This window comes from Oratosquilla oratoria, chromosome 28 (assembly GCF_046742065.1).
Source record: "Oratosquilla oratoria isolate Oo_2021 chromosome 28, ASM4674206v1, whole genome shotgun sequence".
Lineage (NCBI taxonomy): Eukaryota > Metazoa > Arthropoda > Malacostraca > Stomatopoda > Squillidae > Oratosquilla > Oratosquilla oratoria.
The window spans coordinates 39,878,791-39,950,879 of NC_134804.1; the positions used below are offsets into that span (position 1 = coordinate 39,878,791).

The window sequence follows — 72,089 nt, forward strand, 5'->3', positions numbered from 1 at the left end:
CTTCCCCATGCAGCTTGTCAGGCTGATGGGGCGATAAGCACCAGGTTCTTTTGGCTTTGGAATTGGCGTTATGATTGCCGTCTTCCAGGCTGTTGGTAGCTTGCCAGTCCTCCAAGACGCGTTTATCACCCTTAGAAGTGCCTCGTCACCCGCTGGCCCAAATTGGGTCAGCTTCAATGGGTGACGAGGTCCTCTCCAGGTGCCGTGTCTGAGCTGGGTGTCTTGAACACATTGCGGGAGTGAGGTGCTGCTGGAGCAAGAGACAAACTCCTGCACCAGCCGCTGTGCCTAAGCATCAGGGGCATGATGAGTGCGTCGCGGTTGAGTCCTGTTGAGTTCAAAAAATTTAGCTCTTCTGGCATCTGCAGCCGTGACTTGTGCGTCACGAACTGCAGCGCGCAAGTTGGCCAAATTGGTCTGAGTTCGGCCCCGTCGGAAAACACGCCTAAGCATGTTCACCCGATGGTTGGCCTCTCTCACCTCGGGGATATAATACCAACTGTTCTTATGTTCCCTGGGGGACTGGCAAGCCACCTGAAGGGCCGCAGAAAAGTCAGCTTCTAACGTTTCCACGTCCTGTGGTGGAACGTAGGACGCCGGCTATTCTTCAACAGATCTCTCAAAGACTGGCCAGTTTGCCAAAGCAGTCTTCCACCTGGGAACAGGTAATACAGCTGGTATGGGTGGTGCATCCCGTATGTGCACAGAGACACCAAAGTGATCACTAGTGACAATAGGATGCACCTCCCAGGTTACCCTAGTGAGGAGAGTGGCCGTCACCAAGGTCAGATCAAGTCGTCCACCTTGCACGTGCGTCGGATTACCATCATTCAACAACGGAATGTCAGGGCATTCATCTAATATATAATCTAAGTGGCGCCCAGTGACCTTGGGCCTTTGGGGCGACATCAATATATTATGGTGGGCGTTGAAGTCCCCTCCTATGATGAGGAGCCTGTCCGCAGCAAGAGCACACACTTCTCCAAGGTCCAGTTCCGCTCTCTGGCCCCTGTATATGTTGTAGACGGTGTAGGTTTCATGGGCCCGATGGAGTCGAACCGCCAGAACCTCCACACCATCCCCACATGATACAGGGTCCATGATTTCACTACAGGGGATGGATGATTTGACGAGGATCATGCACCCCCTAGTAGTGGGTAAGCGAGGGAGGGAGAAGATGCGATATCCCGGAAATCGTACCTCATCGCTCACCAATGTCTTTTGGAGAAGTATGACATCGTAGTCATACTCTTGCGCAAGCGCAAGGAGATACGAGCTTTTACTGCGGAACCCGTTTATGTTCCACTGTAGCAACCTTAATTGACTATTGAACAGGGCGACTTTCTTCCCTGTCGAGTTCCATTACGGTCTCATCTTGTCCTCCCTGGTCAGAAGACAAGATGGGTTGCGTCTTTGTAACAGTGGGAACATTTTTCTCCTCATCAGAGGAGGAGTCTTCAAGCCTAAGAGCATAATGGCGTTGGGGCTTAGCAGAAGGCACTTTCCTCGTCTTTGATGATGTGGGTGTTGCTTTCCCAATGGTAAAAGTGGGTGCGGCTGGCTTGGGGGAAGTGGAAGGGGAAGAGGAGGAGGCAGAGGCGGGGGAGGAGGCAGAAGCAGGGGAGGAGGAGGAAGATGAGGTGCGAGATGAAGAGGTGGAGGGGGAGGGAGTCCTCTCCTTTCGTCTTGGATTCTTAGAAGGGTTCCTCGTTACTTTTAGGAGCTTGAGCACATTCTTGACGGCCCTATCCACCATGACTAGCATCTTCTCTGGATCGCTTTCCCCTAGGGTAGTTGCGACTGCAGAGACGACACCAGTCACAATCAGGTCGATATCATCCTCCCTAAGGGGGATGACATCAGACGGATACTGAGGTGGAGGGGGCTGCCGTTCCCGTGCTCGTGGGGTTGATGCTGGTGGCGTGGGCGAGGGCGTGGGCTTGGGGGTAGGCGTGGGCTTGGGCGTAGGCTTAGGCGTAGGTTTGGGCGTGGGTTTATTTTTGGGAGCTGGCTGTGTTCGGGTGTGTGTGTGTGTGTGTGTGTGTGTGTGTGTGTGTGTGTGTGTGTGTGTGCTGTTTTGAGTGCAGGAAAGTGCTCTTGATTGTTCAGATCAGGAGCACTAGGTGTAGGTGTCTGTGTTACTGTGGTGGGAGAGTGCTTCCAGCTGCCCCATACAAATGTACCTGGGGGGGCAGGTATGAAGTCCTGTCGCTTCTCTGTCCTCTCCTTACAGGCAATGGCTTGAGCTTTACGAGCTGAACAAGAAGTATTCCAGGCGTGGTGCTTCTTGCTACACTTGGGGCACTTGGCCACAGTCTCAGTGCCGGCCTTAAACTTGTTGAGACAAGTCTTGGTAGCATGAGACATGCTGCAAATGCCACATTTCGGTTGCTTAGAAGTGCACCGCGCCTGGTGATGACCATAACGTTGACACTTGAAGCAACGGAGAGGATCAGGGATGTACGTTCGTACATCATAGCGGCCATACATTCCCAGGTCAATTCGATTGAAAGGTTCGCCTTTAATGGTGATCAAGACCTGGCGTGTGGGCGTCATATCCCAGCGGCACATTCTCGTGGCCCCAATTACCTGAGTATGGTCCTCGATGGCCTCAGTCATGTAGGAGGTCGGGTAATTGTGTACGACGAGTCTGTGCCGCTTATTCTCGGGATTAAGTCTTTCCAGGGGCAGAGGCTTTCCATCCAATGATGTGATTGCCTCCAGCTCCTCGACGAGTTGGTAGCTGCTCGGTAACAGTAGCAAGTTACCGTCTCCAAGGGGTCGGAGGGATACAAGTTTGCCGTGGAGGGGGCCTTTCTCTAAAGCTCTTATCACCTCAAAACCTGTATCGTACCCTGCTGAGGGTACGACCTTGAATGTGGGGAGCTTGCCACCCTTGTTATGAGAAGGGGCCATCACCACGGCAGCTTCATTATCCGATGGAGGCTCTGATCCTGGAGCGAAGCACCTTCTTTTCGTCATGCCAGTCACGGTATCAGTAGCCGCCATGGCGGTACTGATAACGAAAAATCTAAGTACGTGTGCAACAGTGACTCATGAAAAATACACGTAAATCTAAGGGGGAGAGGAAGGCGGGCGCTTACGAGCGCGTTGGCACTATGTCGCATAACGCACGAAACCTGTCTACCTCGCAACAATTATCGCATACGAGGCCCGAGTGCGCCTAGACGCGCGAGACCGGGCTTGTCTTCTTGAAGGGGTTCCCCCGTCTCCCGTCGTAAAGGCAATTTAAAAAAAACCGCACGGGCTATGCCGATCGTACAGGGAGAGTTATCTGGGGCATAATCCTACCAGAGCGAGATTCCACGAAGAAGGGGGAATTGTCTCGGGTAGCAGTACTTTCGGTTGGATGAATCGGATGTAGCACGTCAAACAGAGCTAGTGACTGGGGTGAATGACGGCTAAATGGCGTATCTGAAGTGGCGAAGAAACGCAGCGGGGGTGTCCTCTCCATACAGAATCAGTCTTATCTCTGATAGAGCGAAGTGCGTGCGTGGTGTATTTATATGTTTGGAAGTGGTGAGTTGGCAGTGAGGGTGAATGAATTAATGAGATGCAAATTATGGTGAATGAAGTGTTGTGTTGAGACGTTGGATCGTGCGTTGCATTTGGGAGATTTGCTGTTTTTCTATGTTTGACAGCGGTAGGTGTGGTTGTGGTTGGTAGCCATTGTTAGATAAGATAAAGGAGATGTAAAGAGCAGCAGCAGCAGCAGCAGCAGGCATATTGGTCGTTACGAGGGGGAGGGGGGCTGCTTGCGAATTGAATGGGGGTGTAAACAGTGGAAAGTGTTAAGAACCACTGACTTACTTTAAGTGTCAATTGTATTTAAAGTTACCACTTGAACAGGTAGTTTGTTGGAAACATTGACAATGCGGTTAAAGAAAAGAATATCGCTCTTCATTACTTACACCATATTCATACAATTCCCTGGTCACAATAACACATCCAGCTTTTTCACCGACAACAGACCCATGACAAAATATTGATTACATTGCATTTTACAAAGGATTAAAAAGGCGGAGCACGCCGACAGGAGCCCTTTTGGCCCATAACTACGTCGGATGGGGGAAAAATCATAATAATGATAAATAAATAAAAATTAATGAAAATTATAATAATACAAATGATGATAGATAAATACATAGGTATAGTTCAATAATGAACAAACAGGTAAACAGTAATAATAATAAATTGACAGATAACTAATGATAAATGAAAATCAAGAAATAATGATAAACAGACAAATAATAGCTAACAAATGATATAGAATAGATTACAGCATCTTGTTTAGATGTTTATGTCAACGAATAATAAAACTTCGAACTGAACTACATTGTACTGCCTCTGCAGCAGCAAGTCTATTCCATTCATTAACCACACGGTTGGCCAAGTTGTTTCTACTCACTTCCAAATGAAATCTATTTTCTGACAGTTTGAGACCATTATTATTTGTCGGATTCACATTCAGTGTGAAAATTTGGTCACTTTGGTGTTGTCAATTCCCTTTAGAATCTTAAAAACCTGTATCAAGTCACCTCTGAGTCTACGCTTTTTCAGGGAATAAAAGATTCATACGTTTTAGTCGATTTTCGTATGATTTAGTTTTGATATTTGGAATCAGTTTTGTGGCTCGCCGTTGTACTTTTTCCAGTCTGTCAATATCTTTAATAAGATTCGGTGACCATACGGAAACAGCATATTCCAAATGTGGACGATGGACTTTTGAAGTCAAAAGATCGCGCAATTAGTCCTAGAGCCTTATTTTCTTTCTTAGAGGCTGAAATACACTGCTTAGATGATTTGAGATCGTTACTGATAATTACGCCGAGATCCTTTCCACTATCCACTTTTGTTAACGAATTTCCAAATAACCTGTAATCGTACTTACTATTATTTTTACCTATGTGCATAACCTTGCATTTGCTTGTGTTAAATTTCATGAGCCACTTTTCAGACCATTGTTGTAATTGATCTAAATCTTCTTGAATATTCAATTGATTTAAGTGATCATTTGCCATTCCGCACAGTTTTGTATCATCAGCAAATTTGGAGACAATAGATTTTAGTCCGTGGTCTATATCACTTATATATACTATGAATAGAAGTGGCCCAAGAACGGAACCCTGAGGAACTCCACTCATAACATTTTTCCATCTAGAAGTTTTACCATTTAAAACAACTCTCTGTTTTCGATCATGTAACCCATTTCTAGTCCAACTTAATAGGCTACCACTTACTCCATGTGAAGCTAATTTAGTAAGTAGCCTTACGTGGGGAACGGTATCAAAAGTTTTTGCAAAGTCTAGATATATTTAATCTATATTGTTTCTTTTGTCATAATTCGAGATGACTATGTAGTAGAATTCGAGTAAGTTAGTCACGCAAGAACGTTTCCGTCTGAATCCATGCTGGCTGGCTATCATTTATCAAACAGTTACTTTTTAAATGGTGTTCGATAACATCTCTGATGATAGTTTCCATCATTTTTCCTACGATTGAAGTCAAGCTTATAGGTTTGAGTCTAGACATATACATATGTTTTTAACACGTAATATTTGGTTTTTGGGATTACTAAATGATGTATACATACCAAGATATTTATACGTGTTCAATTCACTTTTTCTAATTTTACTTCATTTAACCAGAACTCTTCATTGTTTGTCATTCTTGTTTGATATCTAGTTTTATGTTCATTTATAACTATTCCCAATATTTTACACACATGTTTTAGGTCACTTAAAGCATTACTCATCGACTCGTTAGTTTTGTATTGTATAAGGATGTCATCAGCATAAATGATCATTTCAGTTCCGTAGGAAAAGTTGTAACTTGCAATTTGATCCATGAGAACATTAAAAGGCATTGGGCTTAAAAAAAATTCGTTAATTTTGTCAATACATTCTTTGGACGCGTGCCTTTCACCACAATACCCACACTTAAAGTTTTCATTGCATTTCCATGTCATACGTCCCCATTTGCTGCTGCATTTGTAGCATATTACAGGTTCCTCTTTGTAAATATCAATTTTCTTGTCCCCCAAACACTTTATAAATATTTTGTGAGTCACCTGTCCTTTCATGAGTGCGATAAGCTGCGATTTCTCCACCAATTCCCCTTCAACTTTAATGATTCTACGTTTAACCCATACAAATTTTTCATTGTCCAAATAATCATTATGATATGCATAAAGAGGAAAATTGAAAATGACAAATTTTGTAAGATTTTCGGTTGTGTCTGGAGCCACCATTTTTATATTTTCAAAGCCATGGCTTGTTAAATGTGTGGCCTATTCTTCCCCTCCTTAAACAACTTCTCAAATTGGGAATGCCTTTTGAATAATCTTAAGGTCCTGTTGATTTTCTTTTCCAGGTTTAGTCCTGCGTTGGCTGTAGGGAAATATAGTTTCGGTTTTCCTTCACTATTCCATTGCTCTTGCCGCTTGTGTTGTATATTTTCCTCCTGATATCCTGATGTTGTACGCTCTTTCTTACCCATGTCACTGGTCACTTCGTGTAGTCCGTTCCCAGATCCTCTTGGCTCATTGAAATTGATATGTTTCCTTTATCCCGTTGCTATGTTGTTAGTCTCGTAGTCATCATAATCACTCATGATCAAGTCCATCTATAGAGTACTGTTGCTCATCCTGGAAAGTAACTTAGGACGCCTATTATTATTATGATGATTATTATTATTATTGTTATTATTATTATCATTATCATTATTATTATTATTATTATTATTATTATTATTATTATTATTATTATTATTATTATTATTATTATTATTATTATTATTATTATTATTATTATTATTATTATTATCATTATTATCATTATTATTATCATTATTATTATTACCATTATTATTATCATTATCATCATTATTATCATCATTATTATCATCATTATTATTATCATTTTTATTATCACTATTATTATTATTATTATTATTATTATTATTATTATTATTATTATTATTATTATTATTATTATTATTATTATTATTATTATTATTATTATTATTAATATTATTATTATTAATATTATTATTATTAATATTATTATTATTAATATTATTATTATTAATATTATTATAATTATTAATATTATTATTATTATTAATATTATTATTATTATTAATATTATTATTATTAATATTATTATTATTATTATTATTATTATTAATATTATTATTATTAATATTATTATTATTAATATTATTATTATTAATATTATTATTATTAATATTATCATTATTATCATTATTATTAATATTATTATTATTATTATTATTATTATTAATATTATTATTATTAATATTTTTATTATTAATATTATTATTATTAATATTATTATTATTATTATTATTAATATTATTATTATTACTATTAATATTATTACTATTAATATTATTAATATTATTAATTATTATTTATTGTTATTATTATTGTTATTATTGTTATTATTGTTATTATTGTTATTATTATTATTATCATTATCATCATTATCATCATTATCATCATTATCATCATCATTATTATCATCATTATTATCATCATTATTATCATCATTATTATCATCATTATTATCATCATTATTATCATCATTATTATCATCATTATCATCATCATTATCATCATCATTATCATCATTATCATCATTATCATCATTATTATCATCATTATCATTATCATCATCATTATCATCATCATCATCATCATCATCATCATCATCATCATCATCATTATCATCATCATTATCATCATCATCATCATCATTATCATCATCATCATCATCATCATCATCATCATCATCATCATCATCATCATCATCATCATCATCATCATTATCATTATCATCATCATCATCATCATTATCATTACTAATCATTATTATTATCATTATTATTATCATTATTATTATCATTATTATTATCATTATCATTATCATCATTATCATCATCATCATTATCATCATCATTATCATCATCATTATCATCATCATTATCATCATCATCATTATCATCATCATCATTATCATCATCATCATTATTATCATCATCATTATTATTATCATCATTATTATTATCATTATCATTATTATCATTATTGTTATCATTATTGTTATCATTATTATTATTATCATTATCGTTATCATTATCATTATCATTATCGTTATCATTATCGTTATCATTATCGTTATCATTATCGTTATCATTATCATTATCATTATTACTATTACTATATTATTAATTATTATTATTATTATTATTATTATTATTATTATTATTATTATTATTATTATTATCATTATAGTATCGAATTCTCATCTTGTCGACATGTTTTGTATAGGCTCAAAATGTCGACAAGATGAGAATTCGATACTGAGCAGATGCCACATTTTGCAGCAGATGTCGCATTTTGCGCAGATTCGAATGTACTTGGCTTGATCCCTGAAAGTCTTTTCAGAAAAATTAATTTTTTGTATATGATGAGAGTCGCCAAAAAGATTCTACTCGTGATGTTTTCTTGATTTTTTCCCCAAGTGTTGATTTGTAAACAAAATTAAAATTACCTCCAGTTTGCACTTATCAAGATTATATTGAAGTGCGAATGTTTTGTTTCTTTAAAAAGTCCCTGTAGGTTCTTATAGAAAAGTCACTCGGAGCCTTTGCCGTCTCTGGGTCCTTGGAAAAATGTTGCCTGGAGCCTTTGCCGCTGGCATGGAACCCAGGCTGGCTACAGGAAAGTTACCCGCTAAAAGCGTGGAAAAATGAGTAGCACTGACTCAATATATGTCAACTGGACCTTGGGTAGCTAGCGCCGAATAAAACTCCTGTGAGGGACCCTGCTACATGACCTCCGACAGCGATGTTCCATGTGGGTTCCTCCTGCATTAGATTTTTCTAGATGCGGCAGCTCTGCTGCACCGCACAATATGAAGTCGGTAGTATTGGCCATAAGGTCAGTCCTTTTGGCTGGAGCTGGAAAATATTTTTCTCACAGCCGGAGCCTCGGGCACTACGTTCAAGTCGTCTCGTGGCGATGGCAAATTGTTGCGCCGCCAAAGACTATCAGGGAGCCAAGGGACTCAATCCCGTTCTTTCAAGCCGACAAATCCATGCAGGACAAAATGAATTTCCCTGCAGGAATTCGGAGAAGAACCCCACCAGCTTGAGCCTGGGTCACAGCAATATAATTGCTGCGCCTTTTAAAGGCTCCTCACGTTGTTGCATCGGCCATTGATATTGGCTCAGACGGGAAACCCGCCAGCTAACAACGGACTCACAAGTGAGGGAAATTCTTCTAGCCCCAAAAGTAGTGATCGAAGACACTAACAACGTACATATATGTCCATCAGTAAACGCAACCCAGATATGTTCAATATTGGGTGTCATGATATATACAATTACTGACACTTTTTTCATTAGTTTATCGGTGTTATATGTGCATATACTGTATATATATATATATATACATATATATATTTATATATATATATATATATATACACATATATATACATATATATATGTATATCTATGTATATGTATATATATATATATATATATTATATATATATATATATATATATGTGTGTGTGTGTGTGTGTGTGTGTGTGTGTGTGTGTGTGTGTGTGTGTGTGTATATATATGTATATATGTATATATATATAGAGAGAGAGAGAGAGAGAGAGAGAGAGAGAGAGAGAGAGAGAGAGAGAGAGAGAGAGAGAGAGAGAGAGAGAGAGAGAGAGAGAGAGAGAGAGAGAGAGAGAGAGGCATACATTACAAGGCAGCAGGGGTTCTGATTATACCGTCTGGCACTCAGTCGCTTACATGCATTCTGTAATAAACAGGGGGGACCACGGGAAGGTAGCATGCAACCATTTAGGAGGAGAGGCTATAGAAAAGTTAAGACTGGCTTAGCCTAAGACAGCTAAGATAATCCACCAGAGCAACCTGTCAGCTCCCTTCCCAATCACATGTGGACTAAAACAAGGATGTGTACTGGCACTGACCCTTTTCTCTTTATATTTAGCTGCCATGCTATATGAAGTACCCCACAACAACCCAGGGGGTTGAAATAAAATACAGATTAGATGGAGGAATTTTCAAACTGGCCAGACAGACTCAAATCACGGCGCAACACTAACACCATCAATATGACGGAACTACAGTATGCGGATGACAACGCTGCTGTAGCCCACACCCATGCAGAACTCCAACAATCAGTGGATAATTTCCATGCTGCCTACACATGTTTTGGCCTGACAGTTAACAAGGCCAAAACTAAGATATTGGCCCAACCAAGACCAGGGGAAAATCCACCAGCAACTAACATCACCATGGATGGAATCACCATTGAATGCGTCGAACACTTCCCATACCTGGGAAGCATCCTTTCCACCCAGAGCACATCCTCCAAAGAGATTGAAAACAGGTTACAAGCTGGCCACACTGCATATGGGAGACTATCCACCAGGGTGTTCAAGAACAAAGGCCTAACCACCCACCTTAAAAAACTAGAACAATTCCTCCAGAAAAAACTGAGAGCAATCATGAAAATCAAATGGAACGACTATGTTTCCAATACAGCAGTCCTTGAAAGAGCCAACGTCACCAGCATTGAGGCCATGATCATGAAACACCACTTAAGATGGTGCGTATGGAGGACACAAGACTACCAAAGAAAATTCTCTTCAGTGAGTTAAATGCAGGTGATCGCCTTAGAGGCCGCCCTATGCTCCGATTTAAAGACCAACTCAAGAAATCCCTCAAGGAAGCTAACATAGACCCAAACACCTTCGAAGCTTCAGCGTATGACAGAAATGAGTGGAGAAACAAAATTAAAGTGGGCACGGACCTCTTTGAAGAGAATAGAAGAGCCAACCTGGTAGCTAAACGACAGCAACGGGCAGAAAGAACAAAAACAACCACAACCACCTCCCACGATTCAGTGGGATCAATGCCCTCGGTTGTTCAGGGCACGAATTGGCCTTATGAGCCATAAGAAGGCTCACCGCCCAAATAATAACTAACCTCTTATGATCCCCTACTCTATTCAACCTTCTACTGGGACTGGAAACTATGATACTCGGATACGAGTACATGCCGACGATATATATATACTTTATATATATATATATATATATGTGTGTATATATATATACAGTATATATACATATATATGAGAGAAATACGCTAATGGCAGCGACATCAAACCGATAATTTTTATGACAGTTGCATGCAGGGTTCGAACCCGCTGTACTCGGCTATCCGTAAATTACCTGCACGGTGCCCTAGACCACTACACCACAGAGGCTATAAAATCCTTGAAACCTGGAATCGAACTGATTCCCGAGGGAAGGAAGATCACTTATTACGGCGATCCGAATTCCTGTTTTACTCAAGGACCAGCCCACCAGTGGTATGAGGTAAGGACCGGGACGAAACCCTTTCACGCTTATCGCCATTGTAACTATGAGAGAAATACGTTTTTTATAGCCTCTGTGGTGTAGTGGTCTAGGGCACCGTACAGGTAATTTCTAAATGACATGGATGAAGGTGTTGAATGTTATATTAACTTTGCAGATGATGCAAAACTACTAAAGAAAATAAGTACAGAGAAAGACTGTGAATCACTTCAGAGAGATCTGGAGAAAGTCTGGAAATGGAGCCAAAAGTGGGGAGTGAACTTCAGCATCAAGAAATGTAGTATAATGGAGTTTGGTAAAAGTAAGAATAGAATATCAGGGCAATATAAGGTTGGTACAAAAGAAGTAAAAAAAAAAAAGTTATCTCAGAAAAGGACCTATAAGTAATTATTAGCAAAGACATGTCACCAGACAAGCATATCAACAAAATAGTCAGAGAAACCTACAATTTTCTAAGAACAACAAAGGTGGCCTTTAACTACATGGATGAAGAAATGATAAAGAAAATATTAGTCACGCTGATAAGACCAAGATTGGAATATGTTGCAACACTGGACACTTAATACAAAAAAAAAAAAAAAAAGAATATAAAGAAATTAGAAAGAATCCAAAGAGCAATGACAAAGATGGCACTAACAGTTTCAAATTTGTTTTACAAAGATTGTCCAAATTTGAACTACCAACCGTGGAACAAAGAATGGAAAGAGGAGATCTACTGGCCATTTACAGAATCATGGAAGGTATGGAAGTCCTTGATAGAAGAAATTTATTAAAGTGGGACAGAAGAAATACAAGAGGATGTGAAAAGAAACTCAAAAGGATTAATTTTACAGTGTGATAGATGTCTGAAATAAATTGGAAAAAAAAAGGTGCAAAAACCATACAAGAATTTTAGAACAAACTAGATGTATAATACAATTAGGTAGATACAACTCACAAGCATCACCAACAGAGAGCAACAAAAATTTACACCAGCAGCACACTACTTCAACATTTACCACAACCTGTCACCCAAACTACACAAAACATCCACACAGAAATACGTTAACCACTTCAGTACAATGATGCCTATGTAGGTTTCATGAAGCATGAGTAGGTACATGAGGATGCTGGCATCAGCATCTTGATTATATATATATATATATATATATATATATATATATATATATATATATATATATATATATATATTGTAGTTCTATTTTTTCTTTCTTTGTACTCTGAGGATGTCGTAATAGACGAAAACGTTCAGTATTCCGACTTTAATTTCCCTGTGGTTTCTGCAATATATATTGTAGTTATACATGAGTTACCCCTGGATTCTGTGAACTGGTTTGATCACGTTTTCTGTGTTTATTACTACTCAGAGTAAAGAGAATGAGTAATACAGCAGTGACTTTATATTTTATAATGTGAGTAGAGTGATGAATCATACATTTGGCAGCTGATGCTGTACATGAGAATTTGAATCATACTGAAGTGGTTAACACCCAGATTACTAAATAAGCCCTTCAAGAAAGCCCACCTAACCCAATATTCCAACAACAACCTCCTGACATAAGACCCACAGAGAAAACCTTTACACACCAGATAAGAACTACCCATTTAGGTCACCATCTGTTATTGTAATAGTACCAACACAGAATAGTGTGGCCACAGATTCAAACTGCCTAAGGTGCTACCACCAGACAGAAAACACAGAACTCCTCATACTAACCATATCCCCACACTGTCTATCCCTAGACACCAACACAATATCTATTCTCAAAGTGACTTATGCTCCCACCCAGAGGCTGTTGTTGGTTTCCTGGAGGCCACGGGTTTTGTGCAAGAAAGACCGGGGCAGTGGTGGGATTGAAATATTTTGTCATTTGGTTCTATATACACATATATATATATGTGTGTGTGTGTATGTGTGTCAAATTTGCAATATTTATGTCCACATGTTGATCCTAAATTCTAGCAAATAAAATGATCAATCATAGCTATTTCCCAAATAGAATATGTAAGAAATGGTTAAACATCATATAATGATATGTAGGTAATGATAAACTTAATAATATGAATATATATGTACCACTAGATATGCACTACTATATATATTTATATATATACATATATATATACATATATATATATATATACATATATATATACATATATATATATGTATATATATATGTATATATATATGTATATATATATGTATATATATATATATGTATATATATTATATATGTATATATATATATATTATATATGTATATATATATACATATATATACATATGTATACATATATATATATGTATATATATATATATATATATATATATATATGTATATATATATATATATATATATGTGTATATATATATATATATATATGTATATATATGTATATATATATATATATATATATAATATAATATATGTATATATGTATTTACCTAGTTGTATTTTACGAGAAGGGGAGCTATGCTCGTGATGTTCCGTCTTCATATCTCATTTTATCTAAACTATTTTTAAAGTCATGTATTGTTTTTGCACACACTACTTCCTCATCTAACTTGTTCCAACTGTCTATTGCTATGTGAGGAAAGCTGTTCTTTTTCAGATCTCTTCTATAGCTGTCTTTCTTGATTTTTTTTCCATGTCCTCTTGTATTTCTATCATCCCATTTTATTAGATCCTCTATCAATAATTTCTATGCCTTTCATGATTCTGTAAATAGCTATCAAATCTCTTCTCTCTCTTCTTTGCTCTAGTGTCTGTAGCTCAAGTTTTGCTAGTCTCTCTTCATATGATAGTTTTGAGAGTGTTGGTGCCAATTTTGTAATTGCTCTTTGTATTCTTTCAAGTTTTTTTTATACATTTTTTTGTACTTGGTGACCACATCGTTGCTGCATATTCTAATCTTAGTCTTATCAGAGTGATTTGTATTTTCTTCACCATTTCTTCATCTAGGTATGTAAATGCCACTTTGATTGTTCTTATTAAATTATAAGTGTCACCAAAAATCTTATTTATTTGTTTCTTGTTCTTATTGAATTATAAGTATCACCAAAAATCTTATTCATTTGTTTCACAGGTGACATATTATTCATAACAATGACTTCCAGGTCCTTCTCATTTTCAACTTTTTTATACTTTCTTCTCCCAATTTATATGATCCTGTTATTCTGTTTTTGCTTTTTCCAAATTCCATTATACTACACTTTTTAGTATTGAACTCCATCTCCCACTTCTTACTCCATTCCCAGACTTTATTTAGATCACTCTGGAGTGATTCACAATCTTCTTCTGTGTTCAATTTTTTTTAATAGTTTTGCATCATCTGCAAAGAAGCTCATATAACTTTCAATTTCTTCATCCATATCATTAATATATATAGCAAACATTATTGGAGCCAAAACTGTTCCTTGTGGAACACCACTTATTACTTCATCCCAATTAGAGTGTTTGTCTCTTATCACTACTCTCATTTTTCTTTCTTGCAAAAAGTTTTCCATCCATTTAAGCAGTTTGCCCTCTATTCCTCCTTCAGTTTCTAATTTCTTAAGCAACTTCTTATGTGGTACTTTGTCAAAGTCTTTTTTTAGGTCTAGAAATGCACAATCAGCCCATCCATCTCTCTTGTATTATATCTATTAGCCTTGAATAGAAACATATTAAATTGGTGACGCATGATTGTCCTTGTCTGAATCCAAATTGCCTTGGAATTAGCACGTTTTTTTCTAAATATTTTACCCTTCTACTTTTGACAATTCTTTCACAAATTTTTGCCATTCTACTTGTTAGAGAGACTGGTCTATAGTTGGTAGGGTCTTCTTTATTTCCCCCTTTATATATAGGTACTATATTTGCTTTTTTCCAATCTTCTGGAACTTTTCCTTCTTTCAAGGAACTGTTTATTATGCTATGTATTTTGTCTGCCAGTTCATTCCTGCATTCTTTCAAAATCCAGTTTGCTATTTCATCTGGTCCATGCGATTTTCTGACATCAAGATTACTCAAGTGTTTCATTATTTCATTCTTTGATACTTCTATTTCTTTCATAGGGGGGACTGTCTCTTTCCATTCAATCTCTTCAGATTGTATGCTCTCCCTTGTAAACACTGATTTAAAATGCTAGTTCATAATATCCGCCATTTCTATTTCCTCTGTGCATTCAACTCCTTCTTGTCTTAATTTCTCTAAATCTTGTTTGTTTTTCAGTGTGTTGTTTACAAATCTGTAAAATAATTTTGGTTGATCTTTACATTTTTCTATGACATCTTTTTCATATTTTCTCTTTTCCTCTATGCACACTTGTACATATTCATTTCTATAACAAGTATATATTTTCCATTTTTCAGGCCTTTCGTATTTCTTACATTTGGTCTAAGCTTTGTCTCTTTTGTCTTTTAACTTTCTACAACTTTTGCTGTACCAGCCCTTTATATATTCTTTTTCTTGTTTTTGTCTTGGAACATACTTTTCCACTCCTTTTTTGTAAATTTTTGTCAAAATATTCCATTTCTCTTCCACTGTTGTTTCTTCTTTGTATATTTCTTCCCAGTTTTCTTTTTGAAAGAATTCTCTTATTTTATCAAAGTTTGTTTTTTCATACATCATTCTTCCTTTTCTATATTGTTCATTTCTTTTCATGTATTTCTCCTCATTTAGTTCCAGTTCAATCAATATGTGGTCACTTTTACTTATTGGTGTTTTATATTCAATCTTTTCCACTATTCTAGGTTCAGATGTAATTATTAGGTCTAGTCTCGATGGTTCTTCATTTCTATACCTAGTGTTCTCCTGTATCCACTGTGTCATTGTATGGTCAATAATCATCTCGAGTAGAACATTTCCCCATGAGCTGTCTCCACCCTTTACTGTCATCTCTTCCCAGCAGACTTCTTTGCAATTAAAGTCGCCCATCATAACTATTCTTCCTCCATCTTCCATTATCTTATTTAATGTTATCTTTGTGTCTTCTAACATACTCTTATGTTCACTCTCTTCCCATGAGGCTGTTTTTGTCACATACTTTATGTTCACTCTCTTCCCATGAGGCTGTTTTTGGAGGCACATAATTTATCACAAACTTTCTGTTCTTCTTATCTCTTCCACCTTTGATCATAATCATCTCTACTGTATTCTTTCCATATGTGACACACCTCACGTTTATATCCTAGTCAGGAACATAACTCCACCCCCTTGTTTTGTCTCTCTGTTTCTAATCCAATAATTATATGCATCATTGCCTACACTGTTGGGTGGTAGTGGACCTTTTAATTTCATTTCTACAATTCCCATTATGTCCGGTTCTTTTTCCTTGATTACTCATTCATTCATTTGTTATTAATCATCTATATTTGTGTAAGACATTTTTAGTTTCTTCCACTTCCATTGTATTCTCTGTTTCCCTTCTGTTTTTCTCTAGTATGTCGTATTTCCTTATTTTCTTATTCACTACTCTCCAATAGAATTTCTCTGTTTACTGACTCTGTTTTGTTCTCGTTTTTTCCTTAACTTCATGTCTTTTCTTTTTTTTCCTCCTCTCTTTCCTCTTTATTAATTTATCTTTTTATCCATACCTTTTTATATTGTTCACTTGTTGCTAGTTTCCCTGTTTTTGCTAAGATATTCTCTGGCGTCATTTGTGACCTGAATTTAATCTTAATTGGTCTGGACTTATCTGTACTATACTTCCCTAGTCTATACATTTCTTCAATTTATTTCATGATTTCAGGTTCATCTTCCTGAACTAATTCTAGTAATTTTTTTACTTTTTCTTTTTCCTCATTCATTCTTGTGGTTCTATTTGGGTTATATTTCTCTTCCATTCCTAATATAATTATACATTTCTTTTTATCTGCTAAGTCCCTTACTATATTCTCATTCTGTCTCATCACTTTAATAACTGAGTCTTCAGTTTGTTCTTTCATTTGTTGTTTAATTATGTCAGTAAATCCAACTCTACTGTTTTCTTGAATATTTTTCCAACCCTGTGCTTCCTTTACTATGGCCTCTTTATTGTCTTTATTATTCCTCTTTAATTCCTCATTCTCCTCTTTTACTTCTTTTAACTGCTTTTTTAAATCTTCTATTTCTTTAGTTAAGATTTTGTTCACCTTCTCAAGTTCTTCCAGTTTTTCAACTCTTTGCACAATCTTTGCTACGTTACCGAACCTCTTCTCCCAATGTTCGGTCATTTGTTCAAGTTTTTCCTCTAGTCTTGCCAATCGGGGGAGGTTGGTATCCTCCCCCCCCCCTCATTAAATCCCTGGAAATTATTTTCTTCACCTTCCATTGTGCTGCTCTTATCTATATTTCTAATCTTAATGCTTTTACTGATATTTTCGATTTCCCCAGTGTTGTCAACTGATCTTTTGTTTACATTTTTTCTACTGTCAGGGGGAGCCCGTTCGTCTCCCTCATTTTCTTCCATTTCCCTCAGTAATCCCTCCCCTTCTCCCCTTTCATTACCTTTTTACTACACCACGAGATTTCCCCTTCCCTACAAATACAATAAGGTACTTCCTCGTAGTTGAGATCCACGAAAAATAAGTTTTTTTCCGGAGTTCCAATCCATGCCGTGAATCCGACGAAAGTGTGTGTGTGTGTGTCAAATTTGCATTACTAATGTCCACATGTTGATCCTAGATTCTAGCAAATAAAATGATCAATCATAGCTATTTCCCAAATAAAATATGTAAGAAATGGTTAAACATCATATAATGATATGTAGGTAATGATAAACTTAGTAATATGAATATATGTCTATGTACCACTAGATATGCACTGCCATGTCTAGGGTTGTATGGCCCGTGTGCACAACTAAGTTACGAATGACACATTATCGGACGTTATGCCAGTAGGCTACTGACTACAAGTGACCAGTAGATGGTAGTCATTCACCAAATTAGCAAAAAAAAAAAAAGCCATTAGATATAGAGTATTTATTAAGATAAGAAAGGCCATATTTTGAATCTAGCTGCCAGTGTAATTTCCTTGAACTATTACGTCTTCATCTGGCAAAATTTGTCATTCAATTATTTGCTAGAAATTGTAAATATTTCAGGAAATGAATTCGTATGTTTTAATGAATTATTGCTTTAGTTTTTATCATAATACCTATTATCATATGAAAGAAAACATTGTGAGCAAGGAGTTATTGCTACATTTCCTGAGAATAAGTTTAAGATTAATAGTGAATATGATAATAATGAAAGAAGACAGTTGTAACTTAGTGTAGAATAACAATCTAATGAGGACCACAATGGAAATAAGCGTACATGCCTTGTGTTATCCTCGGCAATTTGCAATTATTATTTCAAAACGTGTTCTTGTCATTATCTGCACTTCATGTATATTGATTCTTTGCCAAATGAATTTGTTATTATTATGAATAAATATAATATTAGTTTTATTATTTTTCTACATCCTCTATTATGAATATCAGCAGCCTATATTATTGTACTATACAGATAATGAACTTAAAAATCTGAAGGTATATCTCTACCAGCATACTGAATACAAATGTTTGAAAGTTGTGCTTTTTTAAGTTGTCATTATTTTTCCTATAAATGATATGTATATTATTGCTTACAGATTTATTGATTATGTATATTTTTCAAAGGCAATAATGAAAAAATTATATATTTATTATTTGGCATTAAATGCTGCTATTCTATAAAAGAAAAAACAATAAACCAACTCTTTATCAGAGAAAATAATCTTTACAGAATCTTTTAATATAAATTTTGGAGTATTTTACTTTAAATATTTCCAAAGGGTGACCTAATTGTCATCAATGTCTTTTTCTTTTTCTTCACCCTGTTGTCATCAGTAGAGTGGTTTCTTCTAAGCCACGTCTTGACCGAAGGTTTGGGCTCCCATGAGCTCAACGAGAGACCAATCAGATTAATTATCATAAGATTAGCTACATTCTCAACAGTAAGGCAGTTCCTTTTATCTGAATATATGATATTCATTCTTGAAAACCCTCTTTCAGCCTCTGTAGAACTGACAGCAATAGCATTGATAATATTTTTAGCTTTCTGTACACTTTGAGGAACCTCAGCCTTTACAGGGTTACTAGAATTTTGTAAAACATTTTCCACATAGTCCTGAAAATCATCGATACTGATTTCATGGTGAAAAACTTTACTAAATGCCCTCAGTTTTTTCTCTGCAGCTCTCCAAGGTACAATGACTTCCTCAATATTCCATGAATGGGGTGCTCCTATGGACCAGAGCCACACATCATTTTGTCCATGATAGAGGGCTCTGTTCACAGAAAAATGACAACACTTTTATTATACTGCGACTGCCCCTCCATTATGCTGTTCCCTAACCCCTTGTTATTGTCCTGTACCATTTCTCTGAATATTCATTTCCTTTTTTTCGCCTACCCTGTGGTGGGGGATAGAATACTGCCACCAAGAATTCCCACTTGAATCATAAAGAGGTGATAAAAATGGGACGGGGATTAGGACTAGGCATCCAATTCCCTGTTGCCCCACAGGGGACATTCCTAAAAAAAGTAAAGGCATAAGAGGGTCTGGGAGTTTTCCAACCAGTACCCTAAGGTTTGGGTCTTTCAATGTGCATGGATGTAGTACAGATGAGAGTAAAAGGGAAGAGATGGGCAGTATGTTTGTGAGAAGAAAGATGGATGTTCCTCTACCAACTAGACAGCCAGCAGCCCTCCTCCTGTTTCTCCTTCTCTTCCTCAAACTAGACGTTTACTCTGAAGTTTTTAGGCAAAGAATTGCGCGTAAAAATGTACTAGTGTTCTATTCTTCTAGTACAAATATCAAACTACTTGTATAAGATTAATACACTAGTACTAGAAAACGTATACTACTACAGACAAGTACACGTACACTAGTACACTGGCGCCCCTACTAATGGCCTGAGCGCTGTCCAAGTGGACCCCACAGGAGCCCTGACCCCTCTAGGCCTGTGGCTGAGATGGTGGGCAAATCGGAGCAGGTAACCAAAATGACACACAAGAACATGCCCGCACCTTTCGGCCGACGCGCCTCGGGCCAGCCGCTGACCGTGGCGGAGGACCCCGCGGACGGACTAAGTGATGTCGGCCGACTGCTGGTCCACGGTGGGCGGGGTTAGCCCTCGCCTTCCAGCCGACGTGCCCCGGCTGGTCCCCACGACCTCGCCCTTGGGCCCAGGTTCCCCACGTCTACCTTGATGTGCTCTGTGAAGGACTCTCTCCCTGTGGGGTAAGTTTGGGCCAAACTGGAGGCAAACTTTACATTAGAGAATGATAAGCAATAAGAATGTCTACAATGCGACTTATCAATACCACAAGTCAAAATCGAAGCTGACTCAACATGTTCGTTCAGACGAGAGCCTCGTTGGGCCAGATTTTGGGACCACTGACCAAGTTTGGGACATGGAGGCCCAGTTAAGCCCAACTTCTCGGCGTGGCGGAGGACGAGGCAAAGGCGAATTTCTAGTTCACATGAGGTCGGCAAGGGAAATCCGGGACCCGACATCCGCAACTCTGGAATCGCGTATAAGGTATAGGGGGTGGATATCCCCGGCCGGGAGGCCAGGTGCCCCCCACCCCCGCCCAACCCGGCGGAGGACACCGCGGACGGACTAAATGATGTCGGCCGACTGCTGGTCCACGATGGGCGGGGTTAGCCCGCACCTTCCAGCCGACGTGCCCCAACCCGCCGCTGATCGTGGTGTAGGACCCCGCGAACGGACTAAGTGATGTCGGTCTGTGGGTGAGATGGCAGGTAAATGGGTGCAGGTGACCAAAATGACCGAAAATTCGAAGGTGACCAATTTGGTCCACACTTGCCCCACAGGTAGTGAGTCGGTCAAAGTACACAGCAAAGTAAACATGAGCAGCCTGAGTCCAAGGGCGTGGCAGTGGCACCCATCCAAATTTGGGCCTTTTCACCCAGTAATCACCTTTTGGCCTCTGGCACCCATACCGTTGGCCTGAATGGTGTCAAATTAGACTCCACGGCAGCTGTAGCCGCCCTCGACCTGCGGGTGAGATGGCGGGTAAATCGGAGCAAGTGACCAGAATGACCCAAAATCCAAAAAATCTCAATGGCCGTAAATTCGAAGGTGACCGATTTGGTCCAAACTTGCCCCACAGAGAGAGAGTCGGTCAAAGTGCACAGCAAGGTAAACATGAGCAGCCTGAGGCCAAGGGCGTGGCAGTGGCACCCCTCCAAATTTGGGCCTTTTCACCCAGTAATCACCTTTTGGCCTGTGGCACCCATACTGTTGGCCTGAGTGGTGTCAAATTGGACTCCACGGCAACCCTAGCCGCCCTCGACCTGTGGGTGAGATGGCGGTTAAATCGGAGCAAGTGACCATAATGAACCAAAATCCAAAAAATCTCGGCCAAAAATTTGAAGGTGACCGATTTGGTCCAAACTTGCCCCACAGGGAGAGAGTAGGTCAAAGTGCACAGCAAGGTAAACATGAGCAGCCTGAGTTAAAGGGCGTGGCAGTGGCACCCCTCCAAATTTGGGCCTTTTCACCCAGTAATCACCTTTTGGCCTCTGGCATCCATATCGTTGGCCTGAGTGGTGTCAAATTAGACTCCACGGCAGCCCTAGCCGCCCTCAATCTATGGGTGAGATGGCGGGTAAATCGGAGCACGTGACCAATATGACCCAAAATCCAAAAATCTCAAAGGACCCCCATGAATTTAGCCGCAAATTCGAAGGTGACCGATTTGGTCCAAACTTGCCCCACAGGGAGAGAGTCGTTCAAAGTGCACAGCAAAGTAAACATGAGCAGCCTGAGTTCAAGGGCGTGGCAGTGGCACGCCTCCAAATTTGGGCCTTTTCACCCAGTAATCACCTTTTGGCTTCTGGCACCCATACCGTTGGCCTGAGTGGTGTCAAATTGGACTCCACGGCAGCCCTAGTGGGAGAAGTTTGGACCAAATCGCTGAACTTGGGATTTCCTCTGAAATCCATGGGGTACCCCCTTTGAGATTTTTCCATTTTGGGCCAATTTGGTCAACTCCACCCATTTCCCCGCAGGATACCCTTGGCCTGACTGATGTGCAATTGGACTGGAGGGCATCCCAGGCCGCCCTTCACCTGTGGGTGTGCTAGCGATTTTGTCCATTTTGGGCCAATTTGGTCAACTCCACCCATTTCCCCGCTAGCACACCCACAGGTGAAGGGCGGCCTGGGATGCCCTCCAGTCCAATTGCACATCAGTCTCAAAGGGGGTACCCCATGGATTTCAGAGGAAATCCCAAGGTCAGCGATTTGGTCCAAACTTCTCCCACTAGGGCTGCCGTGGAGTCTAATTTGACACCACTCAGGCCAACGGTATGGGTGCCAGAGGCCAAAAGGTGATTACTGGGTGAAAAGGCCCAAATTTGGAGGGGTGCCACTGCCACGCCCTTGAACTCAGGCTGCTCATGTTTACCTTGCTGTGCACTTTGAACGACTCTCTCCCTGTGGGGCAAGTTTGGACCAAATCGGTCACCTTCGAATTTGCGGCTAAATTCATGGGGGTCCTTTGAGATTTTTGGATTTTGGGTCATATTGGTCACGTGCTCCGATTTACCCGCCATCTCACCCATAGATTGAGGGCGGCTAGGGCTGCCGTGGAGTCTAATTTGACACCACTCAGGCCAACGATATGGATGCCAGAGGCCAAAAGGTGATTACTGGGTGAAAAGGCCCAAATTTGGAGGGGTGCCACTGCCACGCCCTTTAACTCAGGCTGCTCATGTTTACCTTGCTGTGCACTTTGACCTACTCTCTCCCTGTGGGGCAAGTTTGGACCAAATCGGTCACCTTCAAATTTTTGGCCGAGATTTTTTGGATTTTGGTTCATTATGGTCACTTGCTCCGATTTAACCGCCATCTCACCCACAGGTCGAGGGCGGCTAGGGTTGCCGTGGAGTCCAATTTGACACCACTCAGGCCAACAGTATGGGTGCCACAGGCCAAAAGGTGATTACTGGGTGAAAAGGCCCAAATTTGGAGGGGTGCCACTGCCACGCCCTTGGCCTCAGGCTGCTCATGTTTACCTTGCTGTGCACTTTGACCGACTCTCTCTCTGTGGGGCAAGTTTGGACCAAATCGGTCACCTTCGAATTTACGGCCATTGAGATTTTTTGGATTTTGGGTCATTCTGGTCACTTGCTCCGATTTACCCGCCATCTCACCCGCAGGTCGAGGGCGGCTACAGCTGCCGTGGAGTCTAATTTGACACCATTCAGGCCAACGGTATGGGTGCCAGAGGCCAAAAGGTGATTACTGGGTGAAAAGGCCCAAATTTGGATGGGTGCCACTGCCACGCCCTTGGACTCAGGCTGCTCATGTTTACTTTGCTGTGTACTTTGACCGACTCACTACCTGTGGGGCAAGTGTGGACCAAATTGGTCACCTTCGAATTTTCGGTCATTTTGGTCACCTGCACCCATTTACCTGCCATCTCACCCACAGACCGACATCACTTAGTCCGTTCGCGGGGTCCTACACCACGATCAGCGGCGGGTTGGGGCACGTCGGCTGGAAGGTGCGGGCTAACCCCGCCCATCGTGGACCAGCAGTCGGCCGACATCATTTAGTCCGTCCGCGGTGTCCTCCGCCGGGTTGGGCGGGGGTGGGGGGCACCTGGCCTCCCGGCCGGGGATATCCACCCCCTATACCTTATACGCGATTCCAGAGTTGCGGATGTCGGGTCCCGGATTTCCCTTGCCGACCTCATGTGAACTAGAAATTCGCCTTTGCCTCGTCCTCCGCCACGCCGAGAAGTTGGGCTTAACTGGGCCTCCATGTCCCAAACTTGGTCAGTGGTCCCAAAATCTGGCCCAACGAGGCTCTCGTCTGAACGAACATGTTGAGTCAGCTTCGATTTTGACTTGTGGTATTGATAAGTCGCATTGTAGACATTCTTATTGCTTATCATTCTCTAATGTAAAGTTTGCCTCCAGTTTGGCCCAAACTTACCCCACAGGGAGAGAGTCCTTCACAGAGCACATCAAGGTAGACGTGGGGAACCTGGGCCCAAGGGCGAGGTCGTGGGGACCAGCCGGGGCACGTCGGCTGGAAGGCGAGGGCTAACCCCGCCCACCGTGGACCAGCAGTCGGCCGACATCACTTAGTCCGTCCGCGGGGTCCTCCGCCACGGTCAGCGGCTGGCCCGAGGCGCGTCGGCCGAAAGGTGCGGGCATGTTCTTGTGTGTCATTTTGGTTACCTGCTCCGATTTGCCCACCATCTCAGCCACAGGCCTAGAGGGGTCAGGGCTCCTGTGGGGTCCACTTGGACAGCGCTCAGGCCATTAGTAGGGGCGCCAGTGTACTAGTGTACGTGTACTTGTCTGTAGTAGTATACGTTTTCTAGTACTAGTGTATTAATCTTATACAAGTAGTTTGATATTTGTACTAGAAGAATAGAACACTAGTACATTTTTACGCGCAATTCTTTGCCTAAAAACTTCAGAGTAAACGTCTAGTTTGAGGAAGAGAAGGAGAAACAGGAGGAGGGCTGCTGGCTGTCTAGTTGGTAGAGGAACATCCATCTTTCTTCTCACAAACATACTGCCCATCTCTTCCCTTTTACTCTCATCTGTACTACATCCATGCACATTGAAAGACCCAAACCTTAGGGTACTGGTTGGAAAACTCCCAGACCCTCTTATGCCTTTACTTTTTTTAGGAATGTCCCCTGTGGGGCAACAGGGAATTGGATGCCTAGTCCTAATCCCCGTCCCATTTTTATCACCTCTTTATGATTCAAGTGGGAATTCTTGGTGGCAGTATTCTATCCCCCACCACAGGGTAGGCGAAAAAAAGGAAATGAATATTCAGAGAAATGGTACAGGACAATAACAAGGGGTTAGGGAACAGCATAATGGAGGGGCAGTCGCAGTATAATAAAAGTGTTGTCATTTTTCTGTGAACAGAGCCCTCTATCATGGACAAAATGATGTGTGGCTCTGGTCCATAGGAGCACCCCATTCATGGAATATTGAGGAAGTCATTGTACCTTGGAGAGCTGCAGAGAAAAAACTGAGGGCATTTAGTAAAGTTTTTCACCATGAAATCAGTATCGATGATTTTCAGGACTATGTGGAAAATGTTTTACAAAATTCTAGTAACCCTGTAAAGGCTGAGGTTCCTCAAAGTGTACAGAAAGCTAAAAATATTATCAATGTTATTGCTGTCAGTTCTGCAGAGGCTGAAAGAGGGTTTTCAAGAATGAATATCATATATTCAGATAAAAGGACCCGCCTTACTGTTGAGAATGTAGCTAATCTTATGATAATTAATCTGATTGATCTCCCGTTCAGCTCATGGGAGCCCACACCTTCGGTCAAGATGTGGCTTAGAAGAAACTACTCTGCTGATGACAACAGGGTGAAGAAAAAGAAAGATAAAGACATTGATGACAATTGGGTCACCCTTTGGAAATATTTAAAGTAAAATACTCCAAAATTTATATCAAAAGATTCCATAAAGATTATTTTCTCTGATAAAGAGTTGGTTTATTGTTTTTTCTTTTATAGAATAGCAGCATTTAATGCCAAATAATAAATATATAATAATTTTTTTATTATTGCCTTTGAAAAATATACATAATCATGAAATCTGTAAGCAATGATATACATATCATTTACAGGAAAAGTAATGACAACTTAAAAAAGCACAACTTTCAAACATTTGTATTCAGTATGCTGGTAGAGATATACCTTCAGATTTTTAAGTTCATTATCTGTATAGTACAATAATATAGGCTGCTGATATTCATAATAGAGGATGTAGAAAAATAATAAAACTAATATTATATTTATTCATAATAGTAATAAATTTATTTGGCAAAGAATCATTAAATATACATGAAGTGCAGATAATGACAAGAACACATATTTTGAAATAATAATTGCAAATTGCCGAGGATAACACAAGGCATGTACGCTTATTTCCATTGTGGTCCTCATTAGATTGTTATTCTACACTAAGTTATAACTGTCTTTTTTCATTATTATTATATTCACTATTAATCTTAAACTTATTCTCAGGAAATGTAACAATAACTCTTTGCTCACAATGTTTTCTTTCATATGATAATAGGTATTATGATAAAAAGTAAAGCAATAATTCATTAAAACATACGAATTCATTTCCTGAAATATTTACAATTTCTAGCAAATAATTGAATGACAAATTTTGCCAGATGAAGACGTAATAGTTCAAGGAAATTACACTGGCAGCTAGATTCAAAATATGGCCTTTCTTATCTTAATAAATACTCTATATCTAATGGCTCTTTTTTTTTTGCTAATTTGGTGAATGACTACCATCTACTGGTCACTTGTAGTCAGTAGCCTACTGGCATAACATCCGATAATGTGTCATTTGTAACTTAGTTGTGCACACGGGCCATACAACCCTAGACATGGTAGTGCATATCTAGTGGTACATAGACATATATTCATATTATTAAGTTTATCATTACCTACATATCATTATATGATGTTTAACCATTTCTTACATATTTTATTTGGGAAATAGCTATGATTCATCATTTTATTTGCTAGAATCTAGGATCAACATGTGGACATTAATAATGCAAATTTGACACACACACACACACTTTCGTCGGATTCATGGCGTGGATTGGAACTCTGGAAAAAAAAATGCATTTTACGTAGATCTCAACTACGAGGAAGTACCTTATTGTATTTGTAGGGAAGGGGAAATCTCGTGGTGTAGTAAAAAGGTAATGAAAGGGGAGAAGGGGAGGGATTACTGAGGGAAATGGAAGAAAATGAGGGAGACGAACGGGCTCCACCTAACAGCAGAAAAAATGTAAACAAAAGATCAGCTGACGACACTGGGGAAATCGAAAATATCAGTAAAAGCATTAAGATTAGAAATATAGATAAGAGCAGCACAAAGGAAGGTGAAGAAAATAATTTCCAGGGATTTAATGAGGGGGGGGGAGGATACCAACCTCCCCCGATTGGCAAGACTAGAGGAAAAACTTGAACAAATGACCGAACATTGGGAGAAGAGGTTCGGTAACGTAGCAAAGATTGTGCAAAGAGTTGAAAAACTGGAAGAACTTGAGAAGGTGAACAAAATCTTAACTAAAGAAATAGAAGATTTAAAAAAGCAGTTAAAAGAAGTAAAAGAGGAGAATGAGGAATTAAAGAGGAATAATAAAGACAATAAAGAGGCCATAGTAAAGGAAGCACAGGGTTGGAAAAATATTCAAGAAAACAGTAGAGTTGGATTTACTGACATAATTAAACAACAAATGAAAGAACAAACTGAAGACTCAGTTATTAAAGTGATGAGACAGAATGAGAATATAGTAAGGGACTTAGCAGATAAAAAGAAATGTATAATTATATTAGGAATGGAAGAGAAATATAACCCAAATAGAACCACAAGAATGAATGAGGAAAAAGAAAAAGTAAAAAAATTACTAGAATTAGTTCAGGAAGATGAACCTGAAATCATGAAATAAATTGAAGAAATGTATAGACTAGGGAAGTATAGTACAGATAAGTCCAGACCAATTAAGATTAAATTCAGGTCACAAATGACGCCAGAGAATATCTTAGCAAAAACAGGGAAACTAGCAACAAGTGAACAATATAAAAAGGTATGGATAAAAAGATAAATTAATAAAGAGGAAAGAGAGGAGGAAAAAAAAGAAAAGACATGAAGTTAAGGAAAAAACGAGAACAAAACAGAGTCAGTAAACAGAGAAATTCTATTGGAGAGTAGTGAATAAGAAAATAAGGAAATACGACATACTAGAGAAAAACAGAAGGGAAACAGAGAATACAATGGAAGTGGAAGAAAACTAAAAATGTCTTACACAAATATAGATGGATTAATAACAGGACTAAATGAACTGAATGAGTATCTGAAGGAAAAAGAACCGGACATAATGGGAATTGTAGAAATGAAATTAAAAGGTCCACTACCACCCAACAGTGTAGGCAATGATGCATATAATTATTGGATTAGAAACAGAGAGACAAAACAAGGGGGTGGAGTTATGTTCCTGACTAAGAAGGATATAAACGTGAGGTGTGTCACATATGGAAAGAATACAGTAGAGATGATTATGATCAAAGTGGAAGACAGAGATAAGAAGAACAGAAAGTTTGTGATAAATTATGTGCCTCCAAAAACAGCCTCATGGGAAGAGAGTGAACATAAGAGTATGTTAGAAGACACAAAGATAACATTAAATAAGATAATGGAAGATGGAGGAAGAATAGTTATGATGGGCGACTTTAATTGCAAAGAAGTCTGCTGGGAAGAGATGACAGTAAAGGGTGGAGACAGCTCATGGGGAAATGTTCTACTCGAGATGATTATTGACCATACAATGACACAGTGGATACAGGAGAACACTAGGTATAGAAATGAAGAACCATCGAGACTAGACCTAATAATTACATCTGAACCTAGAATAGTGGAAAAGATTGAATATAAAACACCAATAAGTAAAAGTGACCACATATTGATTGAACTGGAACTAAATGAGGAGAAATACATGAAAAGAAATGAACAATATAGAAAAGGAAGAATGATGTATGAAAAAACAAACTTTGATAAAATAAGAGAATTCTTTCAAAAAGAAAACTGGGAAGAAATATACAAAGAAGAAACAACAGTGGAAGAGAAATGGAATATTTTGACAAAAATTTACAAAAAAGGAGTGGAAAAGTATGTTCCAAGACAAAAACAAGAAAAAGAATATATAAAGGGCTGGTACAGCAAAAGTTGTAGAAAGTTAAAAGACAAAAGAGACAAAGCTTAGACCAAATGTAAGAAATACGAAAGGCCTGAAAAATGGAAAATATATACTTGTTATAGAAATGAATATGTACAAGTGTGCATAGAGGAAAAGAGAAAATATGAAAAAGATGTCATAGAAAAATGTAAAGATCAACCAAAATTATTTTACAGATTTGTAAACAACACACTGAAAAACAAACAAGATTTAGAGAAATTAAGACAAGAAGGAGTTGAATGCACAGAGGAAATAGAAATGGCGGATATTATGAACTAGCATTTTAAATCAGTGTTTACAAGGGAGAGCATACAATCTGAAGAGATTGAATGGAAAGAGACAGTCCCCCCTATGAAAGAAATAGAAGTATCAAAGAATGAAATAATGAAACACTTGAGTAATCTTGATGTCAGAAAATCGCATGGACCAGATGAAATAGCAAACTGGATTTTGAAAGAATGCAGGAATGAACTGGCAGACAAAATACATAGCATAATAAACAGTTCCTTGAAAGAAGGAAAAGTTCCAGAAGATTGGAAAAAAGCAAATATAGTACCTATATATAAAGGGGGAAATAAAGAAGACCCTACCAACTATAGACCAGTCTCTCTAACAAGTAGAATGGCAAAAATTTGTGAAAGAATTGTCAAAAGTAGAAGGGTAAAATATTTAGAAAAAAACGTGCTAATTCCAAGGCAATTTGGATTCAGACAAGGACAATCATGCGTCACCAATTTAATATGTTTCTATTCAAGGCTAATAGATATAATACAAGAGAGATGGATGGGCTGATTGTGCATTTCTAGACCTAAAAAAAGCTTTTGACAAAGTACCACATAAGAAGTTGCTTAAGAAATTAGAAACTGAAGGAGGAATAGAGGGCAAACTGCTTAAATGGATGGAATACTTTTTGCAAGAAAGAAAAATGAGAGTAGTGATAAGAGACAAACACTCTAATTGGGATGAAGTAATAAGTGGTGTTCCACAAGGAACAGTTTTGGCTCCAATAATGTTTGCTATATATATTAATGATATGGATGAAGAAATTGAAAGTTATATGAGCTTCTTTGCAGATGATGCAAAACTATTAAAAAAAATTGAACACAGAAGAAGATTGTGAATCACTCCAGAGTGATCTAAATAAAGTCTGGGAATGGAGTAAGAAGTGGGAGATGGAGTTCAATACTAAAAAGTGTAGTATAATGGAATTTGGAAAAAGCAAAAACAGAATAACAGGATCATATAAATTGGGAGAAGTATAAAAAAAGTTGAAAATGAGAAGGACCTGGGAGTCATTGTTATGAATAATATGTCACCCGTGAAACAAATGGATAAGATTTTTGGTGATACTTATAATTCAATAAGAACAAGAAACAAATAAATAAGATTTTTGGTGACACTTATAATTTAATAAGAACAATCAAAGTGGCATTTACATACCTAGATGAAGAAATGGTGAAGAAAATACTAATCACTCTGATAAGACCAAGATTGGAATATGCAGCAACGATGTGGTCACCAAGTACAAAAAAATGTATAAAAAAAAACTTGAAAGAATACAAAGAGCAATTACAAAATTGGCACCAACACTCTCAAAACTATCATATGAAGAGAGACTAGCAAAACTTGAGCTACAGACACTAGAGCAAAGAAGAGAGAGAAGAGATTTGATAGCTATTTACAGAATCATGAAAGGCATAGAAATTATTGATAGAGGATCTAATAAAATGGGATGATAGAAATACAAGAGGACATGGAAAAAAATCAAGAAAGACAGCTATAGAAGAGATCTGAAAAAGAACAGCTTTCCTCACATAGCAATAGACAGTTGGAACAAGTTAGATGAGGAAGTAGTGTGTGCAAAAACAATACATGACTTTAAAAATAGTTTAGATAAAATGAGATATGAAGACGGAACATCACGAGCATAGCTCCCCTTCTCGTAAAATACAACTAGGTAAATACATATATACATATATTATATTATATTATATATATATATATATATATATATATATATATATATACACATATATATATATATATATATATATACATATATATATGTATATATTATATATATATATATATGTATATATATATATATATACATACATATATATATATACATATATATATATATATATATGTATATATATATATATATACATATATATATACATATATATATATACATATATATATACATATATATATATACATATATATATATTCATATATATATCTACATATATATATACATACATATATATATATACATATCTATATATGTATATATATATATATATATATATACATATATGGTAGTGCATATCTAGTGGTACATATATATTCATATTATTAAGTTGATCATTACCTACATATCATTATATGATGTTTAACCATTTCTTACATATTCTATTTGGGAAATAGCTATGATTGATCATTTTATTTGCTAGAATTTAGGATCAACATGTGGACATTTATAATGCAAATTTGACACACATACACCCACATATATATATATATATATATGTGTATATAGAACCGAATGACAAAATATTTCAATCCCACCACTGCCCAGGTCTTTCTTGCACAAAACCCGTGGCCTCCAGGAAACCAACAACAGCCTCTGGGTGGGAGCATAAGTCACTTTCAGAATAGATATTGTGTTGGTGTCTAGGGATAGTCAGTGTGGGGATATGGTTAGTATGAGGAGTTCTGTGTTTTCTGTCTGGTGGTAGCACCTGAGGCAGTTTGAATCTGTGGCCACACTATTCTGTGTTGGTACTATTACAATAACAGATGGTAACCTAAATGGGTAGTTCTTATCTGGTGTGTAAAGGTTTTCTCTGTGGGTCTTATGTCTGGAGGTTGTTATTGGAATATTGGGTTAGGTGGGCTTTCTTGAAGGTCTTATTTAGTTATCTGGGTGTTAACCACTTCAGTATGATTTAAATTCTCATGTACAGCATCAGCTGCCAAATGTATGATTCATCACTCTACTCACATTATAAAATATAAAGTCACTGCTGTATTACTCATTCTCTTTACTCTGAGTAGTAATAAACACAGAAAACGTGATCAAACCAGTTCACAGAATCCAGGGGTAACTCATGTATAACTACAATATATATTGCAGAAACCACAGGGAAATTAAAGTCGGAATACTGAACGTTTTCGTCTATTACGACATCCTCAGAGTACAAAGAAAGAAAAAATAGAACTACAATATATATATATATATATATATATATAATCAAGATGCTGATGCCAGCATCCTCATGTACCCACTCATGCTTCATGAAACCTACATAGACATTGTATTGAAGTGGTTAACATATTTCTGTGTGGATGTTTAGTGTAGTTTGGGTGACAGGTTGTGGTAAATGTTGAAGTAGTGTGCTGCTGGTGTAAATTTTTTTGCTTTCTGTTGGTGATGCTTGTGAGATGTATCTACCTAATTGTATTATACATCTAGTTTGTTCTTAAATTCTTGTATGGTTTTTGCACCTATTTTTTTTTTCCAATTTGTTTCAGACATCTATCACACTGTGTGTAAAATTATTCTTTTTTAGTTTCTTTTCATGTCCTCTTGTTTTTCTTCTGTCCCATTTTAATAAATCTCTTCTATCAAGGACTTCCATACCTTCCATGATTCTGTAAATGGCCAGTAGATATCCTCTTTCCATTCTTTGTTCCAGGGTTGGTAGTTCAAATTTGGACAATCTTTGTAAAACAAATTTGAAAGTGTTGGTGCCATCTTTGTCATTGCTCTTTGGATTCTTTCTAATTTCTTTATATTCTTTTTTTTGTATTAGGTGTCCAGTGTTGCAGCATATTCCAATCTTGGTCTTATCAGCGTGACTAATATTTTCTTTATCATTTCTTCATCCATGTAGTTAAAGGCCACCTTTATTGTTCTTAGAAAACTGTAGGTTTCTCCGACTATTTTGTTGATATGCTTGTCTGGTGACATGTCTTTGCTAATAATTACTTATAGGTCCTTTTCTGAGCTAACTTTTTTTTTTTTACTTCTTTTGTACCAACCTTATATTGCCCTGATATTCTATTCTTACTTTTACCAAACTCCATTATACTACATTTCTTGATGCTGAAGTTCACTTCCCACTTTTGGCTCCATTTCCAGACTTTCTCCAGATCTCTCTGAAGTGATTCACAGTCTTTCTCTGTATTTATTTTCTTTAGTAGTTTTGCATCATCTGCAAAGTTAATATAACATTCAACACCTTCATCCATGTCATTTATACATATGGCAAACATTATCAGAGCTAGTACTGAACCTTGTAGGCCTACCCTTATCATTTGTTCCTAGGTCGAGTTTTTGTCTCTAACTACAACCCTCATTTTTGTCCTGTTCAAAAAATATTCCTTTCATTTCATTAATTTCTCTTGTACAACTCCAGTTGTTTCAACTTTTTTTGTTTTGTTTTTTGTGTGATACCTTATCAAATGCCTTTTGTAAATCTAGAAAAGCACAATCCGCCCATCCGTCCCTTACTTGTATTATGTCTATTAGCCTCGAATAAAAACAAATTGTTTTGGATACAGTATCTTATTTTCTTCCAAATGTTTAATCCATCTACTTTTGATCACTTTTCCGCATATTTTAGCAATTGCATTTGTAATGGAGACCGGCCTATAATTTGTTGGGTCTTATCTCCCCCTGTATATATTGATATGATATCTACATTTTTCCAATCTTGTGGTACCTTTCCTTCCTTGAGTGAGCAATCTATTATATCATATATCTTGTCCTCTAGCTCACCTATACATTGTTTTAGTATCTAATTTGCAATTCTGTCTGGATTGTGTGATTTTCTGACATCAAGGTTTATTATTTGGTCCCTTATTTCTTTTTGTGTTACACTTCATTCTTTCATTGGGGGGATCTGTCTACCTTTTCTTCTTCCCAGCTATGTGAGGGGTGTGTTGTTAAGGGGTCTGGCTTAGAGTTGTGTTTCTGTATCATGTTTGTGTGATGTTCTATTGGGAGGATTTTTGCTTTCTGTATGTAGGTGTCCTACAGACGTAGTTTTGGTGCATCCTGTAGTTGCTCTTAGTGCTCCATTATGCAGTGTTTGTTAACTGTGTTTGACTTGCTGATTATTGGGATCCATGCTGTGGAGGCATATTCTAAGGTGGTTTTTGTGAATCATTTATAGATGGTTATTAAAAGTTTATTTTTGTTATCCAATGTTAGTACTAGAGATGGTTCTCAGAAGATTTGTTTTCCTGTTGATTTTTGTTGTTAGGTCCTTCACATACAGGCTGAATGTCATGAGAATATCAAACATTAGACCCAGAATTTTTGGGTTTCTTTCTAAAGAGGAAAAGGACAAAAGGTAGGGAGGTGCTTAGAGTGAACTCTTTAAATGAAAAGGAAAAGGAGAATGAGTACAAGAAGAAGCTGAGGGAGGAGTGGGAGGGAGTGAAGGATAGAGTAGAGCTAGGAGTGGAGGAGGAATGGGGATGGTTCAAGGAGGGAGTCACAAAGTGTGCAAGGATGGTGTGTGGAACAAGGAGGACAGGAGGAAATACAAGGAAGGGTTGTGAATAGTGGGATGAGGAAACAAAGAAGGTTGTAGAAGAGAAGAAGCGAGCTTTCACAGATTGGTTACAAAATAGGACGAGGGAGTCATATGAGAGGTACAAAGAAAAGAAAAGAGAAGTAAAGCAAAAGGTAAAGGAGGCAAAGAGGAGAGCAGATGTGAAATGGGGTAAGTGTATGACAGAAAATTTTGAAAGTAATAAAAAGATGTTTTGGAAAGAAATTAAGAGAGGAAGAGGAGGCGAATCAAGTAGAGAAGAAAAGGTAAAAGGTGCAGATGGAGAGATGATAATGGAAGAGAAGGCAGTAAGGGGAAGATGGGCAGAATATTTTAGGGAGTTGCTAAATGTGAAGGAGGATAGGGAGGGAAAGATAGCTGCAGTGGGAAATGCTAAGAAAATGACCGTGATGAGTGAGGAAAATGGAGGAGAAATAAGGAAGGATGAAGTGAAGGCAGCTGTTAAGATGATGAAAGCAGGTAAGGCACCTGGTCTGGATGGATGCCATGCAGAATGTCTAAAAAAAAGGAGGTACAGTGATGGTGGACTGGCTGGTGAGGTTATTTAATGTTTGCTGGAGAGAGGGTAGAGTGCCGGAGGACTGGAGGAGTGCCTGTATAGTTCCACTTTACAAGGGAAAGGGGGACAAGTGTGAATGTAGTAGTTTCAGAGGGATTAGCTTGCTAAGTGTAGTTGGGAAGGCTTATGGGAGGATCTTGATTGAGAGGATTAGGAGAGGAGCAGAGGGAGTAATTGGTGAGGAACGGTGTGGATTTAGAAAGGGTAGAGGTTGTGTAGATCAGACTTTTGTGGTAAGACAGATATGTGAGAAAGCTATAGGAAAGGGGAAGGATGTTTTTTGGGCTTCTATGGATCTGGAAAAGGCTTATGACAGGGTAGACAGAAAGGCATTGTGGGAGGTTTTGCGGATATATGGGATAGGAGGAAAGCTTCTAGGAGCTGTCAAGAGTTTTTATGAGAGTAGTAGAGCTTGTGTCAGGATTAGAAATGGAGAGAGTGAGTGGTTCGAGGTAAAGGTGGGACTTCGTCAGGGATGCGTTATGTTGCCCTGGCTGTTCAACTTGTACATGGATGGGGTAGTGTGAGAGGTAAATGTAATGGTGTTGGGTCAGGGATTGGAGATGATTAAAGAAAATGGAGAAAAGTAGGTGAGCCAGTTGTTGTTTGCGGACGACACTGCGCTTGTGGCAGGATCGGAGGAGGGATTGAGGAAGTTGGTGACAGAGTTTGGGAGAGTGTGTGATAGAAGAAAGCTGAAGATAAATGTGGGTAAAAGTAAGGTGATAAGATGTTCAAGGGGTGAAAGTGGCAGCAGACTGGAAGTGAGCATTTTGAGAGAGCAACTGGAGGAAGTGGATAGTTTTAGATACTTGGGTGCAAATGTGGCAGGAAAAGGTGGAGTGGAGGTGGAGGTAGAATGTAGAGTGTGAGAAGCTAGTAAATGCCTTGGTGGATTAAAAAGTGTAATGAGGAATAGACATTTGGGAATGGATGCTAAGAGGAGACTGTATGAAGGAGTGATTTTGCCAACAGACAGCACTGTATGGGGGAGAAACATGGAACATAAGAGAGGAAGAGAGGAGTTTGAATGTGTTTGAGATGAGGTGTCTGAGAAGTATGATGGGGGTTACTAGGCTAGATAGAGTGAGAAATGAGGAAGTGAGGAGGAGAATGGGGGTGGAAAGGGAGTTGGGCGATAGGGTTGATGAAAGAGTATTAGGATGGTTTGGACACATGGAAAGAATGAGTGAAGAAAGACTAGTAAAAGAGGTATGGAAGGCAGATGTGGAGGGAGTGAACATGAGGGGACATCCTAGGATGAGGTGTATGGATGGGGTGAAGGGGGCTTTGGGGAAGAAGGGAATGTCTGTTGAGGAAGGACGGGAGAGGACAGAAGACGGGTGAATGGAGAATGGTTGTATATGGATGATGTGATGCATGAGGTGGAATGGGCAGGGGGATGGGGGGTGAGATAGTATGTGTGAGCAAAATTTGATGCAGCCTGAAGTAATTTCTCCCCGTCTTCTCCTTTTATGCATGGGGGGACGGAGAGGGGGTGTCGCCCATTTAATGAAGTGGCCTTGCTGTGGATGTGCTGTGTCTTGCGACACTGCTTCTGACCCAGAGCAGTGGACAAGGTGCAGGAGGTGCTAAGATAAGAGGGAGGGTAGAGGGGTGTGAAGTGTATTCAGGGATGGAATGGATGGGAATGATTTTATGCTTTTTCCTTTTTGACTACCTCCCTTGTAAGGGGGAAAAAGCCTTGGTATATGTATGTATGTTACTATAGTCTTTTTTTTCTATTTGTGGTTGTCTGGGGTGAGCAATGTTATGGTTTTTCTAGAGTGAGGCTTCCATTCTGTTATTTCTGGGCCATTATTCCAGTTTGAACAAGTAGGCTTGGGTGTTCTTTGCTGCAATTTTGTATTTACTGTGCTGGGTTATCATTGTCAAATCATTTCCATAACCCCCAGCACCCTGCAATATTCATGTACAAAATACATACACATTACAAAACAAGCAAAAAAGGGGAGGTACAGTGATGGACCAGATGGTGAGGTGGTTTAATTTTTGTCTAAAAGAGGGTAGAGTGCCAAAGGACTGGAGGAGTGTCTGTATAGTTATACTTTACAAGGGAAATGGGGACAGATGTGAGAGCAGTAGTTTCAGAGGGGTTTGATGAATGCAATTGGGAAGGTTTATGGGTTTTGATGGAGAGGATTAGGAGAGGAACAGAGGGAGTCATTGGTAAGGTACAGTGAGTTGAGAAAAGGTGGGGTTGCATGGGTCAGATCTCTGTGGTGAGGCAGATATATGTGAAAGCTTAACAAAGGGTAAGGATTCTTATGGATTTGGAAAAGGCTTATGACAGAGGAGACAAGAAGGCACTGTGGGAGGTTTTGTAGATATATGGGATAGGAGGAAAGCCATTATGAACAGTCACAAATTATTATGATAGTAAAGCATATGTTAGATATGGAAAGAGTGAGTGGTTTGAGGTAAAGGTGGTACTTTGCCAGGGATGTGTACAATGTGTATATGGATGGGGTGGTGTGGGGGGGTAAGTGCACAGGTAATGGGTAGGGGATTGGAGATGGTTAAAGAAAATAAAGAGAAAATGGGAGATAAACCAATTGTTGTTTGCTGACGATACTGAGCTTGTAGCAGGGTCAGAGGAGGGATTAAGGATGTTAATGAAGGAGTTTGGGAACATGTGTGAAAGGAGGAAGTTGAAGGTAAATGTGGATAAAAGTAAGTTGATGAGATGTACAAGGCGAGAGGATGCCATTAAACTGGAAAGAGGCTGGAGGAAGTGGATAGCTCTAGATACTTGGGGGCACATGTGGAGGGAAAGGGAGGAGTGGAGCTAGAGGTAGAATGTAGATTGAGAGAAGCAAATAAATGCCTTGGGGGATTAAAAAGTAATGAAAAATAGACATTTGGTAATGGATGATAAGAGGGGTATGAAGGGGTGATTGTGCTGACAGCACTATGAGGCAGAAATATGGAACATGAGAGAGGGAGAAAGGATTTTAAATTTCTTTGGGATGAAATGTCTGAGAAGTATGGTAGGGGTTACTCGAGTGGATAGAGTGAGAAATGAGGAGATGAGGAAAGAGGGGGTGGAAAAGGAGTTGGGAGACAAGGCTGATGAAAGAGTATTGGGATGTTTTGGACACATGGAAAGAATGAGTGAAGAAAGATTACCGTATATACTCGTCTATAGGTCGATCTCGCGTAAAGGTCGACCCCCCATTTTTGGCCAAAAAATCTGGAATTTTCCATATACCTCATGAACAGGTCGAGTGGCTTGTTTTTGTTTTGGTGCTGTGAGCATTCCACTGTCTTAATGCTTTGAAGTGGCATGGCTTGCCTGGTATAGGAACTGATTATGGTTTTTTCACTTCATTAATTCTGATGTATTTTGGTTTATGTTTTTTTTCAAGTTCACTGACTTCATTATTTAATAAGTTTCACTTAAGTTGCCATTTCAGCGGAGTGAAAAACTTGAACAGATTACCAAGTAATGCACGGTATAAGGAATAAACTGGCTAGGCGTGTTTCGTTAGAAACAATTTTAACCAACAGTGTCTCAGAGTATTCTTGTAATCTCAACTGTGTGGATGATCCGGCTAATGATAATGTGGAGAAGGAAGATGATGTTAGGAAGATGATGTTGATGTTCCTATGGCTGATGAAGTTGATCCGTATGACGATACTCTACACAGAAGTGAGTGGGAGGAGCTGTTTTATGGTGAAGATGACGACAGCAAGGAAAACGATTTTGGTGGATTTTAGTTAAGATATTTAGGATTATACCATGTGTCACTGTAACAGTAACGAGTTGGCAATACTGAACAGTTTGTTTTCGTGATGGTGAGATCCATGCATTGTTTTGGTAATGGTAACAATAATATATACCATATAGAAAGCTAAATTTGGATAAATTTTTAGTTTCGACCATGGGCGCAATATAGCAATAAAAATTAATTATTTTGTAAATTATAATATATCAACGTAATATGCAATTTTGTGAGTGGAAATAAAAAACAAAAAAGGTGCTAAAACAGATTTCGTAAGTAACGAAGTTGTGTTGGACGAATGGTACGCCATGTTTGTTATGATAGATGCCAACATCGAAGAAATGAAAGGATGATAAATTCGTTTAACCTAACCTGTGTTTAAATCATTACCTGCAAATTAAATGTCATCCGGCTCGTCCTCGTTGTCGTCATTGTGAGAGGGGTTGGCAGGCTTTTCAATCACTCTCTCAGCTTGCAGGGTATACAAAGTTCTTGCAGCTTGAAGGAATGCATGTATCTCCGCTCCATAACATTCCTTCAAGAAAATGTACCTGACGAGGTACTGTCGGAAGTACCGAGGCCGTCAATTGACAGACGACAAGATGGAGCCCCGATCCTATGCTACCGACTTTATTCATTAGCATATTTGCTTGTAGCAAGGTATTTCTTTTTTTTCCGCCCACAAAATTGCATATTACGTTGATATATTTTAATTTACAAAATTATTAATTAATTTTCTATAGCTATATTGCGCCCATGGTCGAAACTAAAAAAAATATCTAAATTTGAGAATATCACAGCATTTTATTATTTTTTAAACAACCATGGGTACTATAATAGTATACATGATATAATAAGCTCGCCTGTGCTAAGAATTTTAACACGTAAAACCACAGTATGGGGTTACCGTATCTAGAAGGAATTTCACATGTTTTGGTACATACCATGTATTTTATGTCCCCATTGTTTACTGGTAGTAACTAGTAGGTAAATATTTTTATTTCTGAACCTAAAGAAAAGGTACGAGTTCTTCCTAGCCTTTCTTGTCATGTCTGGATTTCAACCTAACAAGATTATTACTTGAATATAGGTCGACCCCCAGGTTTTGGCCTAAAAAAAAATCCTTAAGATTTCGACCTATAGACGAGTACATATGGTAGTAAAAGAAGTATCAAAGACAGAGGTGGACGGAGTGTATATGAGGTGACCAAGGATGAGATGGATGAGGTAAAAGGGGCATTAAGAGGGGGATATCTGTTGTGGAAGGGAGTAGACAAGATAAGGGCGAGTGGAGAAATGCATGTGGATGATGCTGTGATGCATGGGAGTGGGTGGGATGGGGGATTGGGAGTAGTTATATATGAATGATATTTTGACGTAGCCCAAGGGATTTCTTCCCCTCTTCTCTTTTTCTGCGTGAAAGGACAGAGAGGGTTGTTGCCAATTAAATGAAGTGGCCTTGCTATGGATGTGCTGTGTCTTGCTGCATTACTTTTGATCTAGGGCAATGGGTGAGATGCAGGGATGACCCATCATCCAAGAGGAGCTAAGAAAATAGGGCATGAGATGGTGAATGGGAGTGGAGTCGGTGGGGATGAAATGGGTGGGAGTGGAATTATGCCTTTTGACTTTGGCTACCTCCCTTGTATGCATGTAAAAAGAAAAAGAAAAAAAAAAAAAAAAACACACTACAACAGAATTCCAGATTTCACCAAACTCCTCTTATTATCAATCTAATTGAGAAATAATTCCCAACACAAATAAAATCCCCCTCAATGAAAGAAATAAGGGACAAAATAATGAACGTCTATGTCAGAAAATCACAGTCCAGACAGAATTGCAAACTGGATACTAAAAGAATTTATAGATGAACTAACAGACAAAATATATAATAGATTGCTTGCTCAAAGAAGGAAAGGTACTTCAAGATTGGAAAAATGCCAATATCATGCCAATATATAAAGGGAGACAAGGAAGACCCAACAAACTATAGACCGTTCTCCCTTACAAGTACAATAGCTAAAATCTGTGAAAAACCATCAAAAGGAGACAGCCTAAACATCTGGAAGAGAACAATATACTGAATCCAAAACAGTTTGGTTTTAGACAGGGAAGATCATGTGCCACAAACTTGATTTGTTTTTATTCAAGGTTAACAGGTATTCAAGAAAGAGATGGATGGATAGACTGTGCTTTCCTGGACTTATAAAAGGCATTTGATAAAATGACACACAAAAACTATCATGAAAAATTGAAACAATAGGTGTACACAAAAAATTACTGAAATGGATGGAAGATTTATTGCATGAGAGAAAAATGAGAGTGGTGCTTACAGATACGTCAACCTGGAAAGAAATGATAAGTGGAGTCCCATAGGGTTCAGTACTGGCTTTGATAATTACTATAAATATATAAATGACATGGACAAAGGTGTAGAATGTTACATGAACTTCTTTGCAGATGATGCAAAACTACTAAAGTACAGAAAAAGACTGTGAATTGCTACAGAGAGACCTGGACAAAGTCTGGGAATGGAGTCAAAAGTGGCAAGTGAACGTCAACATTAACAAATGTAGTAAAATGGAATTTGGAAAAAGTATATCAGGACAATATAAAATTGGTACAAAGGAAGTAAAGAAAGTTGGTTCTGAAAAGGACTAATTATCACCAAAGACATGTCACCAGACAAGTATAGAAACAAAGTAGTCAGAGGAACCTACAATTTACTACGACCAATAATGGTGGCTTTTAATAACTTGGATGAAGTAATGGTAATATATATATATATATATATATATATATATATATTGTAAAAATATATATATATATATATATATATATATATATATATATATATATATATATATATATATATATATATATATATAAAAAAAGAACGCGGAGAAGAACACGAAGAAGAATGCGAAGAAGAACGCGAAGAACGCGAGGAAGAAGAACGCGAGGAAGAAGATGAACGCGAAGAACGCAAAGAAGAAGAACGCGAAGAACTCAAAGAAGGAGAAGAAGAGGAACTCGAAGAAGAACGCGAAGAAGAAGAATACCACCTGACCCCAACTTACCCAAGCACTTTTTCAAGAATATTTTTAGGATAAAGTGTCACCGTAATACCACCTGTCCCTGACTTCCACAGCGTCTTCTAGAATATTTTTATTTAGACTTAGATATATATATATATATATATATATATAAGGAAAATAGAAAGAATCCAATGAGCAACAACAAAGATGGCCCCAACATTTTCAAAATTGACATACAAAGATTGTCTAAATTGGAACTACCAACCCTGGAACAAAGAGAAAGAAGTGATCTATTGGCCATTTACAGAAGCATGAAAGGCATGGAAATCATTGATAGAGAAGACTTATTAAAGTGGAATAAAAGAAAAACAAGGGGACATGGAAAGAAACTAAAAAAATATAGTTATACAAGAGATCTGGAAAAAAAAATCCACACAGCGTGGTGGATATCTGGAATATATTGCATGAAACAATAGTGTGTGCAAACATCATACAAGAATCTGAGAACAAACTAGATGCTGCGAGATACAAAGACGTGCCACTATGAGCATAGCTCTCCTTCCTATATAATACAACTAGGTAAATACAATACCTCAACATGCAAGCACCACACAGAAGACTGAACACCTTATTACACAATGCTCAACATTTATTCTATCCAAAGAACAACACATTTTTTTTTTGAGTGACTCATGGGCTGAACCAGTGGCTGTGGCTTTACCTGTAGGCCACACATCTCTTGCAGGAGAGACCTGGGACAATGGAAGGATGAACAGACTCCTGTGTTATAATCAAACTGACACTTTGGGTTAACCAACTTCAACAGCCCCTTTATGAGCCCAATGTGGACAAATTGGATATGCCTGGCATAAAATATAAAGGCAACAAATATATATATATACAGTAAGTCTTTGTTATATGGTACATATGCATTCCTGAAAACCTTACCGCAAACTGAAATTACCATATACCGAACCCATTATAATATGTAATACCGTATTTTTCGGACCATAAGGCGAGGGCAAAATCCTTAAAATCGGCCAAAATCGGGTGGTGCGCCTTATCGTGCGGTGCACCTTATGTGTGGCTTCAGTGCAAAAAAATGCGTCGGATAGTGACGTACTATTTTGACAAGTTTCGTAGCTAGCCTGCCGACGGCGACAGTGCATAGGCTTAACAAAAGTTACAACCAAGTTATAACCAAGGTGCATGTATCTTGACAAGAAAATTGCGAAAACTTCGACAGTTTTCGGGTCCATGCCACCGCATTCATTCACGCTATCATGGCTATGACATGATAGCGTCCACAACACAGACAGCCATTTTGCATTGGTCTAGTCTCGCTCCACTCAGACTGTAGTCATTTGGGTATATATTTTTTTCGATCATGGGCGCAATATAGCAATATAATATTAATTATTAATTTTGTAAATTAAAATGTATCAACGTAATATGCTAATGATCGGGACGCCAACGTCTCTCACGACGACGACAACGAGGACGTGCCGGATGACTTAATTTGCAGGTAATGATTTATTAAACACAGGTTAGATTAGGTTAGACGAATTTATCACCCTTTCATTTCTTCGACGTCGGCATCTATCATAACAAACATGGCGTACCATTCGTCCGACACGCCTTCGTTACTTACGAAATCCGTTTCAGCAATTTTTTTGTTTTTTATTTCCGCTCACAAAATTGCATATTACGTTGATACATTATAATTTACAAAATTAATAATTAATTTTCTATTGTTATATTGCGCCCATGGTCGAAACTAAAAATTTACCTTCATTTGTAATCTTGTGTTTTAGTGAATAGAGAATTCCGGGAATAAACTGCTACTGTTGGTTTTATTCCCCACAATTCCCGTAACATGTTTGTTGTTTTATAGGGGTATTGGCAGGGCAGACCGTCCATGGAGGTGGTCTGATTTCACTGACCAAAATAAAAAATATATCATTTATTTTTGTAATTTTGCTAAATCCCAACCGATTTTTCTCACTCAACAACGAAAATGTTCAGTTCTGAATGCACTCAGGTTAGCTAGGTCAACATGAAAATGGAATTCCTGATATTTGAGCTGAAGTAGTTCTCATGGGATGCAGAAAGTCGCTCTGAGTACAATGCAATTTGAATTATCCATCTAGCTGTCCTAGTTCTCTAGATATTACATTTTGAAGGGAAAATCGGGCCGAAACGTGCGGTCTGACTAATCGCCGATCAAACGTAAACAATGACGGTTTTTACTGACAGGCACAATTTTATATAAGAATTTAGCATATGGTTGCATTATTTGACCTATTTTCTTTAGAATGTGTGATTTCCATGTAATTTAATCAAAGAATTACGTTTTTATCCTCTGTAAAATTACCCACCACAGCTACGAATACCGTCAAATTACATGAAAATCACACAATTTAAAGAAAATAGTTTGAATAATTCAACTATATGCAATCTATTACACTAATAACACAACAGTAACAAACTTAATAGTGTAGCTTGATCCATACCACCAATGATCATAGATAGCGGGCAGGACGAATCGTAGCTGTGGTCCGTAATATTACGGAGGATAAAAACGTAACTTCTCTTTGATCATATTACATGAAAATCACACATTTTAAAGAAATTAGTTCAAATAATTCAACTATAAGTCTATTACACTAATAACATAATAGTAAGAAACTTAATAGAGTGAAGTTTGATTCATACCACCAGTGATCATAGATAAGATGGCGGGATGGACGTTGATGTTGTTATCCGATAATCCGACCCGAAAAAAAAAAAAATAATTATAATAATAATAATTAGTACCACCGATTTCTCAGCTCTTCCGTAACACGCTGCCTTTATTTTGGTATTAGAATAATCCGCGAGACTAGCAGTTTTCGTTCATTTTGGTCAGTTACCAATACACTGAATTTATTTAGCTCATTTTTTACACTGAAACATAAACCGATTTTCGATTTACTGCTGAATGCAAGCCGCCATGTTTATCTTATGTTTTTATGTACCGACATGTAACTGATGATGTAATTGTTTGAAATTTACTACGATCGTAGTAAATACACTCGCATAACATTTGTATGAATGAAATTTCCGGCGGTATGTAAATTTGGCCGTTTGCATGGCGTGCGCATAAAATGACGCGCTATTGTGCTCGTCATCGACGGTGGCGCCTCTGGTGGTGTTTGACCTACCTAACCAGGTGCGCCTTATGGTCAGGTAAGCCTTATGTAAGGACGGGGAATAGCAAATTACGGGTGCGCCTTATGGTACGAAGCGCCTTATGGTACGAAGCGCATTATGGTCCGAAAAATACGGTAATAGGATATGTGTTCCAGCACGTTGAAAGTCACCCCTACAGACATGAAAATACATGAAAATAGTCACATAAGAAAATGTAAAGTACTGCGCAAAAGAAATAAACAGATTTTTTTTTTTATTTACCTTTCACTCGCCATGTATTCTATCAGATGATGTCCCTCCCGAGGCTAAGGGACAGTAGGGAGCTCGGCCCTTACTCATCTTTTGCTGAGTGGCCAGAGGAAGATGAGGGTGAGGCAGGAGGCTGAAAACCCTCAAACACTTCGTCGTCTGCACTGTCGGAAGCAGATGTGGAAGGGCCAGCTGTAGCAGGGTTGGCACGTTTGACTGGTTTGAAGAAAGAAGATATGGAGGAAGGACCAGCTTTAGAACCGTCGGCAGTGGATGTGGAAGGGCCAGCTGTGGCAGGGTTGGCAGGTGTGACAGGAACGGCAGGTCTGACTGACTTGAAGAATAAGAAGATGGAGGACTGTTTGGCGTTTCTTCTTTTTTCATCATAGATTTCTTGATAAATTTTGACACTTTTCTCTATGTCAAAAAACACACTGTAAGGATTTAACTTGTGTTCAAAGGGAAATGCGGGAAGAGACTGATTGTTGTAGTGGCTGCACGGCGTGGTGGCGCTACGGTACGGTAAAAACAAAACACGAGCGGATACCGTATCTGTGAATTTTTCTTACCATAAATTGAATTGAGGGTAATAATTACCAAATACCGTAACTGTGAATTTACTGGATAAAGAATTACTGTATAAGGAGGACTCACTGTATATTTATATATACATATATACATATATAAAAAAAGTCAAAGTCAAAATGGAACAGTTTGATTTAAACCTTTCAAATATACCTCCCTAAATTTCCTTTTCTTAATATCAACAACTTCAAATATTTCTTGAGGCATGAGCAGATATTCCTCTTCCTGTGGAAAAACAGAAAGATCACTTATTGCTAGAGCATTGCTTACTAAAAAGATGAACACTGTTCCTTCTTGAGCAAAGTTTTCAGCAACTTTACGATTTGGTGTTACTGAGACAAACTGTTTGAAGCGGATTTTAGAGCCAACATCAGCAGTGATGTCAATGCTGCATCCTCGATAGAGGTGAAATGCATCATGGTACTTAATTGAACTCACGGCTTTCTGAAGAAGCAACCACATGCCTGTCAAATATAAGAACAACAAAGGTGACATAAATACTTACATAAATATAAGTAAAAATATCTCTTCAAGAAGTAATAAACTATGTATGAAACAATTTGTGCAGGAAAAAGTGGTAAGCCTGTTACTAAAAAAATAATACATATATACGTACATACATATACCAAAAGCTTTCTTTTTTCCTCCTTACAAGGTAAGTAGCCAAAAAACATAAGCATGAAATCCACTCCCACCCATTCCATCCCCATATACTCCACTCCCATCCATCTCCCTCCCTCCCTCTTATCTTGGCTCCTCCTGGATGACGGGTCATCCCTGCATCTCGCCCACTGCCCTGGGTCAGAAGCAGTGTCACAAGACACAGCTTAATATAAGAATATATCTTAAAATGTGTAGCAAGCTTCACATACCTAATGGTATACAAAAAATATACACATACAAATTTAATCAATTCATGTTGGATAATGCAACTTATTTCTGTTCCCTTACTGTAAACTTGTGGCTCCACATCTGATAACACTGATCCTTTGGCCATCAAACAATCTCAACGAGAAAATGAAAAGAAATGCTGCATTGCTGTCTCTGTTTTGTAAATATAGATTTTTTTTGTCACTGGCTTGTAGATCAGTTGCCACTTGTCTGTTTTCCTTAGACTGGGCAAGAAATGGAAAATAGTGAAAACTGTATATAACAGAAAACAAGCACACAGTCAGCAATTTTTCTTCTCCTGCTACTTTCAGCCGGTGACACGAAAACAATCTCACAGTACAACAGTCCAAATTTCTTCCTAGAGAAATCTATGGGAAGACCCAAGGGCTGCTGCCAGAAAATTGTGCTGTAGGTTTCCAGTCAGTGAAACTCAAGGCAGATGTGGAAGGAGTGAACATGAGGGGTTGATAGGATGAGATGGATGGATGGGGTAAAAGGGGTTTTGGGAAAGAGGGGAATGTCTGTTGAGGAAGGATGGGAGAGGACAGAAGACAGGGGTAAATGGAGAATGGCTGAATATGGATGATGTTGTGATGCATGAGGTGGAATGGGTGGGGGATGGGGGATGAGGGAGTGTGTATGAGAAATAATTTGATGCAGAATGAAGGGATTTCTCCCCGTATTCTCCTTTTCTGCATGAGGAGACGGGGAGGGGGGTTCGCCGATTTAATGAAGTGGCCTTGTGACACTGCTTCTGACCCAGGGCAGGGATGACCTGTCATCCAGGAGGTGCCAAGATAAGAGGGAGGGAAGAGGGTGGAGGGGAGTGGAATGGGTGGGAGTGGTTTTAATGCCTTTGTTTTTTGGCTACCTCTCTTATAACAGGGAAAAAGCCTTTGGTATATGTGTATGTATGAACTCAAGGCAAAAATCATTATTATTAATCATTATCATGTTATACAGAATAATGACAACAACAACAAATTGCTTACAAACCTGGATGGCAGCGATTCAAAGTCGCATACAAGCCATCAGTCAGAGGAATAAAATACTGCACAATGGGGTCCCTCAGGGAACAATATCATCACAACCACTACTTGACCTATTTACAAGTGGCCTCTCTACATCAAAGTAAAAGATCAATATCAAAGCTTAGTGCACAGACAACTGAACAATAATAGCCAACACTACAACTAAAAAAAAAAAAAAAAAAATCAAGAAGCTAGCCTCTCTCAAACAGACTATCTACTTTTCTAAAGTCATCAGTGATGTTGCTTAATATGAATGAAAAAATAATTGGATTTAGATTAAATGATCAACTTCTCCCATTGGAAAAAGTAAATCTATCTATCTACATACCAAGGCCTTCTTCTCCCTTATAAGGGAGGCAGTAGTCAAGGCATGCACCCACTTCCATCCACCACCCTTGTTTCCCCCTCATCTCAACCCCTAGTGGATGAAGGATCATCTCAGTCTCCTGTCCACTGCCTGAGTCAGACATAACGCAACAAGATACAGTACATTTACAACAGGGCTGATTCACTTACATGGCAACCCTCCCTCTTTGTCCCCTGTCACGATCTGGCATGTTGTTTTTGATTTGCTGTATCAAACCTGGTCATGATTTGATCAGTTCTATCAATCAGTGTGCTCTATGACTTAAGTTGGGAGATTTTCTTTCTTACACTGGATATGAAATAAGGTGAAATGCAGACTTTAACTACTTTACTAGCATAATATATGTACAGAGGGGGACTTACGAGATACGAGGGGTTTGAACAAGGGCACGGATGAATGTTACAGCATGTAGCCCTCTTTTTATATGTGAGGCACTGGTAAATAGCAATATAGAATGGGCCTGTAGATATAGCAAAATGGCACCTGTCATTTGCACTTGTAAGTACATACATACATGTATGTATGTATGTATTTACAAGTGGCAATGGCAGGTGCCATTTTGCTATATCTACAGGCCTATTCTATATTCCTATTTACCTGGCTTCACACAATCCTTTCATTTCTCTATTTTTGTGTGAAGAATGTTTACAATTTATCATTTGCTATCTATCTGAATCTTGTAAAGAGTTAAGCACAATTTGTGATGGCACTACTTCCCCGTGCCATCATTGTTGTAGTGACCCTTGACCCCTTAATACAAATTGCTTCATTTCTATATTTCTCTGTTGTACTCTGCAGCAAATTTGGAACTGGTAATTTATTGTACGTCACCTAATTTTACGGTCCTATATCTTGTTATCCAGCTTAAGATAGATTAGTAGTGATTGAATCTAACATGATTATATTCATGCCCTATGAAATCAAGTAACAGCGATTCACATTATATAACTTGTAGGGATATGGGGACTAACATTACCTAACACAACTTACATAAGCTAATGTGACATAACTTACTATGTGACACTATGTGACATATCATGACACATCATGCAGAAAATTGAGAAAACAGGGAGAAATCCCTTCAGGATGCCTCAAAATATCATCCATATACAGCCACTCACACCTATCCCCTGCCTTCTCCCTTCTCTGCTCCATAGTTATTCCAGTTTTCCTCAAAGCCCCTCTCACCTCATCCATCCATCTTGTCCTTGGTCATCCCTTCAAGTTCACTCTGCCTACCTCTGATTTCTAAACCACTTCTACTAATCTTTCTTCACTCATTCTTTCAATGTGCTCAGGCCATCCTAATAATCTTTCATCAGGCCTATCTGCCAACTCCTTGTCCACCACTGCTCTCCTCCTCCTTTCCTTTCTCACTCTATCCTACCTTGTAGCCCTTACCATACTTCTTAGACACTTCATCTTGAATATATTTAAATTTCTCTTTTCTGCCTCTCTTAAATTCCAAGTCTCTATGCCATACAGAGTCGTAGGCACAATCACCCCTTCTCTTTCTATCCATTCCTAGATGCCTATTTCTCATTCTCATGACACTTTTTAAAACCCCAAGACATTTACATGCTTCCATTACTATACAGTCTACCTCCACTCCTGCTCATCCATTTCCTCCCACAAATATTTAAAACTATTCACTTCCTCCAATCTTTCTCCTGAAAAAGTGGGGTCCTAGGAAACAGATATCAGAGAGAATCATCTCCCTCCTACCTATCTTCAAAACCAGTCAACAATAGGGGGCAGTGACTGGTGGAGTCTCAAAAGTACCATTACTAGCATGTGTAACATTTCTTATCTATGTACATGATTTGATGGAAGGTTCAAGTTATACTAACATGTTTTTGAATAATGCAAACATGATGGAGAACATGAGAGAAGGACTACACATTATTTCAAAAATAGAAAATTATTTCATTGGCAGACACTACAGAACTGGAAATGGGCAATAACCCCAAAAAGATTATCATTGAATTATTTAATGGAAAGGAACACAAATGCAAAATAAAAGAGAGAATTGGTAGATTCACTACATGGATGAGGAGATAATGAAAATATTATAGACAGCCTAATCTATCTTACATTGGAATACAGCAGTGGTGTGGCCTCTGCTTCAAGCAAAATGTATAAACAGGAATGAGAGAATACAAAGAGCAGCAACCAACTTGGTTCCCACCCTTGCTAATAAACCAAACAGTCTAAAAGCACTACACCTAAAACCAGCAAAGAAATAAAGAGAAAACTTATATAAGTACAATGTTTAGGTCACTGAAGGGGGTGGACAAAACTGAAAGATCTCTTGCTTTTGGATGGAAGGTCATCATTGGGTTGTGAAAACAAATTGGAAAAAATACACATACCTGAAAGATGAGAAGAAACTGATTTTTCAATACACACACAAACTCATGGAATAGTCTTGGAAAATCATATAACTCAAGTTGATGGCATAAATGAATTGAAAAACTTTGTATGAAAAGTGGAGAATAAGAGACAGAACCCCATAAATGTATCTCCTTCCCTTTATACAACAATTACGTAACTACTTAATAAGATATATATATATGTCCTATTAAAGTCAACAGCAATAACAGTATTATTCAGTTTGCAATTTACCTTTTCAATTTTTCTGACAATGTTCTGGCCTACATTGGGGAGGATACTAAGTAAGAGATTAAGAATGACGGAAGCTGTATACATTCACAATGAAAAAACTGTCATCAACATTTAACAAATGCCCGAATCCACTCTCCCCTCAGCTAGAAGGCCCCAAGCAGCAACACACGGAGCTCCACCACAACTCTGACTAAAAGCACCCCATGGAGTGTTACCTTCTGAATGCATGACTCTGCATAACCTCACCTCACCTCATGAACACACTGCACAAAGGTTACCTCCCCCAATGCCAACATAAGCCAAATAACCATTTCAACCTAATACAACTATACCTAAACTTTCAACATAAGAGAATACTCCTGAAATTGGCCAATTGATGGCTGAATGATGTCTCAAGATAACACTGACTTTAGAAACTTAGCACCCTTGCCAACAAAGACTGGAACATCCTCAGAAAAATTGAAAAGGCAAACTGCAAATTGAATATTGCTGTTGCTGCAATAGAACATATATTCTGAACGGCTTTACCCCATATATATATATATATATGTATATTGCCTCAAGGGTATTAAGAAACATGGCATTCTATACAGATGCATCAATGTGAGGAACAGCTTAGATGAAATAGTGTAACAACAAACTATGGAAAAATCTAAGGCCAAGTTTGATTTATCTATTAACCTCTCTATCTAAGGCTTCTTCCCCCTTATATGGGAGTTAGCTAGTCAAGGCATGCACCCACCCCTACCCATTTGTTTCCCTTTTATCTTACCTCCTTATGGATGAAGGCCCATCCCTGACCCCCCGCCACACACACACCCATCCAGTGCTTGGTTCAGGAACAATGCAGCAAGATACAGCACATACATATTATCCCCTCACATATAAATAAAGAAGGTAAGGAGAAATATCTTTGGGTCACATCAACTAACTGTCCATTCACAACCATTCTCCTTTCAAACTTATCTCTTGTCTTCTCCCTTCCATGATCAACAGATATCTCCCTTTTACCCAAGGTCCCCCTTCATCCATCTCATTCTTCCCTCAAGTTCACTCCATCCACCACCACACCCTCTTTGCTGATCTTTCTTCACTCATTCTTTCCATGTAACCAAACCATCCCAGTATTCTTTGATCAACCTTATCTGCCAGTTCCTCCTCCACCCCTGCTCTCCTTCTCACCTCCTCATTTCTCACCCTATTGATCCTCATAACTCCTACCATACTTCTCAAACATTAAGTTTCATAGCTTAAGAATAAGAAATGGGATCTCATATGCATAGCTCCTTTCTTGTACATCAAATTATGTAAATACATACCTTGGTATGGGAAAACATCCCAGCCGATATATGTATCAAGGTGACGGCTCTTCTCATTGAAATCTTCATAGATGTTCGGATGATTTAATGTATATGTGACTATTGCTGCTTTGCATTCAGCTGGTAAATCTTGTAGCTGTTTTCTTATATGTTCCCTTTTCTTGGCATTGAGTTCTACTTCAGCTCTGGCCCAAGCACTGTCCAGTAATCTGCTTTTTTTCCTGTCTTCCTCAAGCATAGCTATCACTTCATCTAGTGGCTTATTTAGGTTACTATCAAAACCAAAGATTATTTGTGGAGGGAAATCATAAGCTGCACGTAGATGACCAATATGAACTGCAGAAGAGTTTGTTTCTACAAATCGATGTGTTCTTACCTCCTCCATTAATCTCGTATCTTAAACAAATTAAATCAATAACTACAACAGATGTTGGATTGTTAACACTCTTGGCTGACACAGAAGTCCTTTCTGCCTGTACAGTATCTTCAATTTTTTTTGTATCTGTACAGCAAATTTCCTGAAAGGACCAACATGCATTTTAGAATATCAAAATGTGCTCCCAATTAATCAGAATTATGTCTTCAATTTTATTTTATAATAATAATATTACAGTAGGGCATTTATATCAAAATTATCCTATTCCATGAAACCACAGTATTCTCCTAAGAAATTGTGTTAATTCCATCAGTTTGTATCAAAACCCCCAAAGGTTCCTATCAAAATATTTTCATTGAAATTACTCCACATATTGTCATATAATCTGTAACGTTTTTTCTTTATGTATACTACGTTATTATACTATGTCATATATATCTAGCAGGCTTATCGTCATGTCTAGCACGTCTACGTAGACGTTCACTTCGGCTTTTAGGTACATCCACCAGCACTAATAGTTCAATTCTACATTTTAAATAAATGTATGAGCTACATGGTCCCCAAAGAAAGCTGTTTGTTCAGGTTATATTTAACCGTTCTGTCAGGCATACTTATTACAATTTACAATGTTTTCAGTCTGGCAGGTCTGTTCATTGAGGAGTAGGCGACAGGCCTCAACGGGCGTCTTTACCTAAATGCTACAATTAGGTAAACAGTAAACACATGTTCTTACTTCTACTTCTTGAATAATTTAAATGCACTAACATTTTCTGAAGTACATAGAATTAAACATTATATTACAAGTAATACAAACTATGCATTCGATGGCTCGCGCACATTCCTCAATTGTATAACAACTGTTGCTGGTGTTGCATCACGCTATCTCCCCAAAGACTATATAGGAAAGATGGGAAAGCTTCTATCTTTTACTAATAAGAAAACGTCATCCATCCAGCGTGAATGCGCGCCATCTATCGACAGAGCCGCAAACTATAAATCGGAAGTGGCGTAGCGCGGCTTTCAAATCATACTAAACTTGTATTATATATAGTGTTTATGGAATTTTTAAAACTGATCCTTTCGCTAAAATAATCAACATCTCGAAAAAGTTTTACTTTCTCTTTATAAAATAATGAGTAGTAATTTTATGACTTTAGCATGCAAACAAGACTATTTAATATATGCTTTACACACATGATCACATTTATAAAATCAAAAGTTAGTAAAATACTTCTGCACAATGCATCATTCATTACTAAATATTTGAAATTGAGTAAACAGTTAAAATTTAAAAGGTTATTTTAGTTATATTTATCTTATTATTTCTGTAATATCATGTTTTTCTTGTTTGTGCTTGTGCTTATGTTTGAACTTTGTATACTTATTCAAGTATCTGTACACAAATTATACAAACAAGGATAGTAAAAGTTTGGTATACATGAGATTCTTTTATTTGCAACAAAGCAATACTGTCTTGTAAAGAACATATACCAAACAAACTAAAAGAAACAACATTATTCAACTTCAAAAATGAACCATACATCAGGCAACCAAAACATGCAATCAGATATTAAATACCAAACAAAACATTGGAAAATCAGTAATCAAAAACAATAATATGAAACAAAATTAAACAAAGAAGCAGACATAACATGCATATTAAGCAAAAATAAAGCAAAATTTTTTAACAGAACAAAGGAAAACCCCAAAAGCAAACAAACAAAAATATATACATATGTAGCAAGACAGGTACTGTATTGTAAAAAACATAGACAAAAATAAAAGGATGAACATGCAAGAAATAAGTCACAAAATCAAACAAACAAGATTTGCAATCATACATAAAATAATTTTGCAGAGGATAAAAACATAACTTCTTTGATCAAATTACATGGAAATCACACATTTTAGAGAAAATAGGTAAAATGATGCAACCATATGCTAGTTTTTTATATGAAATTATGCATTTGAGCAAAAACCGTCCTTGTTTGAGATTTGGTCGCCTATGAGTGAGTCGGACGGCATTCGTAGCTGCGGTTGGCAATTTTGCAGAGGATAAAAACGTAATTTCTTTGATCAAATGACATGGAAATCACACTTTTTAAAGAAAATAAGTCAAATAATGCAACCATATGCTAGTTTTTTATACAAAATCGTGCATTTGAGTATAAACCGTCCTTGTTCGGCGTTGGTCGGCTATTAGTGAGTTGGACGGCATTCGTAGCTGTGGTTGGTAATTTTGCAGAGGATAAATGCGTAAATTTTCTTTGATATAATTGCATGAAAATCACACATTTTAAAGAAAATAGGTCAAATAATGTAACCATATGCTAATTTTTATATAAAATTATGCATTTGAGCAAAAGCCGTCATTGTTTGGGTTTGGTCGGCGTTGGTCGACTTAGGTAATTTTGCAGACGATAAAAGCGTAACTTCTCTTTGATCAAATTACATGATAATCACACATTTAAAAATAAAATTGGTCAAATAATGCAACCACATGCTAATTTCTATATAAAATTATGCATTTGAGCAAAAGCCGTCATTATTTGGGTTTGGTCGGCGCTGGTCGACGTTTATTGAGACCGTAAAAGAACAAGCATAACACAGAGAAATCATTCAACAAAAACCGTTAAATTTTAAAACTACCAAAGAACTTTAAGAAGCAGTCACAACCTACCAAAAAAAAAAAAAAAAGAAGAAGAAACATACATGCGATTCAACTTTTTTTTGCTGTGTATTTGGCCATTTATTCAAAATTAAGGTAAAAGTTTATAACTTTACCACATAAGCTAAGAACATGACACAACTATATCAAAGTTGCTGTGCCTGCCTGGGACTGCCATAAAGATATGGTATGAATTTGACATGATCAATTCATATTTCTAGATATTTGTAAGGTATTCATCTATAATTTTCATTTCCAAGCTAAGTGACACTGCACTGAGTCTGACATAAAGATAAAGAAGATTCTATGTTCTATTTTATTCCTCCATTTTCTGTTAAAGTTTCCATGTATTGTGTATGTTGAATCTCTTACCTTTCTCTATCTTTAGGAAAAACTTGAAGTATCAGATGGGGAAAGGCATTTTTTTCTTTTTGCACACCACACATGGGTGATAGTTCCGCCCACACTATATGATTGAATGTCCCGCTTAATTGTAAACAAACAGACGATGCAGTTAAAACTGGTGATTGGCGTACACGCCATCTATTGAGAGAGCCGCACAGTAAAATGTATGTGGACGATGCGGCTCTCCGTGAGCTTTCCCGTCTTTCCTATATAGTCTTTGCTATCTCCCGGACTGATAATAAGCTAGGACCAGGAAACAGCAAACCAACTATTGGCGCATTCATAATTTCCTTGAAGTATGTTCATAGTCGCAATATTTATAATCCTTCATGTCCCATATACCTGTCAAACTTATCTTTAGAAATCTATTGCGTATTCTATATATATATATTTTTTTACCCATTACTTTTTGTTGGTATTATTGCTTACTTTTTAAACTTTGTTAATTTTACTCACATTAAAACGCTTCAGAACTATCAATATACTTTAACCGTGTCTCCCATACTCAATATTTTTCCGTGTACCGACAAAAGACACCTCCGACAAAACCTCCACGACACACGCCCCTCGACGAAAGCCCCATACTTTGGTCGGGGTGTGTTTTGTCTGATATATATATATATATATATATATTATATATATATATATATATATATATATATATATATATGAATTTAGTGATAATTTTAAGTATCCAAATCGATTTTAAGAAAAGACTTTATGATGTACCAAACCAGCGCTCAAACACATACATTATTACAATATCAACTCACACGGATTAGAGGGAGTGAAACTTTGGGTGGCCTTCGTCGCTCACCATGTAATAGAGATTTAGAATAGGAATAGTGGTGATAGTTTGTGGATATATATATTAGCGTAACTAGAATTCCCTTGCTTCAAGAGCATCCAGTTAGCCATTAATGTAAAAAGGCCCATTTCCGTGATTCGCTCACGTGATTTACTGGATTCGTTAATCCCTTATTCAATCAAAAATTTTCTCTAATTCCAAGTGCCGTATTTCCTTGGACCATTGCTACCACGAAGTTATTCAAGTATTGTTATGTAGTAAGATGATCATACCTGATTTTCAGGGGAATTATTGTATATCGTAGGTATCTTGAAATAAGGTAGGGAAAATTGTCCCTAAATTCCTTGTTTATCATTTTTTATTGTTTTTACTTGATTTATTCAATGAAAATGAAAGAATAAGGGTATATATAAAAGCCAGATTAAATGTAAGTTTAAATTTTATTCACCCAGTATTACACTGGACAGGTGGAATCTTACTAACTATTCTCATAATTAGTCTCAGTAAATTGATTCTAAAAATAAGTAGATAAATAAATAAACAAATAAATGAATAAATGAATGAATAAATAATAAATAACTTTTCGAGCATTACAGTAGATAGATGAAGAAGTAACAAGATTTGTTCGATAAAAGGTGTATATTAGGCTGGTAGTCTTGCCCTACATTGGGCAGCCAACGTTAGGCTGGTTGAGGCAAACTCTGATGGAGAGTTGGTTTTATTTAGTAATAAATGTTGGGCACCAGTTGTTATGATAGGGCTCGCGTTAAGGGCGAGAAAATGGGGGAGGGAACGAGACGGCGAGGGAGGTGACGACAGTATCAAGTCGTGTTCCAACTTGGTCTGCTTGCGGGAGAGGGGGGTGGGGGGTGAGAAAGCAAGGAACAACGAGCCAGGTTCGCGTATGATGCTCCGAGGCGATCTGAATCTTCGGCGTTCGTCCAGCCTTTATATACACGGGCAGGTCATGACCCGTGCTCCTAATTGGCGTGAGGTCAAGTGTGATGCGTGGGAAGTCGGAGGCAAAACGTTCTGACGCTGGTGACTCACGAAGACAGAGGGTATGCGTTCCTCAATGAATCCAGTGTTCATCATCACGTGGCTGGCCGAGGTGCAGGTTAGTCATCGCTGGCCGATGCTGGTACTGCACGTGTTTCCTCAAGGAGGCTTTGTCCCACCCGTGGGCCTCAAGGAAGCTCTGGGCCGAGTCATGTGGCTGGGGAGTCGCGAGCGTGTCCCATGGGACCACTTGGTCAGTAAGGTCGTGGGATGGCCAGAGAAGAGGTGGGAACGGGAGTGAGGACTACTCTTAATAGTGTATGATAGCTAGAAAAACAACAACAACAACAGAGATGCAGCTTGGGGGAAAATGAATATAATAAAGAACCCATAAAACATAGGAAGCTTATAAACAAGATATGATGAAAAATCTCATAGAAACTAATCTATCCAGGACTAATATATGCAATACTGGTATGGTCCTCACACAGACTGAAGTATATAAGAAAATCAAGAGGATACAAAAAGGCAGCAGACAAACTGTTTCCCAGCCTGGCTAATAAGCCATATAAGGAGACAAAATGCATTGGAGCTGTCAATACTGAAAGATAGAAAAGAAAGTGGCATGAGTGTTCAGGACTACATTGATAAAAAATCTCTTGATTAGTGATAGGAGGGCCTTAAGAGGTCATGAGAACAAATCGAAGACTAAAATGTCTAATGGATGTGAAGAAATACAGTTTTCCATAGAGATAATTAAATACTTGGTATAGCTGAGAAGGTGCATAGCCCAAGCTGGAACAGTACATGAATTTAAATCTAAGTATGACTTAATGTCTTGCTACAGTGCTTCTGATCCAGGGCAGTGAGCAGGATACAGGAGTGACCCATCATCCATGAGGAGCTAAGATGAGAGGGAGGAAAGGGTGGTGGATGGGAATGAAATGGGTAGGAGTGGGTATATGCCTTTTGACACTGTCGATCTCCCTGGTAAGGGGGAAAAAGCCCTTGGTATACAAATAGATGATAATTAGAGCATGAAGGGATATTGTCGAAGTTGGAAACATGTAAATCTGTATCCAGGTATGATAATTGGAGAGTAAGAGACAGGACTCCACGAGTGTTGCTTCTTTCCTGTATACTACAATTAGGTAAATGCAATTATGTAAACACACACACACACACACACACACACACATACACACACACTTCAGCGAATGGACGGCTTGGATGACGTTCTGAAGAAAACTGAAGTCTGTGGATCCCAACGCAAAGAGAAGTGCCTAGTGTTTTTACAGGGTGGGGGGGAAATTGCTCGTGGAGTAGTGGGAAAGTAGGGAAAGAGGAAAAGGGGAGGGATTACTGAGGGAAATGGAAGGAAATGAGGAGGGAGTAGACTTGGCCCAGCCAGACAAGCGAAAGGTAAACAAAAGACTGAGTGAGGATGAAATGTCTAATAAAAATGTAAAGATTAGAAGTATAGAGAGGAGCAATACAGTAGAAAGTGACGAGAATATGTTCCAGGGATTTAAAGAGGGTGGGGGGGACACAACCCCCCCCCCGACTGATAAGACTAGAGGAGAGAGTTGATAAGGTGATCGAGGACTTGGAACGTAAGTTAGGTAATGTTGACTCCATTTTCCAGAGAATTGAAAGGTTGGAACAACTAGAGAAGGCAAACAGAAACTTAACTGAAGAAATAGAGGACCTAAAAAGACAGTTAGGAAATGTAAAGGAGGAGAATGAGAAATTGAAGAAGAATAGTAATGAAAACAGAGAGAAAATAGCTAAAGAAGCTAAAAATTGGAGAACAACCCAAGAAGGGAATAAGGTTTCATTCACTGACATAGTCAAACAGCAATTGAAAGAACATAATGAAGACTCAGTTATTAAAGTGATGAGACAGAAGGAGAATATAGTAAGAGAATTAGCTGACAAAAAGAAATGTATAATTATATTAGGAATGGAAGAGAAACATAACCCAGATAGAACCGCAAGAATCAAGGAGGAAAATGAAAGAGTAAGCAGTTTATTAAAATTAGTCCAGGAAGATGAACCAGAAATTATAAAAGAAATTGAGGAAAAATTCAGACTCGGAAAATATAGTACAGATAAGACCAGACCAATCAAGATTAAATTCAGGTCACAAACAACGGCAGAGAAAATTCTATCCAAAACAGGGAAACTAGCAACAAATGATCAATATAAAAAGGTATGGATAAAAAGAGAAATGAATAAGGAGGAAAGAGAGGCAGAAAAGCAGAAAAGACTTGAAGCTAAGGCAAAAAACGAGGAAAGAACGGAGTCAGAGAAAGAGAGATTCTATTGGAGAGTAGTGAACATGAAAATAAAGCAGTTCGACATACTAAAGAAAAACATAAGGGAAACAGAGAACACAATGGAAGTGGCAGAAAACTAAGAGCGTCTTACACAAATATAGATGGATTGATAACAGGATTGAATGAACTGAATGATTATTTGAAAGAAAAAGAACCGGACATAATGGGAATTGTAGAAACAAAATTAAAAGGCCCACTACCACCCAACAGTGTAGGGCATGATGCATACAATTATTGGATTAGAAACAGAGAGAAAAAACAAGGGGGTGGAGTTATGTTCCTGACTAAGAAGGATATAAACGTGAAAGGTGTCATATATGGAAAGAATACAGTAGAGATGATTATGAGAGAAGTGGAAGACAGAGATAAGAAGAGCAGAAAATTTGTGATCAATTATGTGCCTCCGAAAACAGCCTCATGGGAGGAGAGTGAACATAAAAGTATGTTAGAGGACACAAAGATAGCATTAACTAAAATAATGGAAGACGGAGGAAGAATAGTTATGATGGGCGACTTTAATTGCAAAGAAATCTGCTGGGAAGAAATGACAGTAAAGAGTGGTGATGACTCATGGGGAAATGCTCTACTTGAGATGATTACTGACCATTCAATGACACAATGGATACAAGAGAACACTAGGTATAGAAATGAAGAAGAACCATCGAGGCTAGACTTAATAATTACATCTGAACCTAGAATAGTGGACAAGATTGAATATAAAACACCAATAGGTAAAAGTGACCACATATTGATTGAACTGGAACTTAATGAAGAAAAATATATGGAAAGAAATGAACAATATAGAAAAGGAAGAATGATGTATGAAAAAACAAACTTTGATAAAATAAGAGAATTCTTCCAACAAGAAAACTGGGAAGAAATATACAAAGAAGAAACATCAGTGGAAGAGAAATGGAATATTTTGACAAAAATTTACAAAAAAGGAGTGGAAAAGTATGTCCCAAGACAAAAACAAGAAAAGGAATATGTAAAATGCTGGTACAACAAAAGTTGTAGGGAGTTAAAAGACAAAAGAGACAAAGCCTGGACCAGATGGAAAAAAGACAGAAGACCTGAAAAATGGAAAATATATACTGGTTATAGAAATGAATATGTACAAAAGTGCAGAGAGGAAAAAAGAAAATATGAAAAAGATGTTATAGAAAAGTGTAAAGATCAACCAAAACTATTCTACAGATTTGTAAACAATAAACTGAAAAACAAACAAGACTTGGAGAAATTAAGACAAGGAGGAGTTGAATACACTGAGGAAATGGAAATGGCAGAAATTATGAACAAACATTTTAAATCAGTGTTTACAAGGGAAAATATACAACCTGAAGAGATTGAGTGGGAAGAAAAAGTCCCCCCTATGGAAGAAATAGAAGTAACAAAGAATGAAATATTGACACACTTGGGTAATTTTGATGTCAGAAAATCGCATGGGCCAGATGAAATAGCAAACTGGATTCTGAAAGAATGCAGGAATGAACTGGCAGACAAAATACATAGCATAATAAGCAGTTCCTTAAAAGAAGGAAAAGTTCCAGAAGATTGGAAAAAAGCAAATATAGTACCTATATATAAAGGAGGAAATAAAGAAGAACCTACCAACTATAGACCAGTCTCTCTAACAAGTACAATAGCAAAAATTTGTGAAAGAATTATCAAAAGTAGATGGGTAAAATACTTGGAAAAAAAACAACGTACTAAATCCAAGGCAATTTGGATTCAGACAAGGACGATCATGCGTCACCAATTTAATATGTTTCTATTCAAGGCTAATATATATAATACAAGAAAGAGATGGATGGGCTGATTGTGCATTTCTAGACCTAAAAAAGCTTTTGACAAAGTACCACATAAGAAGTTGCTTAAGAAATTAGAATATGAAGGAGGAATACAAGGTAAATTGCTAAATTGGATGGAAGACTTTTTGCAAGAAAGAAAAATGAGAGTAGTGATAAGAGACCAGCACTCAAAATGGAATGAAGTAATAAGCGGTGTCCCGCAGGGAACAGTTCTGGCCCCAATAATGTTTGCTATATATATTAATGATATGGATGAAGGAATTGAAAGCTATATGAGCTTCTTTGCAGATGATGCAAAACTACTGAAAAGAGTGAAAACTGAAGAAGATTGTGAATCACTACAGAGAGATCTAAATAAAGTACAAGAATGGAGTAGGAAGTGGGAGATGGAGTTCAATACAAAAAAGTGTAGTATAATGGAATTTGGAAAAAGCAAAAACAGAATAACAGGATCATATAATTTGGGAGAAGAAGGAATAAAAAAAGTAGAAAATGAGAAGGACCTGGGAGTCATTGTTATGAATAATATGTCACCTGAGAAACATATAAATAAGATTTTTGGAGAAACTTATAATTTAATAAGAACAATCAAAGTGGCATTTACATACCTGGATGAAGAAATGGTGAGGAAAATCCTAATCACCCTGATAAGACCAAGATTGGAATATGCAGCAACGATATGGTCACCAAGTACAAAAAAATGTATAAAAAAACTTGAAAGAATACAAAGAGCAATTACAAAATTGGCACCAACACTCTCAAAACTATCATATGAAGAGAGACTACAAAAACTTAAACTACAGACACTAGAGCAAAGAAGAGAGAGAGGAGATTTGATAGCTATTTACAGAATCATGAAAGGCATAGAAATTACTGAGAGAGAGAATCTGTTAAAATGGGATGACAGAAATACAAGAGGACACGGAAAGAAAATAAAAAAAGACAGCTATAGAAGAGATTTGAAAAAGAACAGCTTTCCTCACAGAGTAATAGACAGTTGGAACAAGTTAGATGAGAAAGTGGTGTGTGCAAAAACAATACATGAATTTAAAAATAGTTTAGATAAAATGAGATATGAAGACGGGACCCCACGAGCATAGCTCCCCTTCCCGTAAAATACAACTAGGTAAATACAACTAGGTAAATACACACACACACACACACATACACACACACTTCAGCGAATGGACGGCTTGGATGACGTTCTGAAGAAAACTGAAGTCTGTGGATCCCAACGCAAAGAGAAGTGCCTAGTGTTTTTACAGGGTGGGGGGGAAATTGCTCGTGGAGTAGTGGGAAAGTAGGGAAAGAGGAAAAGGGGAGGGATTACCGAGGGAAATGGAAGGAAATGAGGAGGGAGTAGACTTGGCCCAGCCAGACAAGCGAAAGGTAAACAAAAGACTGAGCGATGATGAAATGTCTAATAAAAATGTAAAGATTAGAAGTATAGAGAGGAGCAATACAGTAGAAAGTGACGAGAATATGTTCCAGGGATTTAAAGAGGGTGGGGGGGACACAACCCCCCCCCCCGACTGATAAGACTAGAGGAGAGAGTTGATAAGGTGATTGAGGACTTGGAAAGTAGGTTAGGTAATGTTGACTCCATTTTCCAGAGAATTGAAAGGTTGGAACAACTAGAGAAGGCAAACAGAAACTTAACTGATGAAATAGAGGACCTAAAAAGACAGTTAAGAAATGTAAAGGAGGAGAATGAGAAATTGAAGAAGAATAGTAATGAAAACAGAGAGACAATAGCTAAAGAAGCTAAAAATTGGAGAACAACCCAAGAAGGGAATAAGGTTTCATTCACTGACATAGTCAAACAGCAATTGAAAGAACATAATGAAGACTCAGTTATTAAAGTGATGAGACAGAAGGAGAATATAGTAAGAGAATTAGCTGACAAAAAGAAATGTATAATTATATTAGGAATGGAAGAGAAACATAACCCAGATAGAACCGCAAGAATCAAGGAGGAAAATGAAAGAGTAAGCAGTTTATTAAAATTAGTCCAGGAAGATGAACCAGAAATTATAAAGGAAATTGAGGAAAAATTCAGACTCGGAAAATATAATACAGATAAGACCAGACCAATTAAGATTAAATTCAGGTCACAAACAACGGCAGAGAAAATTCTATCCAAAACAGGGAAACTAGCAACAAATGATCAATATAAAAAGGTATGGATAAAAAGAGAAATGAATAAGGAGGAAAGAGAGGCAGAAAAGCAGAAAAGACTTGAAGCTAAGGCAAAAAACGAGGAAGGGACGGAGTCAGAGAAAGAGAGATTCTATTGGAGAGTAGTGAACATGAAAATAAAGCAGTTCGACATACAAAAGAAAAACATAAGGGAAACAGAGAACACAATGGAAGTGGCAGAAAACTAAGAGCGTCTTACACAAATATAGATGGATTGATAACAGGATTGAATGAACTGAATGATTATTTGAAAGAAAAAGAACCGGACATAATGGGAATTGTAGAAACAAAATTAAAAGGCCCACTACCACCCAACAGTGTAGGGCATGATGCATACAATTATTGGATTAGAAACAGAGAGAAAAAACAAGGGGGTGGAGTTATGTTCCTGACTAAGAAGGATATAAACGTGAAAGGTGTCATATATGGAAAGAATACAGTAGAGATGATTATGATAGAAGTGGAAGACCGAGATAAGAAGAGCAGAAAATTTGTGATCAATTATGTGCCTCCGAAAACAGCCTCATGGGAGGAGAGTGAACATAAAAGTATGTTAGAGGACACAAAGATAGCATTAACTAAAATAATGGAAGACGGAGGAAGAATAGTTATGATGGGCGACTTTAATTGCAAAGAAATCTGCTGGGAAGAAATGACAGTAAAGAGTGGTGATGACTCATGGGGAAATGCTCTACTTGAGATGATTACTGACCATTCAATGACACAATGGATACAAGAGAACACTAGGTATAGAAATGAAGAAGAACCATCGAGACTAGACTTAATAATTACATCTGAACCTAGAATAGTGGACAAGATTGAATATAAAACACCAATAGGTAAAAGTGACCACATATTGATTGAACTGGAACTTAACGAAGAAAAATATATGAAAAGAAATGAACAATATAGAAAAGGAAGAATGATGTATGAAAAAACAAACTTTGATAAAATAAGAGAATTCTTCCAACAAGAAAACTGGGAAGAAATATACAAAGAAGAAACATCAGTGGAAGAGAAATGGAATATTTTGACAAAAATTTACAAAAAAGGAGTGGAAAAGTATGTCCCAAGACAAAAACAAGAAAAAGAATATGTAAAATGCTGGTACAACAAAAGTTGTAGGGAGTTAAAAGACAAAAGAGACAAAGCCTGGACCAGATGGAAAAAAAGACAGAAGACCTGAAAAATGGAAAATATATACCGGTTATAGAAATGAATATGTACAAAAGTGCAGAGAGGAAAAAAGAAAATATGAAAAAGATGTTATAGAAAAGTGTAAAGATCAACCAAAACTATTCTACAGATTTGTAAACAATAAACTGAAAAACAAACAAGACTTGGAGAAATTAAGACAAGGAGGAGTTGAATACACTGAGGAAATGGAAATGGCAGAAATTATGAACAAACATTTTAAATCAGTGTTTACAAGGGAAAATATACAACCTGAAGAGATTGAGTGGAAAGAAAAAGTCCCCACTATGGAAGAAATAGAAGTAACAAAGAATTAAATATTGACACACTTGGGTAATTTTGATGTCAGAAAATCGCATGGGCCAGATGAAATAGCAAACTGGATTCTGAAAGAATGCAGGAATGAACTGGCAGACAAAATACATAGCATAATAAGCAGTTCCTTAACCCGCTAAGACCGACAGGCCTTAAATAGGGCTGCATCGCAAACGTCCGACAGGCCTTAAATGGGGCAGCTACTTTCAGCGCTAATAAAAACCGCGCTAAAATTGTTAGCACTGCTATATTTGGCCATGACGTAGTCCTATGGTAGTACTGTAGGCTAGTAGGAAGTAAACTGCTCTCGCCAGCCAGTGTGCCGCAAAATTTTGTGAGAGGCGTGCGCATCGTGTCACGGCGAGAATTTTTACGTATTTACGTATTTACTTATTTACGAAACTATTATTTACAACTATGCATCTGGTGGTGACCATAAACGTGCCAAAAACGGCATCAACAACCCCTGTTGTTAGTGCACGAGGTCGGGCAAAACGGGATTCTGTGAAGCCAATCGTGTCCACCCAGCACTGCGTGCCGCCGCCAGAGAGGCGGAGAGTTGCCGCTACCACAATCTTCTCCAACTCTCGGTAATTATTCCGAGACAACTATGGTGAGTAGAGCAATAAAAACTTGTAGGATGATGCATTGTCATGTCTACTAACAGCAGATTTTTTTCCAGAGTAATTCATAAGAGTTGATTTTTTTTTATGATAATTGCGGTACTGGGAGATTGCTAAATTTTCGGCCGTCGGTCTTAGCGGGTTAAAAGAAGGAAAAGTTCCAGAAGATTGGAAAAAAGCAAATATAGTACCTATATATAAAGGAGGAAATAAAGAAGAACCTACCAACTGTAGACCAGTCTCTCTAACAAGTACAATAGCAAAATTTGTGAAAGAATTATCAAAAGTAGATGGGTAAAATATTTAGAAAAAAACAAAGTGCTAAAGCCAAGGCAATTTGGATTCAGACAAGGACGATCATGCGTCACCAATTTAATATGTTTCTATTCAAGGCTAATATATAATACAAGAAAGAGATGGATGGGCTGATTGTGCATTTCTAGACCTAAAAAAGCTTTTGACAAAGTACCACATAAGAAGTTGCTTAAGAAATTAGAATATGAAGGAGGAATACAAGGTAAATTGCTAAATTGGATGGAAGACTTTTTGCAAGAAAGAAAAATGAGAGTAGTGATAAGAGACCAGCACTCAAAATGGAATGAAGTAATAAGCGGTGTCCCGCAGGGAACAGTTCTGGCCCCAATAATGTTTGCTATATATATTAATGATATGGATGAAGGAATTGAAAGCTATATGAGCTTCTTTGCAGATGATGCAAAACTACTGAAAAGAGTGAAAACTGAAGAAGATTGTGAATCACTACAGAGAGATCTAAATAAAGTACAAGAATGGAGTAGGAAGTGGGAGATGGAGTTCAATACAAAAAAGTGTAGTATAATGGAATTTGGAAAAAAGCAAAAACAGAATAACAGGATCATATAATTTGGGAGAAGAAGGAATAAAAAAAGTAGAAAATGAGAAGGACCTGGGAGTCATTGTTATGAATAATATGTCACCTGAGAAACATATAAATAAGATTTTTGGAGAAACTTATAATTTAATAAGAAACAATCAAAGTGGCATTTACATACCTGGATGAAGAAATGGTGAGGAAAATCCTAATCACCCTGATAAGACCAAGAGTGGACTATGCAGCAATGATCTGGTCACCATGTACAAAAAATGTATAAAAAAAACTTGAAAGAATACAAAGAGCAATTAAAAAATTGGCACCAACACTCTCAAAACTATCATATGAAGAGAGACTACAAAAACTTAAACTACAGACACTAGAGCAAAGAAGAGAGAGAGGAGATTTGATAGCTATTTACAGAATCATGAAAGGCATAGAAATTACTGAGAGAGAGAATCTGTTAAAATGGGATGACAGAAATACAAGAGGACACGGAAAGAAAATCAAAAAAGACAGCTATAGAAGAGATTTGAAAAAGAACAGCTTTCCTCACAGAGTAATAGACAGTTGGAACAAGTTAGATGAGAAAGTGGTGTGTGCAAAAACAATACATGAATTTAAAAATAGTTTAGATAAAATGAGATATGAAGACGGGACCCCACGAGCATAGCTCCCCTTCCCGTAAAATACAACTAGGTAAATACACACATGGTAGGACGAACTATTGCAAAAATATCTGGACACTATTTTTGCATGGAACCAAGGATGGGAAATGAAATTTTATAGAAAAAAGGAGGATATCACATATCCTCCTCTGCCAGCATTGCACCATCCTTAACCCCTCTATGTCAGCCCTCCCGTTCAGTATTTTTGGGAAATGTTCCCCTTCTCTTTCTTGGAGGAAACTGCCTTCCAAACGAATCTCTCACGACAGAGGGATGTCAACTCCACCTTCTACATTGGTTGCCATGAACTCCTCATTTCCATTGGGATCATTAACTACATGGGTAGTCCCAGAAAGTAGCAGAGACCCTTCACCAGTCTATAGATGTGGTCATGGTAGCTTACAAGGGCACGGGGGCATGCAGTCTTTGGGAGTACATTAAGAATAACCCAGACAAGTCGGGGTACAAGTTGTTCTACCGTGGAAGTGTCGATGGATTCATCCATGGCATTCTTCTCTACCAAGGGGAATCGATATTCACAAACCATCACGCCGAACTGATTGAAGAAGAGCAGCTGTTGCCGGGTTGTTGTTATACTTGCCAAGACTTAAGAGGTGCAAGGAGTGTGTCATTTATGCAAACAACTGGTTTACCAGCACAGACTTGGGGACAAGTATTTAATGGGTAACCAGCCACCGCCGGTCCTCACTTCTTGGACGGTTAAAGGAGACACGAGTTCTTCAAAGTCGTTTAATTTGACAGTCCACTCGCTCTCTAACTAACTGCGTCCTTCCTGGGCACGCAAGTAAACTCTTTCTAATTACCAATTTCCCAATTAGTTTAATTTATTCCCTTTTACACAGAAAACAAGACACTCAAAATAATATAATGATATAGATATATGTACAAAGATATCCTATTACACATTCATTCCACTTTCAAATTACAAGAATTGAATTGATACATATATAAGTATTTAGGGATGGCGTTCAACTACAGTTTCACGGAAACTTTGAGAATTTTTACGCATACATACGATACACACTTCCATTTACGTATTACTTTCATAATTCCTAAGGCTGAATATAGTGAAGTTATCTATGAAAATGGATATACAAGTTTGGCATTTGGTATGTTGGTACTGCCAGGATCAACAGAATCGGAAATGCACCACTGTTATATATCAAGGAGATGGAGAAGAAGACACCGAGGGGTTTCTTTGAGTTCCTTTCAACTTATGATATTCTGGCCTTGAGGTAGAGAGATAAGGCTGTCCACAGATGTTGGGGTGGAATATTTATATGTATATCTTCTGTCCACAGATGTTGGTATGGAACCCATGAAGACAGCCAAACGGTATAGCAAGACCAAGAAGAGGGTATCAATCTTTTGTCCTGGTATCATCAATGACTACAATGGGAGGATGGGAGGCATTGACAAGTCAGATATGCTGACACATTTGTACAAGACACTAATGAGGCCACGACGGTGGTACATGAAGCTATTTGGCTACGCTCTAGATTTCTAGATCTGCAATGCCTGGTTGGTCTACAAGAGAGACTGCAAGCTCTTGAAGTAGAATGTCATGCCTCTGAAGGCCTTCAGGATGGAGATCTCAGAGTTTGCCAGGGGTCAGAAGAGAATTACCCAAAGAGTAACAAACCTCTCTTCAGACCAGCTGCCTGTAGTGGTGCCACTAAAATCGGACCAGAAAGCATAACTGCCACACGAGAATATTCGGTATGATATGAGGGAGCCACACATGCTAATGTTCGTTAGTAATAGGCAGACCTGCAAGTACTGCTCAAAGAAGGATAACATTCACCGGTCACGCTGGATGTGTACTGTGTACCAGGTAGCCTTGTGTTTGTCGGATACCAGGAACTGCTTTTAGAGCTTCCATTGTATATCTTCTCCCAGTTCCAGTACACCACCTAGTTCTGGACCTTGTTCTCCCAGCACCTCCAGCCATTCTCCCACTCCATCCTCCTGATGAGTGCCACAAATGTCAATGCATTCCAATCTCTATGGTCTTGTTTTCCGACCTCTCCTACTAGTTCTTTAGCAATGGATATAAGTTGGTTGTATCTCATGTTTGTGATTTGTTCCTAATTATTACTGTATTTCTCACATATGTATCTGTGTATAATTTTTATTTAATCTTTTAGCGTTTTGAGTCCTTTTATAGTCATTGTATTTCTCATTATAAATATATATCTATATTTTTGCATTTTTTATAATAAGCAGTACATATTCATGTTCCTCAGTATTTCTTTGGTTGCAAAACGGTTTACATGCAGTCTTGACAAAGGTAGAAATGAATAAGAATTACGATTTTAAAACTTTTTTGAGTTGCAAAACATGAGCCCCAGTTGGCAAGGTATCCTTTACAGGCTTCTTATGGTTACCGGGAGTCTGATCGATAGAGCAGCATGATTGCTCGCATTACGGTGTAGGTATCCTTACGGGACACAACTATAGTGTAACATTGCACCACTTTCGTGCGCCCAAATGGAAATTTGTTAAATACAAAAGTACCTTAGAATTGCTAGAAAATTAATACACCAAAATGTTTGTTCAAATTCCAAGTATTTCTGTGGGTGCCCGAAAAAGGGTTAAACGGTTACTAAATTATCTCAGTATACGCAGGATCCAAAGATGTGGACTGCTGAGTCTTGTTTAAAATTGATAGAAGATGCTCCAACGAAGAATAATCTGGAACAATCTTGAGGCCTCGGGAACAGATAAGTAGCTTACGGAAAGACAGGTGCGCTATAGCCTCTGGCAAGGAATTCTTCTCACACACACACACACACACACACACACACACACACACACACACACACACACACACACACACACACACACACACACACACACACACACACACACACACACACACACACATACACACACACACACACACACACACACACACACACACACACACACACACACACACACACACACACACACACACACACACACACACACACACACACACACACACACGGCTGATTAAAAAAAGAGAAATAAATAAAAAAGAAGAACATAAGAGTTAGAAATGATTACGCGAGAATGGAGTAAACTTTGAAAATGGGATTATTGATGAATGAAGAGATGAACCAAAAAATAATCTAGAGGTTTGTTAGCGTGCCAAACTTAATCCAAAGGAAGGGAATTTCCAAGCTAAAAGTGAAAGGAGAGGTCGATGAAGTTGCACCAACTCGGGCTGAAGTGATAAACATAGTTGTACACTTTGGTCTCACGAAGGAAAATGACTTTGTAGAGGAGAAACGTAAGAATGAAATATTTGATTGGAAATATGTAGCATGGAAGGGAGTGGGTGGGGGATTTGGGGGGTGAAGGAGAATGTGTGAATGATATTTTGACGCATCTCGAAGGGATTTCTCTCCATCTTCTCTCTTTCTGCATGAGGAGACGGAGAGGGGGGTCGCCGATTAAATGAAGCGGCCTTGCTGTGGATGTGCCGTGTCTTGCTACACTGCTTCTGACCAAAGGCAGTGGGCGACATGCAGGGATGACCCGACATCCAGGAGGAGCCAAGAAAAGAGCGGGTGGGGGGGGGGGGGGGGGGGGGGGGGTAAATGGAAGTGGAGTATGTGGGAATGAAATGGGTGAGAGTGGAGTTATGCCTTTGACTTTGGCTATCTCCCTTTGGCTAGCCATTAGTATACCGTATGTATGTACTTTAACTTCGTCTAACATTGCTTTGAATCTCCTTAGTTTTGCCGCTATGGCTTTTGCCTCTTTTATTCTGTCATGACATGGGTCAGTTTGCCCCGCTGGTTAACTTTGAGTCCCAGTAGTTTGCCAGATTTGGAATATTCGATGGTCTCATCTCCTACTGTTATTGGTGTCGGGCTGAACTTCGCAACTGGGATCACCTCATATTTGGAAAATTTCTCCCCATTGCTTTTCAAACTCCATGATCCAACTGATAGCTCTTTCTACTTGCTTCACCATCATTTTGTTCAATTTTCCTGGATAGATGCTGATTTGTGTTATGTTGTCCCCATACATTATGTAGTCGCTGTTTGCTGTGGGAGGGGGGGATATCTGCTGTGTACATCGTGTATAGTGTTGGTGAAAGACAAGATCCTTGAGGGGGAATAGTTTGCTTTTGCGTTCTTTTAATCTTATTCTCGCTGTGCGCCTTGTTAGGAATCCGCACCGGAGTCTAGTTAGTTCATCTGGAAGCTATAGTCAGATAATTTTGAGCTTTAGTCCACCATATCACACTTTGTGGAACACTTTGCTAGCGTCTCGAAGTACTAATGTACATTGGTGACATACGTTCCTACAATGGCGGTGGTTGTTCCACGGAGTAGTCGGAATCCATATTGCCTGAGGTTGTACAGTTCCTCATTCTCGAGATGCTGCCTCAGCC

The 72,089-nt window shown here is 38.1% G+C and overlaps 2 protein-coding genes across 6 annotated transcripts; one reads left to right on the forward strand and one right to left on the reverse strand.

Moving 5' to 3' along the window:
* The first annotated feature begins 10,187 nt into the window (after positions 1-10,187).
* LOC143040495 (uncharacterized) lies at positions 10,188-10,736 on the forward strand. The gene has a single exon (XM_076211587.1). It carries the CDS (start codon positions 10,188-10,190, stop codon positions 10,734-10,736), a length of 549 nt encoding a protein of 182 aa, XP_076067702.1.
* Positions 10,737-26,474: 15,738 nt separating this feature from the next.
* LOC143040328 (T-cell ecto-ADP-ribosyltransferase 1-like) lies at positions 26,475-53,692 on the reverse strand. 5 transcript variants are annotated; one of them, XM_076211267.1, is made up of 4 exons: positions 53,614-53,692; positions 52,424-52,941; positions 46,461-46,654; positions 26,475-27,098 (listed from the first exon to the last, which is right to left on the reverse strand). In XM_076211267.1, exons 2-4 carry the CDS (start codon positions 52,806-52,808, stop codon positions 27,021-27,023), a joined length of 657 nt encoding a protein of 218 aa, XP_076067382.1. In that variant the 5' UTR covers positions 52,809-52,941; positions 53,614-53,692; the 3' UTR covers positions 26,475-27,020. The 5 variants fall into 5 exon arrangements, with proteins under 5 accessions (XP_076067382.1, XP_076067378.1, XP_076067381.1 ...); XM_076211263.1 differs by lacking the exon at positions 26,475-27,098 and having other exon boundaries at positions 45,912-46,654; XM_076211266.1 differs by lacking the exon at positions 26,475-27,098 and having other exon boundaries at positions 45,912-46,654; positions 53,637-53,687.
* Between the last annotated feature and the right edge of the window lie 18,397 nt (positions 53,693-72,089).

Excerpts from the sequence above, each read along its gene's own strand:
- LOC143040495 (XM_076211587.1), top strand. The coding sequence starts at position 10,188 with ATGACGGAACTACAGTATGCGGATGACAACGCTGCTGTAGCCCACACC.
- LOC143040328 (XM_076211263.1), bottom strand. The coding sequence starts at position 52,808 with ATGGAGGAGGTAAGAACACATCGATTTGTAGAAACAAACTCTTCTGCA. Across the intron at positions 46,655-52,423 it reads GGATGTTTTCCCATACCAAG|GCATGTGGTTGCTTCTTCAG; the intron begins GTATGTATTTAC and ends TATATTTGACAG.